Source organism: Thamnophis elegans, chromosome Z (assembly GCF_009769535.1).
Source record: "Thamnophis elegans isolate rThaEle1 chromosome Z, rThaEle1.pri, whole genome shotgun sequence".
NCBI classification, from domain to species: Eukaryota; Metazoa; Chordata; class Lepidosauria; order Squamata; family Colubridae; genus Thamnophis; species Thamnophis elegans.
The window spans coordinates 127793935-127859880 of record NC_045558.1 but is presented as its reverse complement, the minus strand read 5'-3'; the positions used below and the strand labels follow the sequence as shown (position 1 = coordinate 127859880).

At 38.0% G+C, this 65946-nt stretch overlaps 3 protein-coding genes and 2 pseudogenes across 3 annotated transcripts; 4 read left to right on the top strand and 1 right to left on the bottom strand.

Moving 5' to 3' along the window:
* Positions 1 to 360: 360 nt before the first annotated feature.
* On the bottom strand, positions 361 to 1289 carry LOC116521733 (annotated as a pseudogene).
* Positions 1290 to 9755: 8466 nt separating this feature from the next.
* On the top strand, positions 9756 to 17039 carry LOC116522722 (vomeronasal type-2 receptor 26-like). Its single transcript, XM_032237744.1, has 4 exons — positions 9756 to 10037; positions 11347 to 12210; positions 14136 to 14262; positions 16070 to 17039. Exons 1-4 carry the CDS (start codon positions 9867 to 9869, stop codon positions 16966 to 16968), a joined length of 2061 nt encoding a protein of 686 aa, XP_032093635.1. The 5' UTR covers positions 9756 to 9866; the 3' UTR covers positions 16969 to 17039.
* Positions 17040 to 23188: 6149 nt separating this feature from the next.
* Positions 23189 to 33499, top strand: LOC116521731 (vomeronasal type-2 receptor 26-like). The gene is made up of 5 exons (XM_032236392.1): positions 23189 to 23397; positions 26621 to 26912; positions 27826 to 28689; positions 31673 to 31799; positions 32589 to 33499. The coding sequence occupies exons 1-5, from the start codon at positions 23189 to 23191 to the stop codon at positions 33497 to 33499; spliced, it is 2403 nt and encodes an 800-aa protein (XP_032092283.1).
* A 5208-nt stretch (positions 33500 to 38707) lies between these two features.
* LOC116521730 (vomeronasal type-2 receptor 26-like) lies at positions 38708 to 49175 on the top strand. The gene is made up of 5 exons (XM_032236391.1): positions 38708 to 38925; positions 41482 to 41773; positions 44875 to 45735; positions 48081 to 48135; positions 48265 to 49175. The coding sequence occupies exons 1-5, from the start codon at positions 38708 to 38710 to the stop codon at positions 49173 to 49175; spliced, it is 2337 nt and encodes a 778-aa protein (XP_032092282.1).
* Positions 49176 to 56540: 7365 nt separating this feature from the next.
* Positions 56541 to 65064, top strand: LOC116521729 (annotated as a pseudogene).
* The last annotated feature ends 882 nt before the right edge of the window (positions 65065 to 65946 follow it).

The window sequence follows — 65946 nt, the reverse complement described above, 5'->3', positions numbered from 1 at the left end:
AGCCTCGTTTTCAACGCCCCGTGCGTGAGCAAAGTGCATGCATGGAAGGCTGCATGCATACGTACTCACAGTTGCAAACCAGTGGTAAACCTAACTGAATCCCACCACTGCGTAGAGGACTATAATATATTAAGGTAGAAGCCTTTCTTCAGAATGATCCAACCCGAAAAGACCACAGGTAGAGAATATGTATCCTTCTGTGAAGGACATGGAGTTATGCCCAGGTTGGGGAAATCTCACCCTTTTTGAGAGTTTCTGGAAGTTGAAATTTTGAACCATCTGAAAAATACCAGTTAAACAAAATAATTGAACTGGATCAGTTAAAGGCATTAGGGAATCTCTCCTTGTGTTATTTTGCCTTTAGGGCCTCCGTTTTAGAATTTTGGCCACTGCCTTGTGGATATCCTTGTTCCGCAGGGTGTAAATGATAGGGTTGATTAAGGGAGTCACCACAGTATAAAAGACAGCAATTTGTTTGTTAAGATTGGAAGCCGACTCAGACTTTTGTTTCAGGTACATAGAGATGAGGGTGCCATAGAACAAGGTGACCACTGCCAAATGGGAGGCACAGGTGGAGAAAGCCTTGTGCCAACTAGCTGTTGACCTCATCTGGAACACCATGATCAGGATACGTGCGTAGGAGGTCAAAACAACTATAAGTGGACCAAGGATTACCAGGACCGATGTCCAAAACAGAATAGTTTCTGTTATATTGGTGTCGCTGCATGCAAGCTTAACTACTAAGGGTAGCTCGCAGAAAAAGTGGTTGATATGATTGGAGCCACAGAAAGTGTGCTGAAAAGTCAGAGTGATGTTGATAGCTGCAATTAGGAAACAAATTGCCCAGGAAACCGTGGTTAGCATCCATTGATGCCTCTTGTCCATAGTTATAGCATAGGTCAAGGGATGACAGATGGCCAAATAGCGGTCATAGGCCATGACAGCCAGCAGAAAGCATTCTGGGCCACCGAAAGTTGTGCTTATATACACCTGAATTGCACAACGGATAAAGGAGATGGTTCCGTTACCTGACAGGAGGTGAGCCAACATTTGGGGCACGGTGCTAGTGGTGTAACAGATCTCCAGGAAGGAGAAATGGCTCAGAAAGAAGTACATAGGAGTGTGGAGGTTGGGGTTGAGCTGAACCAACATGATAACTGCCAGATTCCCCAGAAGGGTAAGAGAATAAATGAGGAGAATTGTGGAAAAGAGTATCATCGGATTTTGTGATGAGCAGAAAGTCCCAACAAGAGAAACTCCCTAATAGAGGTGAGATTCTCAACCTCCATTCTGTTTCCTACCTACACAAAAAAATACAAGAAGAAACAGTGACCATGAGACAAAACTTACCAAAATATCAACCATAGGTACAAGAAAAGCTATTTCGAGGGAGAGAGACAGAGACAGAGGGGAGAGGGAGAGGGAGAGAGAGAGAGAGAAGGGGGAGAGAGGGAGGAGAGAGAAGGGGGAGAGACACAGAAGGAACTGGAGGGAAAGATACACAGAGGGAGAAGGGGGGAGAGACAGAGGCAGAGGGGAGAGAGAGAGAGAAGGGAGAGAGAGAGGGAGAAGGGAGAGAGAGAGAAGGGGGAGAGAGGGAGGAGAGAGAAGAGGGAAAGACAGAGGGAACTGGAGGGAAAGATACACAGAGGGAGAAGGGGGGAGAGACAGAGGCAGAGGGGAGAGAGAGAAGGGGAGAGGGAGAGGGAAGGGGGAGAGAGAGGGAGGGAGAAGGGGAGAGAAACAAGCAGAGGGGAGAGAGAGAGAAGGGGGAGACACAGAGACAGGGGGAGAGGGAGAAGGGGGAAGAGAGAGAGAGGGAGACGGAGGGAGAGAGAGAAGGGGAGAAAGACGGAGAGGGAGGGAGAGACAGAGACAGAGAAAAAAGAAACCCTGAAGATTTCTAATAGATCAGAAAACTGGATGGTTTGTCCCCCTCCATTGGATGGTTAAATTAGTGGATTTTGATGGCACTTACGTGGACTGATGACTGACTTGGATCTTCTCGGTTATTTCCCCTTTTGTGGAGAAGCAAGTTTTTTTCTCGCGCGCGGAGAAGCCGTTGCCGATGGACTCGCCGTCTGCGTCCTCCCGCGCTTATCAAGCCCATAGATCCGGTGCCAACCTCGACTGGCGCCTGGAGGTCGGAGGAGTGAGCCTGGAGGTCGGAGGAGTGAGCCGGGGGGTGAGCTCAGGTACCCCTTTCTCTCGCAGGCTGGATGGGACGGGAAAAGCCGCAAGTCAGGCTGACTTTGCTGCCGTGAATTAGTGCGCTCATCGCGCCCGTACACCTCTCCGCAAACTGCTACAGGAGCGGACAGGAGGACGGATCGGAAGAGAAGGCGGCGGCTTAGGTTATAATCCTGGGCTACCCGTTTCTGTTTCCCGCTCCGATCACTTCTAGCGGCGTGACGCCAGTTTGTCACTCTTTTCTTACCTATGGGCTGGTAGATGGGCTCTACTTATACCTGGCCGCGCGAAGAGTCGAACTATTTTCCAAAGCAACCAGTTCTAGAGGAGAACCTCTCTGCCTTACAAACCTGATTATGTGGGTTTTCCCACTGAGTAATAATTCTCTCTTCTGGGGGAGAGTTGAACGGGGATTAGTTAAGCTGGGTGTTTGGAAGGGAACCCCCGAAGTGAGGCTGTCCCCCATCCTTTTTAACTTTCCTGAAATCCCCCCAGACTCAGTTATCTCCTCAGGCTTGGGGAACTGAGGAGATAACTAAGAAGTATTGACATGGCTCAAGGGTAATTAACAGCTATCTCGTCAGCCTAATATGTTTTTTCTATCGTTTTTAAACTGTTGTGCCTTTTGTAATGTAAAAGTTTTTAATCATAATCATTGTTTGTCTAATATTTTTAGCCTTAGTTCCACAGCACCCACAGTCCGAGATGAAGAAATATGACAAATGTTTGTATTTATGTTCAGGGATAGGGGGCGTGGTGGCTCAGTGGCTAAGATGCTGAGCTTATCAATCAGAAAGGTCGGCAGTTCAAAGAAGGCGGGGCGTAGCAGTGAGAAGATGGAGTTTCAGGCTATTCCTGAAATTCCCCTATTCCGAAGGATTTTTGGACGGGTCATGGACCCTAGCTGTCCCGGAGACGACAGTGAAAGGTAAGGGGAGACCCAGTGACCTCAGAGACGTTCGCAAAGTCTCGGGGGGGGGGGGGGCTTGGTATTAACCCCTCCTGCCAATTCCTTTTTGAATTAGCTTTATGCTAACTGAAACTGCAGGTTGCCCCTAAGAATGGTAGAAGTGATGTCATCTGGTAAGCTGATTTTATTATTCAAAGAGAGATGGTCCGCACTAAAAATTTAAGCTAATTGAAATCAAAGAATAGAAGAACTTAGCGGCGAATTGGTCTTTTTTTATGGATTTATGGCCGGTGGTTACTTTATTTCTTAAACACTTCAAGGAATTCTTTGACATCCCCCCCCCCCCCGTGACTTTCTCTAAGTGGGTTGTAAAGCTAACCTTCTACTAATTAGCCCTTCACGATCTGACACTTTTATTGCTTGGCTGTGTTTAAGATCAGATAAGAACGCACAGCTTCCAGCGTGTTTTTACTTGCAATTCTAACTACGACACAACATGGCGTCGGAATATATCCCTAAGGGCTCACTTCAGATTCTTCTTTCTGCATTTCAAAAGCTGTTTGATTCATTTCAAAAACTTGAAAAAAAATTGGATTACTTGACTCTAAAATATGAAGGAAAAGGTGAGAACGTTGAATGTTTGAATGTTCCTGAAATACAAGTGGAAAATGTGAGAAATGACGTCTGGTCTATCTCAGAGGAAGAAAGGAATGCCATGCTGGAAAGGGGGGGAGCTATAAAGAAGATTTATTTTAAGAGACAGAGCGCAGGAGAAATGAAAACTCCACCCTTGAGAATTAAAGTCAACTTGAAAAGTTTTATAAGCCTGGGACAACATTATTATCTCACCAGTGACATTCTGAGCAAAAAGGTGCGAAGATATCCCTGTTTGGACTTGCTTATAAAAACATTTGGTAAATTTATTCAACGAATGGCAATAGGATTGAGAAGATTTTGCTATTGGAGAGATGTGCTGTCCCAGTGTGCTGTCCCAACAGTATATAGCTAATTTAGGAATTAAGAGCTGTCTCCTTTAAGAAACTACCTCATGGGAAATGTTACTACCTCATGGGAAATGTAGTCCCATAACATGTGACCACATCTGTGCTCCCTGATTGGACAGTGGGGTACTCTGCCCGGGAAATTGATTTATTACTGGGCACTCACTGAATCGCCATCGGCACAACCAGAAGCAGCTTTGCACCAGCAGCATGGGTTAGAGGAATTAATGTCTTTTTACACTACGTGATGGGACAGATCATGGAAAGTCAGAAGAATCTTAACACTGAACTGTAAGTTTTGCTATTAAGGATGCCTGATAATAAACGTGATCTGAAAGATATTCCTAAGCGTGGAGTTAACTGGCTGCCCGAGCAGAACCTCATTGCCCGGAGCAGAACAAGAGACATAGGCTGACAGATGGAAGAATACAACTTAAAATTAGCTAAATCTGATTACTCTTATTTGTAATAGATATAGCTGAATAATAATTGATATTGATAGTAATGTATATAATGTGGAGTTGATATGATAAATAATAATTGGATATGAGAAAGGAAGGTTGGAAATACTTTTGGGCTACACATAAATAATAACCTTTATATTACAATATTGTGATAATAACAATAACTATCACTACTAAAAAATAAAATAAAATATATACAGTTAAATATTAATTAATATGGAGAAAATGTTATGATATATGATACAACTACAAAGAAGGGAGAATGATAATAAATTATATTGCATGGAGGATGGAATTCTTGGTATTAAATATGATGGATATTCAGTTAAAATAGGATATGAGGATTTGATGTCAATAGAGGATTTTACAAACAAGTAAATGAAATGTCAGCATGTAGTTATGAATTAACTTTTTGGCATAGTTAAGGTTGAAAGACGTTTAAATAATTGTAGTTAACTAGAAGTGGAGGTATAATGATGTCAATATGGTAAACATTTGAGTTAAGATATTTGAATTAATATGAATTAATGGAAGAGATGCACCAAAACGTATTGTAACCAGCTGTGATATATATATATATATATATATATATATATATATATATATATATATATATATATATATATATATATATATATATATAATAAACCTGTGTTTTTTTTTCTTTTTTGTTTTTTTCCTCCCTGCCTTGTCTTTTGTTCTTTTTGTCTCCTTTGTTTTTGTCTTTTTTGTTTTTGTTTTTGTTTTGATTTTTTTTCCCCACTGGTGTGGGCATGTATTGTTTAAGATTTTTATTATTATCAATATTTTCAAATAATAATTACAGTCAAATGAAAATGGATATATGACAATGGTGATATGTATGAATATCTGAGTTAAAATACTTGAGTTAATATGAGTTATGTTTGTTGACTGTGGAGGAGATGTACCAAAGTTTATTTGTGACTGACTGATACATTTTCTATAACATGTAAAGAAAGATATTGTACTTGTTTTAAATTGAAATAATAATAATAATAATAATAATAATAATAATAATAGAATTTCTAAAAAAAAAAAAAGAAAGGTCGTCAGTTCAAATCCCTAGCACCGCATAATGGAGCGAGCTCCCGTTACTTGTCCCAGCTTCTGCCAACCTAGCAGTTCGAAAGCACGTAAAAATACAAGTAGAAAAAAGGGACCACCTTTGATGGGAAGGTAACAGCGTTCCATGCACCTTTTACATTTAGTTATGTCAGCCACATGACCATGGAGATGTATTCAGACAGCACTGGCTCTTCGGTTTTGAAATGGAGATGAGCACCACCCCCTAGAGTTGGGAACGACTAGCACATATGTGCAAAAGGAACCTTTACCTTTATGTTCAGGGATATCTGCCACAATAAAAATTTCACGCCTTTTCTACCTGCATTGTGATGTTCCACAGACTTAAACAATTCCATCTTGTTTACATACATCTACTCTTTTGCACTTTTTTTCTACCTTTTTACAGTTTTCCTGGGAATTGGATGGATTTGGCTAAAAGTGCTGCCCAGAGTTGCTTGGTAGAGAGATGGACATCATACACATTTTATAAACATATAAATAAGTAAACAAGCTCTTGGTCAGGGGGTGTGTCATAAACAATGCCTGAACTTTTGGAAAAACAAAGTCTAAAAGTGAATCTAGCCAAATCCAGATATATGCTCATGTTTCTTTATCTTGTTTATTTATTAAATTTATATGCCACTCACCTCCCCAATAAAGTGATTCTGTTCAATGTTATTGTAGCATTAAGACATGTGAAGAAAACTTACTTCTCCAGCCCTCTCAATTCCTGGCAAATAGATGGGAAGGAAATGGAGATAATAACAGACTTTATTTTCCTGGGCTCCAAGATCACCACAGATGGGGACTGCAGCCAAGAAATTAAAAGACGCTTGCTCTTGGGGAGGAAAGGTATGGCAAATCTAGATAGCATACTAAAAAGCAGAGACATCACTCTGCCAACAAAAGTGTGTATAGTCAAGGCAATGGTTTTCCCAGTTGCAATGCTTGGCTATGAAAATTGGACCATAACAAAGTCTAAGCTCCAAAGAATTGACAGTGCTCAGCTCACCCTCAATTGAACTATGGTGTTGGACAAGTCTTCTGTAAGTCCATTGGACTGCAAGGTGATCGAACTGGTCAGTCCTAGGAGAGATCAACCATGACTGCTCTTAGAAGGCCAGATCCTGTAGAGGAAACTCATATATTTTGGGCACCTAAGGAGAAGGAAGGACTCTCATGCTGGGAAAGATGGAGGGTAAAAGAAGAAAGAGATGACAGAATGAGGTGGATGGATGGATGGAGTCACCGAAGCAGTAGGCATGAGCTTAAATGGACTCTAGAGGATGGTAGAGGACAGGAAGGTCTGGAGGAATGTTGTCCATGGGGTCTTGATGGGTCAGACACAACTTCTCAACTAATAACAACAAATATTAGTTAAGATTCTTCTCTTGCTCTCAGTCATCAGAAACATCTGTATGTTTTACTACTACACTATGAGATGCTAAAAGTAATCTTAGCTAAATTGGCAATGTTTTCTTGTTCAAAGTTTCCAGAGCTTTGCTTCTGAAATTGGGGACTTTTCTGTTGCAATTATCAATCCCTGTGTAATTACTTCAAATTCACCTCTAAATCCTGGGGGATGGCTGAGCCATTAGCTCAAGTAGAATTATATTTAATGAAAGAGAATGATGGAGCAGGGAAATTGGCTTACAGAGGAAATGCTATTGTCGAAGGTGATGATATTTGCAGCTTTGGTTAGTCTGATTTTACCTCCAATGATGTGCAAGATTCGTAGAGCTCAATGCAGCATAAGTGACCCTCTGCCTTTTCTTCACAAGCAGTATCAGTCAGGAAATGTCATCGTTGTGAATTTGCTCTCTCAGCTCTATGTCTTCCAGACAATGATAGACTTCAGCAAACAACCCTCTAAGGAGCTCTTTGAGGACACTGTGTAAGATTTTATACAGAGAACACAAATTAAATTGAACTCTGAAGATTTTTTTCATGTTTATGTTAGCTTTACTTGTAATCATTGACATATTTTCTTTGCTGGATCTTCGTCCTCCTACTCTTCCTCCTTTTCCATCAACATTTCAGTTTCATAAGCTTTATCCATGACTCATTATCCATTATGAGAGGATTAGAAAAATTAGAGTTTGTATTTGTACTTGTTACGCATGCATTGATTGAGGTTCGTTAGAGGAATCACGCTGTATAATATTTTACTAACAGAAAATAAATTAATTACAACTCAAACACCTTTTCATATTTATCGCTTCCAGTGATTGCCAACATATCTTCTTTGGTGGATGTCACTCTAGTCATTTACCCTCTACTCCTCGTCCTTCCTTCCAGAATCACCATATTTCTTTTCATTAACCTCATCCATAACCCATGAACAGAACAGAATAACAGTTGAAAGAGATCTTGGAGGTCTTCTAGTCCAACCCCCTGCTTCAAGCAGGAAAACTTATGCCATAAGAAAGTTGTGGGGATGCAGTCGTTAAAATGCAGTATTGCAGGCTAACTTTGCCTTCCCACTGTCAGGAGTTTGATCCTGACCTGCAAAAGGTTGACTCAGCCTTCCATCCTTCCGAGGTGGGTAAAATGAGGACCCAGATTGTTGGGAGGTAATAGGCTGACTCTGTAAACTTCTTAAACAGGTCTGTAAAGCACTGTGAAGCAGTATATAAGCGCTATTGCTATTGCTTTAATTCCTCACGTGGTTGGTCTTGGGCAATTGAATGGAGCTAGTGTTTACTGCCTGGGTGCCATTCATGTCGCCAATGTGGAGTTTTCTTCAGCAGATATATTCTCAATATGCCCAGAGAGAGAAATATCTGCCTCTACTTAGGATTGAACTCACATCCTCCATATTGTGATTGATTATATCCTGAGGAAAAAATATTTCTTTTTTTCCCCTTCATTTTTTTCCATGATTATCTGAAAATCATCAAGCATTTCACAAAAATAGAATTTTGTATTCAGGAAAAGGATATATAACACCAAATATGAGAAAAGGAGGAAGAACAGCTAAGCTCCAGCTCTATGACGGGAAAGCATTCCTAGAGTAGAAGGAACCTCAGATAAAATTCTTTTTGATGGAATGATTGGAATATTTATATACTGCTAAAGCTGAAAGATGTGATTTGCAGTAGTGAGTGGATCTCTGTGCTCAGTGAGTAAATCTCATCTCTTGCAGTGAGTATCCCAAAATTCTTTCCTGGGCAATGGATTGGCTATGTCTTATAGAATAGAACATAACAACAATGTACATCTCCGGATACGCTTCAAGGTGCTACTTGCCACCCATAAAGCCCTCCATGGTAGTGGATCTGGGTACTTAAGAGACCGCCTACTGCCAATTACCTCCACACGACCTATTAGATCTCATCGATTAGGCCTCCTCCGAGTTCCATCCGCTGGTCAATGCCGACTGGCAACCACGCGGAGGAGAGCCTTCTCGGTGGTAGCTCCGACCCTATGGAACGATCTCCCCGTGGAGATTCGTACCCTCACCACCCTCCAGACCTTCCGCACAGCCCTCAGAATCTGGCTATCCCGTCAGGCCTGGGGCTAAAGATTGTAACCCGCCCGAATGGTATGAATGTTGTGTTTTAATTATGTATTGTCTTATATGTAAAAAGTCTGTTTTCCCCCCTTCCCTTTGGATTGTGAGCCGCCCTGAGTCCCCCCAGGGAAAAGGGCGGCATATAAATAAACCTTCTAATCTAATCTAATCTAATCTAATCTAATTCTTTATTGGCCAAGTGTGATTGGATACACAAGGAATTTGTCTGTGGTGTATATGCTCTCAGTGTACATAAGGAGAATAATACATTCATCAAGAATAAAGATACAACATAGTGATAGTCAAGGTTGCCGATAAGCTATCAAATCACACTAGGAAACAATATAAATAGAAAGATACAAGCAATATGGTTATAGTCATAAGTGGGAAGAGATAGATAATAGTAAGGAAGAGAAGAATCATTTTCATAACTGGTATTTTTCAAAGGCAAAACAGTCAGTTATGACACTTCTCATTCATTTCAAAATAATTGCAATACTAATTTAGTAAGTTCAGCTGTATGTTATGTCCTTTCATTTTAATTGAATGCATAGTTAAAAAATATGTATTTCCTTTTCAGGATCATGACTTCAATCTACCAGCACATCTTGGCCCTAGAATTTGCCATCAAAGAAATCAACAGAAACCCTCATCTTTTACCCAATCACACTCTTGGTTTTCAGATCTATAACACCTACTTCATGACAAGTTGGACGTATCGTGCCTCACTGGAACTTTTCTCTACAAAGGGCCAGTTCATCTCTAACTACAACTGTGATACACAGCACCGACCAATAGCAGTCCTTGGAGGACCTACTGCTGATGTGTGTCTACACATGGCTACCATCCTGTCCCTTTACAAGATGCCACAGGTATCAGCTTTGATGGAGCCCAGATCAAATAGATAACCATCCATGTACTGTTCCCTTATTGTAATGGATATGTTTATGCTATATTTTTGATATAAAGAGAATCATTTTCACAAAAATTGATGACTTCTATATACTTCAAGAGAATTCTGCTGTGGCATACTAAAGACTTTAAGGTTATGACCTTAAGCCTTTAGATCTTGTATTGTTCGAAAGACCTAAAAATCAACAAGTATGCTGTGCCTTCCCAAGGATTAATTAACTATTAATGTTTGATTGAAGAAAAACAATTACGAAAAATATACAGATAAATACAGAATAAATACAAAATACCGAATAACAGAGTTGGAAAGACCTTGTAGGTCATCTACTCCAACCCACTGTTCAAGCAGAAGACCCTACACAATTTCTATCAAATCACAGCCCAGTCTCTTCTTGAAAGCTTTCAGTGATGAAGCTACCACAACTTTTGAAGGCAAGCTGTAACATTGCTTGATTGTTCTCACGGTCAGAAAAATTATCATTATTTCTAGGTTGACCAGCCACTTCTAGGCTTAACCAGTTTCAATCCATTATTCCTTGCCTGACCTTCAAGTGACTTAGAAAATAACTTGATCCCCTCCTCTCTGTGGCAGCCCCTCAAATATTGGAAAACTGCCATCATGTCTCCCCTGGTCCTTCTCTTCACTAGTCTAGCCATGTCCAGTTCCTGCAACCGTTCATCATATGTTTTAGCCATCAGTCCCCTAATCATCCTGGTTGCTCTTCTCTGCACTTTTTCTAGAGTCTCAACATCTTTTAATACTGTGGTGACTAAAACTGGATGCATTATTCTAGGTGTGGTCTTACTAAGGCTTTATAGAGTGGTATTAGTACTGTATGTGACCTTGATTGAATCCTTCTGTTAATGCAAGTTAGGATTGCATCTAGAACATTCTAAAAACAGTAAAAAGATAAAAAGTATTTTATGGGACTATCTATCAGTTCCTTTTAATATTATTGAAGGAAGAGAAAGAAATGTGGGGTGAATTTAGGAAATATGCTGTATGCTGTAGAAAATGACAGCAATTGAGACAACAGAATTGAAGAAACTGGATGGATTCTAATAGGAATTTTACATTCAGAGCATCTAATGTACTATAAGATAAATTTTTCTATTGTCTGTTGCACTATAAAATTTGAAAATCAAACAGGAATGTGTATTAATATCTATTGTCATTTAAATGGCTGAATAATATCTTTTTTTTAAAAAAAAAAAGAGAGAGAATAAGTGTCCTGTTGCCTATTTCCTGTTTTGTTTTGTTTTTTGAAGTTAATGTATGGTTCCTCCACTGAAAGTAGTACAGAAAAAGAAGCTATTCTGTATCAACAAATGTTCCCGATTATGGACCATCAATATAAAGGAATCTTTCAATTACTGTTGCATTTCCAATGGACGTGGATTGGCATATTGACTGGGGATAGTGATAATGGTGAGAAGTTCATACAAGATCTGGTTCCCATGTTATCCCAGAAGGGGATCTGTCTAGACTTCATTGAAAGATTTCCCATTGTTGATTATTCGAATAACATTGCTGAGGTGGTGGATGTGGGACTTGTAATGTACATGGTGGTTATGAAAAGCACTGTTAATGTACTACTGGTCCATGGTGAAATTTATGGAATTTTAATTCTGAGGCTTCTTTCCACTAATTTGAAAGAGGAAGATGCACCATTATGGAGACAGGGTAAAATCTGGGTTATGACAGCTGAGATGGACTTCACTTCGCTTCCCTTTCTGAGGAATAGTGACCTAGTCTTCCTCCATGGTGCTCTGTCTTTTGCAATTCATTCAGAGAAGGTGTCAGGATTCCAAGAATTTGTTCAGATGAAGAACCCCATCTTAGAAAAAGAAAATAGCTTTATCAAGCTCTTCTGGGAAAGTGCCTTTGAATGTTCCTTCTCCATCTCTGTTATGAATGAAGATAAAAATGAGGTTCCCTGCACTGGGAAGGAAAAACTGGAAACTCTTCCTACATCTGTGTTTGAAATGGACATGACTAGCCATAGCTACTGCATCTACAATGCCATCCATGTGGTGGCACATGCTTTGCATGACTTCCATTCATTGATGGTGGAATACAGAGCTAGAGGACATGAAGCCAAACTGGAACATCTGGATCAAAAGCTCTGGAAAGTAAATACTCAAGCCAGGTTAATTACTGGCTGTTCATCATATTTACCATCCTAATCATTATCTTCTTTTACCGGCCCCATAACCTATTGTGTCTGGTGAATTTAATGGAGCAAGTTGAGTGTTTTAATGGCCAGATGCCATTCATGTCGCCAATGTGGAGTTTTCTTCAGCAGATATATTCTCAGTATGCCCAGAGAGAGAAATATCTGCCTCTACCTAGGATTGAACTTACAGCCTCCTGATTGTGAGGCAAGAGCTCTACCTCTTGTTCACCGCACCACATATTTATTATCCTTGTTCCAAACCTAAATTAATCCATTCTTCCAATAGGTTGTATCAAAACATGTAGTTTTGCTAAACGTCACCTTCTGGCTAACTATAATCCAAATAATGTATAAAAAGATATCTGCATATACAATATTATAATACCTGCACATTCATTAAGACAAGGATTTAAAATGTCTTATGCCATTTACTTTATTTGGTTTTGCAATATATATTTTATATTGTAAAACATGAATACATGTGTTCCAAAGGTTACCAAAATCATTTATTATTATTGCGTTGCCTACTCATCTCTCTTAAACATTGAAAAAATATTGGTATCTTTGAAATGTGATTTGAATCTTATCACTTTGAATTACCATATGTCAACCCTGAAGCTGATCTGGCCGAAGCCATTTTGGAGTTTCAGTGTTGTCACACTGGAGCTGAGGGAGGGGAGGGATTAGAGATTAGCTAGGGTTGTATACTCAAAATAGGATACTTTCCCCAGGGAACCAAGGACATTCTCACACCTGGCTGAAGGAAGGAGTGAAGTTACCACTTGTGGATGCTGCCATGATTGGGTCATGTGAATTTTTGTGTGATTGAGAGAAAAAAACTTTTAATTGTGTGAAAAACAAGTGGCCCTTCAGAGTTGGTTTTCACCAGATATGTGCCAATACAATATTTCCAATAAAGCTATTCTTTGAGGAATTCATCTGCGCCCGATTTTTTGCTTGCAATGGATCTATTACTTGGAACCTTGACACCTCATCTCTGTCTGTCTGTCTGTCTGTCTGTCTCTATCTGTCTCTCTCTCTCTCTCTCTCTCTTTCCCTCTCTTCCCATTTAGCTTAACCAATTAATGAGACGAGTCTCATTTAATAACACTGTTGGACAAAAGATTGCTTTCAATCAAAATGGAAAATTGGATACTGGATTTGATATTATGAATTGGATCATATTCCCAAATCTCTCTTTTCAGAGAGTCAGAGTTGGAAGGATGGAACCCATGGATTCCCAATGGTTCACTATTAATGAGGATGATATTATATGGCCAAAGAGGTTTAATCAGGTATGTCCAGTTCAATTTTGACTTGTAGACAAATATCTTTTTTTTAATCCCTTAGGGTCTGCTAATACCAAATCCTACAAAGAAATTCAGGTGGAGAATATTTCAAATTCTCCAAGAGTCCTAAATGTTCTCCACACAAATCTGGAAGCTACCTGGTGAGCCCTTTCGTGTCTTCTAAATTGGATGTGTGAATGGAGTTATGGGGGCATTTAAGAACTGGTGTTTCTTGTCATATTGAAAGAGTCTGTTTTCCCATTCAGCAAGAGTCATACAGATGTTAAAAAATATGGATATTGCAAAAAATTTGGATGTTGTAGAAAAATCAAATGCAATAATGGTCTATCTAGCTTTCAAACATACCTAACTACCTTAACCTAATTAAGCTACTTAACTTATTTAATGCTCTGTAGTGCTGGATGGTTGTATGGCTGAACACTTTCTCCAACTGAATTAATTCTTTCCTAAAACAGAAGTTTAACCACAAATGGGAAAGAGAATGACTGTTCAAGGACCGTCCTTAGCACTGTATTACAATTTACTAGAAATTTGACAGAGAAAACCATTCTCTCCTTTCCTTTGTGAACAGGTCCAACCTCTGTCTTTATGCAATAAGAAGTGCCATTCAGGTTATACTAGGAGCAAGATAGAAGGGAAGCCATTTTGTTGCTATGATTGTCTGAAATGTCCACATGGGAAGATTTCAAATCACGTAGGTGAGTTCTTACCTTATGGTATCCTGGAAATATACCTAATTAAACTGTGAGTCAAAACAGCAAAAAAAGGTTTAATTCAGCATTGTAGATTAATGTTGACAAATGGATGATATAAAATGTAGGAAATATATATGCACATATAGCTATACCTACAGGATATATGTGTGTGTGTTTGTAGATGGATGGATGGATAGATAGGTAGGTAGATATAGAGATATAGAGATAGATAGATGATAGATAGATACTGGAGAGAGACAGAGAGAGAGATACTGTATAGAGATAGATAGATAGATAGATAGATAGATAGATAGATAGATAGATAGATAGATAGATAGATAGATAGATAGATAGATAGATAGATATAGTATATACAATTGGTATAGATAGATAGATAGATAGATAGATAGATAGATAGATAGATAGATAGATAGATAGATAGATAGATAGATAGATAGATAGACAGACAGACAGACAGACAGATACATACATACCATATTTTGGAGTATAAGATGCACTTCTCCCCCCCCCCCAAAGGTTAATAATTTGGGTGCAATTTATATGCCAAATATAGTTTTTTTGAAGCTTTTTTTCAGCCCTAATGAGGTGCTAGTGAGTGAAGTGATCTTTTGGGTTTCCCCTGCTTTTCTCATTGCTCAGATGATCAGCTGTACTTTAGAAGCTGTTTTTTATACCCAACCAGGGGATAAAAAGCGTGCATATGCACGCACACTCAAAATCAGCAAATTTATATGCTGAATCTGACCAGATTAAGGACGGTAGCAGTGATGGGTTATGACCGGTATGCCCCAGTACGGGAGTACCTGTGCCTTCTGGGAGCACTAGGTAAAGTTCCGGTATGGTGCTCCAGAGGGCCCACCCACCTGCCCACGCTCATTACCAGTATTGGATGTTTTCAGGGCTTCTGCACACATGCACGGAGCATACAGTGCCTTTGCAATGCTCTGCTGAGCAGCTGGAGCATCATGGGTGGTAAGTACGTATGTACATGCTGTGCATGTGTGTGTGTGTATACTGCGTGAATTCATGTGGTGGATGCCTGGCCCCGTTGCACTGTACCGGTTGCAACAGGATGCAGAACCCACCTCTGGACACTAGCCAGATGAATACTTGGTAGGCAGAATCCTCTCTTTCTTTCACTTCCCCTGGCGGCACCCTGGCAGTAGCAGCTGAGCAAGGGGAGGAGAGGGGCTGGAGTAAGAAAGGAGGTGTGCGATAAAGCAGACCCTGCCACCAATGGTGGAGGGGAGCGCCCCTCTGGGTGTCATCGTGTCTCTGCTTAAACCTCCGCTGTCATTTCTTCAGCTCTTGTGACCAGGCAACGCAGGAGAAGAGTGGGAGAAAAGAGCAGGAGGTGGGTGGGTGAAGAGAGAGAGAGGGAGGGAGGGAGGGAGAGGGAGAGAGAGAAGAAAAACTCTCCCGCCCACATATTGTCTTCACCTAGGTAGATGGCACGGGCATGGCTACGACATGTGTCTTGCTGTGCCTGCTCCAATGAGTGAAGGAGATACCGGCCACATACCGTCCATCTGCATCCAAACTGCCCAGCAAGGTCGATCTGGAGCTCTGTTATCACCTACAGAAGCCTCCAGGAAAGCCTTGCTAGCCTTGCTGTATGAAGAAGTTCCTGAAGGCCTCTGATAGTGAAAAAATGGCTGGTGGTTATATGCGGAAGTGAGATGAGCCAATGGACAACATCCCCGCCTTTTTCGGTGGCAGAAAATTATAAAACATACACTGTTTAGTTTAGATTTCAATGCAATTTGTAAGTTGCTGATTTATTTTCTAGATATGGACGATTGCTTTCAGTGTCCAGAAGATCAATATGCAAATGCTAACCAGGATTTGTGTCTTCCAAAGATTGCAACGTTTTTGATGTATGAAGAACCTCTGGGGATCATTTTGGTCAGTTTTGCTCTTTTCTTTTCTTTGGTCACAGTTGGAGTCCTTTGGATCTTTATTAAACATCAGGACACTCCCATAGTCAAAGCCAACAACCGGAATCTCACCTATGTTCTCCTTATTGCTCTCTTCTTGTCTTTTCTTTGTTCATTATTATTCCCTGGAAAACCAGGCACGGTGACGTGCCTCCTTCGCCAAACTGCCTTCGGGATCATCTTCTCTGTGGCTATTTCTTGTGTCTTGGCCAAAACCATCATTGTTGTTCTGGCTTTCATGGCCACCAAGCCTGGGTCTAAGATGACCAAATGGGTGGGGAGAAGATTGGCCATGTCCATTGTGTTGGGCTGCAGTTTAATTCAAGGAATTATTTGCATTATATGGGTGATGACTTCTCCCCCATTCCCAGATGCTGACACAAATTCAGGGGCAAAAGAAATCTTTCTGCAGTGTAATGAAGGTTCAGTCTTCATGTTCTACTGTGTTTTGGGTTATATGGGCTTCCTTGCCTTTATCAGTTTCACAGTGGCTTTTCTAGCTAGAAAATTGCCTGATGCTTTCAATGAAGCCAAGTTTATCACCTTCAGCATGTTGGTCTTCTGCAGTGTCTGGCTGTCCTTTGTTCCATCATATCTGAGCACCAAAGGAAAATACATGGTTGCAGTAGAGGTCTTCTCCATTATAGCGTCTAGTGTTGGGTTATTGATTTGCATTTTTTTCTCTAAATGCTACATCATTCTCTTGAAGCCTGCACTAAACAATAGAGAACAGTTAAGAAGGAAAACATAAAATTATTTGTACTATTATTTCTTTTCTTTTTTTATTAGGAAACGTGTAAAATACACAAAACTTAGAAGTACACCACATTTACACAATACAATACAAAGAGGAACTTCCTGTTCTTTCTAATAGCAATTATCAATCGATACCACTCACCTTATATTATTTCCCCTTCTATTGTATTTCATTTGGATTTCACCATTCTTAACCCTCTTATTTTACTCATAACTATTATTTTTTGAGTTTTGTTATATTCCTTCATTGATTCTTGTTTCTTTCCTCCATCCACCTATACCATTTATTCCATATCTGGTAGAATTCTGATTCTTCTTTTCCCTGGATTTCTTTAGTTAGTTTGTCCATTTCAGCACAATCCATAATCTTTCTTATTATTTTATCTTCGCTTGGAGTTAGTTTGTTTTTCCATTTCTGGGCAAAGGCAATCCTTGCCATTGTAATTATATGTAGTATTAAATACTGGATTTCTTTTTTGTATTTCGCAGACATTATTCCTAATTAAAAAAACTTCAGGTTTCCATTCTATTTTAACCCCTGTTATTGCCTCCAGACAATTTTTAACCCTGTACTATTATTTCTAATTATCTGTAGTAAAATTGAATCATTTAATATTCCAATCCAATATTACTATCCTAGAATTATACCCTTTCAAATTATCAGGTTTAGTTCAGAATTTATAAGAAAAATAAACTATTATCATATACAATGTCTATTTGTCTATTTCATTTCTCTTGTTCAATCTTTTTTTTTTAAAAAAATATTGCAATCTATGGTACGATTCCTTTATTTATTGCTTGCTAACATAGTTATGTTTCAAGAAAAGAGGCATGTATTCTAAGTGTGACATTTTCAGAGACCATACTTGGATGTCCAAAACAGGCAACTTGGGTATTGATCTATGTTAGATATGGCAGGACATGTACTACTAGTCTGAATTAATCTCATTTTCCAAGACTCCAAAGAATCTCAAGTCATGGTGCAAGACATCACCTGAATCATCTCACTTGCCATTTTGCCCAGTGGTGAAATTCATTTTTTTTACTACTAGTTCTGTGGGCTAATTCCATTCCCATTCCACTAGTTCCATTCCCATCCCACTCCAGGGGAAAGGATACTGCAAAATATCCATTCCCACCACACTCTGGAGCCAGCCAGAGGTTGTATTTGTGACTTCTCTGAAATACTAAAAATTTACCCTACCAGAACCTGCTGAATTTCACCCTTGATTTTGCTCCATTGACATCTGGAATGGAAAGACAAGATTGGAAAGGAATTTATTCGAAGTGTGAACTGTGACTTTTTTCTCTGAAAGTCTGGGTGATACTCAAGGAGACCACTGATACCAGAATGGTGGCCCATTCTGGAAGCGAGGAAATAATAGAGTAAAATAAGAACCTGGTTGCAAGAAATAACAGGCCTTCAAATTCAATTTAAACCGGACATGTTTTTGTTCTGGATGATTAGAGGAACGTTTGCAAAGGTAATCAATTTTATTATAATACATATATGGACAGCAGCAAGAATAATATAGGTCTTGGAGATTGAATGAAAACTTATTTAGATATGAAAAGTATATTAATGATTGTAAAAAATTGTTATCTGAATACTTTGTTTTTAATATGAATAAGGGTACACCTATGGAATTCGTATGGGATGCAAGCAAAGCGTATATGAGAGGAGTGCTGAAGAATATAAATAAAACACATAGATATAAACAAGGGTTAAAACAAACAGAATTGGAAGAGGAAATTAAGAGGAAAGAGCTGGAGTTAACAATGAATCCAGGCGATACAAAGGTTAAGGAAGCAATCACCATATTAAAATCTCAATTTGACATGTTGATCTCTGACCAGGTAGCCACTAGTTTGTTATATGCGAAACACAATACTTTTTGTAATGCAAACAAACCTGGCAGATGGTTAGCTTATCAGATTAGGAAAAAAAGGAAAACTCGAAATATACCTAACTGACTTACAGAGGGAAGGAGGTGTTTCAACAGGATGAGATTCAAAAGGTATTTCGGGAATTTTTTACAGAGTTGTATAAAGAGGATAAAATTAACGGTTTAGATATAGACAGATATTTAGATAAAGAGAAAATACCCTCAGTTAAAGAAGAGCACAGGCAAAAATTGAACCAACCAATAACCTCGGGGGAAATTTTGCAGGTAATTAAGCAACTAAAGTTAGGGAAAGCACCAGGTACAGATGGTTTGACAGCGGTTTACTATAAAAATTTACAGTTAGAAATGGTAGAACCTCTTAGAGAATTATTTAATAAGATTCAAACGGAAGGCAAGGTGCCTCCATCTTGGAAGACAGCGTTTATATCTTTGATACCCAAAGAAGATCAAGATACTACCCAACCAAAAAATTATAGACCTATCTCATTACTTAATGTAGATTATAAAATTTTTACTAAAATACTAGCAAATAGGTTAATGCTGGTTATTCAACAATTGATACACACCGACCAAACAGGTTTTATACAGGGGAGACAGATGAAAAGTAATGTTAGATTAATTATCAATGCATTAGAATATTTGGGAAAGAACAACCAAATTCCTGCTGCGTTCATATTTTTTGATGCTGAGAAGGCCTTTGATCGAGTTAACTGGCAATTTCTGTTGAAGATATTGCAAAAAATGCAGATAGGAGATAGCTTTTTACAGTCAATTAAAGCAATATACCAACAGCAAACGGCACAAATCATAGTCAATGGAAGTTTAACAGACTCTTTTCAAATTGGAAAAGGTACAAGACAGGGCTGTCCTTTGTCCCCACTATTGTTTATTATAACTCTGGAAGTATTGTTGAATAAAATACGGGGCTTGGATGGTCTAAAAGGGATCAAGATTAGGCAGCAAGAATACAGAGTGCGCGTTTTTGCGGATGATTTGGTCATAATATTGGAACAACCGCAGGAATCCAGTATGGTTTTAATGAATACGATTAATCAATATGGTCAAGTGTCTGGTTTTAAAATAAATTTAGGGAAAACAAAAATATTAGCTATAAATATGAATACTAAACAAAAGGAAGAACTAGGAGGGATGCTAGGATGTGAGGTAGTCAAAAAAGTCAAATATCTTGGAGTAAATATTTTAACCTCAAACGGGAAATTATATAAGCATAATTATGAACCACTTTGGCATAGTATACAGATAGAGATGAAAAAATGGGAGAAATTGCACTTATCTTTGCTGGGTAGGATAGCGGCAGTGAAAATGAACATCTTACCAAAATTTTTATTTCTCTTCCAAATGTTACCTATACTTAAAAAAGATGCGAATCTTTTAGAATGGCAGAAGGGTATCAACAAATTTGTATGGGCAGGAAAGAAGCCAAGGGTAAAGATGAAAATAATGCAAGATCTTGCATTATGAGAGGAGGCTTGAAATTACCTAACCTAAAACTATATTATGATGCAGTGGCGCTATCTTTAATTAGTGATTGGACTCATTTAACTAATGATAGAATACTGAATATCAAGGGACACGATCTGGTATATGGTTGGCATGCTTACCTGTTATTTAACAAAAAATTGGATAAGAATTTTAAAAGTCATATCTTAAGAAATGCTTTACTGCGGGTCTGGAAAAAATTCCAATATAAATTAAATGACAAGATACCCATGTGGGCAATTCCTAGACATGCAATTGAAAATATGAATATAGCACAAAAACAGGATAGAACTACCTACAGACAGCTTCTCATTTTGGAAAGTGGGGTACTACAACTAAAATCTTTAGAGGTATTAAAAGAGGAGAAGATAGTTCAAACATGGTTCCAGTATGGGCAATTACAGGCCAGGTGGAAAATAGATCAAAAAATTGGTTTTATCCAAGTTGAGGATAATTTGTTTAAACTAATAAGAGATCAAAGTTTAATGCATATAAAGAGGATATATAATGTATTAATACAGATAGATTCAGAAACAGAATTAGTTAAAGATTGTATTATAAAGTGGGCTCAAAATATTGAAGAACCAATAATGTTGGATACATGGGAAAGAATATGGGTAAGAAATGTGAAATTTACACAAGCTCAAAACCTGAGAGAAAAATTTTATAAGATGTTCTATAGATGGCATTTAGATCCTAAAAAGTTGGCTTCTATGTATCCAAATGTACAGCCTAAATGTTGGAGGTGTGGTTCTCTCGATGCTACATATTTTCATATATGGTGGACCTGCCAAAAGGTTAAGGCATTTTGGATAAAAATATGGTGGATTATGCAAAATATCTTTAAAAGAAGGATAAAGTTTACTCCTCAGTTATTTTTACTAGGTATATGTACTGACTTTACAGTGGTAGAGACTAACTTGATTCTGCACCTAATAATGGCGGCAAGACTGTTGGTGGCGCAATACTGGAAGAAGGAAGACTTGCCTACAACTCAAGAATGGACATTGAAAGTTACAAATTTAGCCGAGATGGCTAAAATATCGGCATATCTTAAAGATCATTCAAATGAGAGATATAAACGAGACTGGAAAAAATGGATTGACTATATACAAAACAAATACGGGACTAAGAAATTCCAGATAGTCTATGCTTAAGATTAGGAATGATTTAAACTGTTCAAAGTTAGTGTAGCAGGAAGAAGCTAAGATCAATGTGGAGATGTTATTAACCTCTTTTTTAATTTCTTTTTTCTCAATATATTTTAGACTGTGTTTGTTAAAAATCTATACCGTGTACGGGCTCTGGGAAGTCGGGGGGTGGAGGGAGGTGGGGCGTTGGGGGGAGGGGGGGAGGGGGATATATACTATGTGTTAGATTTCAATGTAATGCGACTTCACATGTATACTGTTTCTCATTAATTTCTCTGTAAAAATAGGACAAGTTGAGTACATTGACATATAGTAGAAATACACCAAGGGGAGGAGGAGTGGGATAGAAGAAAGATGGGTAGAGAGGGCGGGAGAGAGGATGGGAGGGAGGGTGAGAAGGAAGGGAGGGAGTGGATCGGGAGAGAGGACTGGTAGAGGGGGAGGGGAAGTAGGGTAGAGGGGAATGATGGAGGGAAGATAGAAAGTTGGAGGGGGCGGAAGAAAGAGGTGTATGGAGAGTGGAAGAGGTATATTGGGTTTCTATTTTTGGGGGTATTGTTGACAAGAGGAATTGCTGTGATTATTGTTTAATGTTGTATGGCCCCGGCTATGCACAGTATATATGTGAGTGTATGAAAATGAAAAATGGAAAATAAAAACATTTTAATAAGAAAAAAGAATAATATATTCTCAAAATTGGAAATTAGACAGCATACCTACAGCATACCTTCCAAAAATATGATAATTAAAAAAATAATGGACTGAGCGGAAATGATCAAATTAACTTTTAAACTGGAAGAAAAAGAAGATAAAGAATACCATTCAGTATAGGATAAATGGTATGATTGGTTAGAGAACAGGAATAACAAATGAAAGTAGTCTGTGTGTGTGTGTGTGTGTGTGTGTGTGTGTCTATATGTATGTATCTGTGTGTATATGTATATAATATTAGGTTATAGAAATTATAAATATAAAGAGGAAATAGCAAATGGACAATGAATGGAAAGTATGTATGATGATAAACAAACTGGGATATACTGATGTCTTGGAATTGGAAGAATGGATGTAGAAAGTGGTTTTTATGTTTTGCTTTGTAAAAAGCCTAATAAAAATTATAAAATAAATAAAATAAACATTTAGGAGAGGTCTGTCAAACTCTTGGCCCACAGGTTGGATGTGTTATGTTCTCGCCACACCGACACCCGGTCTAGCGAAGGGGAAAAAAGTCATGTGTTGCTGCCATGATGACATGAATTTGACATTTTTGATTTAGGATGCCTAAACACTCTTCTTATGCTTCTACAAATGAAGGGAAAGTTTAGGAAGTTATCATTAGAATCAGGATCTCTAATGCTCTCATTCATTACAAACATCTGTATTGCTTGCCACCACACTGCAGAATTCTAAAAGAGATCTCTACTGCCATAGTAAAAACATGTTTTCTTGTTCAAGGTTCCCCAGGATTTTGTTTCCAAAATTGGGAATTATTCTCCTGCAATTAACAGTCCCTATGTAATTATTTCAACTTCAGCTCTAAATCCATGGGGGGCTGGGGGGTGGGAGGAAGGTGAGTTATTAACTCAAGCAGAATTATACTTCATGAAAGAGAATGTTGATTCACAAAAATTGACCTAAAGAAAACATGCTGTTGTCAAAGATGGTGATATTTGCAGTATTGGTTATTGTGCCTTTACCGCAAGTAGTGTGCAGGGCTAAATGCAGTGTCAGTGACCCTCTGCCATTTCTTCACAAGCAATACCAGTCAGGAGACCTCATTGTTGTGAACATGCTCTCTCAGATCTATGTCTTTCACAAAATGATGGACTTCAGCAAACGTCCCTCTGAGGAGCTATTTGAGGACACTGTGTAAGATTTTACTTACATAGAATGTTAGGAACATAGTCTAACAGTTGGGTTAGCAATATATAAGCCATGATAGTAGTACTGTATCTTTAAGTACTGCTATAAATGTGATTGGTTGCTGTTACCTCAAGTGGCCATAAGATGGAGCCAGAATGACTGTTAGCTCTCTGATTGTTAGATGCTGATCGTTGAATACTGTTTGTAGATGCGTCGTGTATTGCTCACCATGAATTACTGTGAGTTTTGCTACTGTTAGCGACTTTGTGTGCTGAACTGATTATATGATACTAGACTGTGTTTGATGGACCACCCCTTAACTGAGAATGTTGATGATTGACTGTCTTAACCGTGTATGAATTGGACTCTGCATACCTCTATTTTCCACAGAAGTAAAACACTATCTGTTTTTACAATTCAGTGTCTCCGTATGCTGGTTTATGCGTTCTTCTGGACCACTCTCACTACGGTTCTCTGCACGCACTCGTTCTCCTAACGGGGGAGCTGACCTAACAGAGAACATTAATTTGAACTAGGAAGTCTGTTCATATTAGCCTCCCTTCCAATGATTGACTTGACCTTTTCTTTGTTGGTTAGCCCTATCTCCATCCTCCTACTCTTCCTCCTTTTTCCATTATCCTCTTACTCTCCATTTCCTTTTCATAAGCCTCATCCATGCTATGTGATGATTGCATCCTACAATCCTAAAAAATTTCTCCTTTATTTCTCAGATTTTCCCACCATTATGTGAAAACAATGAAACGTATTATATTATTATTTTTTAATTATCTTGTGGGTCTTCATTACTAGCTATCCAGGCTCACATGTTGCCTGTAGGCTGCAGGTTGGAAATCTGTGCTTTCGAGCTTCTCTAACAGTTTCTAGGCTTACTTTTTAGGCATGAGTCAGTGAGGTTCTTTAGAGAAATTTCCTGGTAATAATAGTAATAATGTAACAGAATTGGCTAAATTTGGCTAAATTTATCTTTATATTAGCTTATTTATAATTCTGTTTATTATATTGGCAGATTTATAATTATAAACCATCTTTATATTTAATTCATACATAGCAATAATCTTTCTTCATCTGATTTCTACCTCTTATCTCTAACCACCCATAAAATCTATTCCATATCAAGTAATATTCTGTGTCTTCTTTGTCTTTTATTTTTAAAGTCAATCTGTCCATCTCTGCACAGTCTTAACATTTTCCAAATTTACTTTGTCATCTGATGGAGTGTTCTCATTTTTCCAATATTGTGCAAATACAATCCCTGCTTCTGTCAGTACATATAAAACTAAATATATAGTCCCTTTATCATAGTCCTCTGGCATTATACCCAACAAAAATATTTCTGGTTTCAGATCTATATGTTGCTTAATCATCTTTTTCCAATCAAGTATGTATTTTCTTTCAATATTTTCTTCCTTTCATACAAGTCCATCACATATAATAATAAGTATCTGGGGTAAATGTGTTCATATTTCTTTTTGTTCTTTCTTTGTTTTTCTTTTGTAAATGATGTACCCTGACAATACACTGTATGCAAAATGTTTATGAAATAAGAAAAAGAACTAGAAAAAATAATGAAACATCATGACCTGGTCATTGAAACTACACGGCTATGGATGAAGCATTTAACAGTGATACCCATTGTCATCAGGGCACTTGGCACCATGTCCAAGAATTTTACAAGATACATCAACAAATTGCAGCTTCCTGCAATAACACCAGTGGAACTGCAACAAATTGTGCTATTCGGAACATCTTATATTTTAAGAAGGTACTTGGTTGATACCTAGGACGCTGGCAGCAAACTGTATTAACCATTAGCACCAGTCACTGGTATTTGTAATGCATTTTTGAATGTTCAGTTGGCTGGATTTCATGTTTAATGAATAAAGTATATATAATAATAATAATAATCAGCAAGAAAAAAATCACAAAGTACCGGGACTTGCAAATTCAACTTGAGCAACTGTGGAAAAAGAAATTGGGTGTTGTCAAGATTGTAATTGAAGCCCTTGGAGCAATACCTAAAGGACTACCTCACTATTTGGAAATTCTAAATTTATCGGACTTGAAAATTCTGACTCTACGAAAAACCACTCTACTTAGAACAGCTTATATCCTCTAATGTTACCTTAACAGTTCCTAGGTCCTTGGTTAGGACTTGAGCTCCAAAGGCTGTGAATCTCACCAAAGATTAATCACATAACAACAATAACAACAACAACAACAATAATAATAAACAACCAATTGTCATTGGGGCACTTGGTACCATTTTACAAAACACATCAAGAAATTGCAGCTTCCTGCAATAACACCAGCGGAACTGCAAAAAAAAAAAAAACCCTGCACTACTCAAAACATTGTATATTTTAAAAAGATCCTTGGATGCTGGCAGCAATTCATATAAACCATTAGCACCAGTCAATAGTATTTGTGATGCATTTTTGAATGTTCAGTTGACTGAGTTTCATGTTTAATGAATAAAAGAGATAATAATAAATAGAGAAATGTTCCTGAGAGTTCTCATCTTAACCCTGTCTGCATTTTGGGGTTATCAGTTGATAAGTATTCATCCATTTAAAACAAAAAAAACAAAACAAAAAACACCCAAGTTATTTCAAGAGGAATCTCGATGATCCAAAACTATGAGCCGATGTGGCGCAGTGGTTAAATGCAGCACTGCAGGCTACTTCAGCTGACTGCAGTTCTGCAGTTCGGCTGTTCAAATCTCACCGGCTCAGGGTTGACTCAGCCTTCCATCCTTCCGAGGTGGGTAAAATGAGGATCTGGATTGTTGTTGGGGGCAATATGCTGACTCTGTAAACCGCTTAGAGAGGGCTGAAAGCCCTATGAAGCGGTATATAAGTCTAACTGCTATTGCTATTGCTATTGCTATAAATTATTAGTATAGTCAGCTAAACCATATTCTGTTTCTCTCTTTGTAATAGAGCCATCAATAGTACCTCAGAAATTACTGTCAATGATGGAATGGAGGTTTTGGAAATTTTAAAGAAAATGGAGTGATTCTACTCCTCCAAAAAGCATCAAGACTCTTTTGAAAAATCAACCAGTGACAGCATTTTCTGAAAGTATTACTCAAAAGAATGATTATTGGAAGATTGTCACCAAAATCAAAACAATTGCAATGCTGTTTTATCACAATCAAAGTATGTTATATGCTTTCATTTCAATTGAAAATATGTCTTTCCCTTTCTAGAGTCATGACTCCAATCTACCAGCATATCTTGGCCTTAGAATTTGCCATCAAAGAAATTAACAGAAATCCTCATATTTTACCCAATCATACTCTTGGATTTCAGATCTATAATACCTACTTCATGACAAGTTGGACATACCGTGCCTCATTGGAACTTTTTTCTAAAAAGGGCCAGTTCATCCCTAACTATAACTGTGATACACAGCAAAGACCAATAGCAGTTCTTGGAGGACCTACCACTGAGGTGTGTCTGCACATGGCTACCATCCTGTCCCTCTACAAGATGCCACAGGTATGAGCTTTGATGGACTCCAGACCAAATAGATAGCCATCAATGCCCTTCTAGCCTTCTTTTTATGTAAATTGTTTATGGCAGTAGTTCCCAACCTTTTCTTTACCATTTAAATACATTTTGTGGCCATGGAACATGGATTCTTCCCAAAATAACAAGATTATTCTTAAAACTGATGGCTTCTGATGACTACAAGGGAATTGTGCTGTAGATTATTAATGTCCACAGTTGTGGCCATAACTCTTCTGACATTTTGTGGTTTAAAGATTTAATTATCAATGTTTGTGCTATGCTTTCACAAAGATTAATTTTCCACTAAAGCAATTTTTAAGAGAAACAGTGACTAAAACTACAAATTTTCAGAAGCGTTCTCAGAAATACCTTATATAAAGATATATATTGAAGAGAAAATATAACTAAGCATATAGAGTATTCAAATGTAACAAACATAATGTTAAAGAGTTATGATATGTAGTTACTTACCAAGTAACTTACCAAGCACATCTAAATTATATTAAAGTAACCACAATATCTTTACAATCCCCAAGATATATCACAACTTTTGAGCACCCCTAATATTTGGAAATTGAAACTTGAAAAGTTTGACACACCTTAAACTATTCTCAGCGAGGGATTTTAAGGGATAATCTACCATCTTACAAATACAAACAATTAGGAAATTTTGGTGCAACAGGTTTGATCAATTTCTCTGATAGAGATCAGCCTTTCAACTGATGACATAAAAATCTCCATGTAGGATTCTCTAAATATGTATGTGAAATATCACTTTAGTCAAAATATGAATATATTTTGACCATTGATGTCTATATTGTAGCTTAAGAGGGTAAATAAATGTTTTAAAGAAAAACAAATGTCCTGTTGTCTATTTCCCAGTATTTTTGTTTTTCTGAAGATAATGTATGGTTCCACTATTGAAAGTAACTTGAAAAACGAGATGGTTTTATATCAACAAATGTTTCCAAGAATGGACCATCAGTATAAGGGAATTTTTCTATTATTGCTGCATTTCAGTTGGACATGGATTGGGATCTTGTCTGTGAAAAATGACAATGGTGAGAAGTTTATACAAGATCTGGTTCCCATGTTAGCCCAGAAGGGGATCTGTTCAGACTTCATTGAAACATTTCCAATCATTGATGACTCAAGCAGCATTGTTGAGTTGGTGGAAATGGGACTTGAAATGTACATGGTGGTTATGAAAAGCACAGCTAATGTAGTATTAGTTCATGGTGAAATTTACGGAATCATAGTTCTGAGACTTCTTTCCACCAATTTGAAAATTGAAGATGCACCATTATGGAGACAAGGTAAAATCTGGGTTATGACAGCTGAGATGGATTTCACTTCCCTTCCCTTTCTGAGGAATAGTGACCTAGTCTTCCTCCATGGTGCTCTGTCTTTTGCAATTCACACAGAGAAAGTGTTAGGATTCCAGCACTTTGTTCATACGAGGAAACCAAACTTAGAGGAAAAAGTTAGCTTTGTCAAGCTCTTCTGGGAAAGTGCCTTTCAATGTTCCTTCTCCATCTCTGTTATGAATGAAGATGAAAGTGAGGTTCCTTGCACTGGAAAAGAGAAACTGGAAGCTCTTCCTACATCTGTGTTTGAAATGGACATGACTGCCCATAGCTACAGCATCTACAATGCCATCTATGTTATGGCATATGCTTTCCATGACTTCCATTCATCAGTGCTGGAATACAGAGCGAGAGGGCACGAAGTCCAACTGGAACATCTGGATCAAAAACTGTGGAAGGTAAAACCGTAAGCAAACCAAGGTACTCACTGTATCTGCCACCCTGATCCTAAACAGGGGTACTATTCACTTACTTTCCTTACAGGTTCACAAATGTGAGCACCCGTCCACACATGCGCTCAACCCTCCATGCTTTGATCACACACGCGGCTTGCACACATGCACAGCTTGAAAACGTGTCTAAAGAGGACGGCATAGAGCCAGGGTGGATAAGAAAGCCACCCATGATTTTCACTTCCAGTTCCAGCAAACCGGTCCAAACCGGTCTGAGTGCCACCTCTGATTCCTAAACCTAAATGAAATCCATTCTTCCAAGGAGAATGTACTGTATCTCAGGATGTAGTTTTATTCAATGTCATCATCTCTCTAGCTCTATTCCAAATAATGTCATTATAAATTATTATATCTGCACGTGTATAAGGAATGGGAGCATGCAATTTTTCATTTTATGTTAACAGTGCTTCTTTATTTGGCCTTACAATATCTAGATTTTTCATGCCTTCCTGAATTTCCACATTTCAAGGACTTTCTTGGGTTACAGTATTTATTTCCAAAACAATTTGTTTCAAAGGAAGTCCATGAAGACTGTTTCTGTAACTGGTGTCTTTAGACGTCTTTAGACTTATAATATTTTCCACAGCACAGATTTGCTCTTTCCTTTTTAATAGTTTTATTAATTTTTGTATCAAACACATAAAACAAATAGTATATAAAAAGTAACAATAAGAAATTGAATCTTAATTAACAATTGAATATTGCGATAATTAAAATAATTAAATATTTCCAGATATGGTAATCCTTCATTTATGAAACAAAAGCACTAATATAGATATTATAAACTAAACCCCCCAATATTAAAATTCCAAAGCAAAACCCATCAAAATAATCATTAAAGATTACCACAGACAGGAAGCTACTATAATAATAATAATTTATTTACCAAAAATAATAATATAAATATTACAGACTAAACCATTACCTCCAACCAGAGATGGTTTTCACATAATTTTACCACCGGTTTGCCGCACACCGGCAACTAACTCACAAAATGTAAGTGTGCACTATCCTATCTTATCTTACCTTACCTTACCTTACCTTACCTTACCTTACCTTACCCTACCCTACCCTACCCTACCCTACCCTACCCTACCCTACCCTACCCTACCCTACCCTACCCTACCCTACCCTACCTACCTACCTACCTACCTACCTACCTACCTACCTACCTACCTACCTACCTATCTATCTATCTATCTATCTATCTATCTATCTATCTATCTATCTATCTATCTATCTAATCTATCATCTACCTATCTACCTATCTCATCTATCTATCTATCTATCTATCTATCTATCTATCTATCTATCTATCTATCTATCTAATCTATCATCTATCTATCATCTACCTATCTAATCTATCATCTATCTATCTGTCTGTCTGTCTGTCTATCATCTATCTATCTATCTATCTATCTATCTATCTATCTATCTATCTATCTATCTATCTATCTATCTATCTAATCTATCATCTATCACCTACCTATATCATCTATCTCAGCTATCATCTATCTATCATCTACCTATCTCATCTATAATCTATCTATCTATCTATCTATCTATCTATCTATCTATCTATCATCTGTCTGTCATTCTTTCTTTCTTTCTATCATCTATTTATCCATCCATCCTCTATCATCTACCTATCTCATCTATCATCTATCTATCTATCTATCTATCTATCTATCTATCTATCTATCATCTGTCTGTCTGTCATTCTTTCTTTCTATCTATTTATCTAATCTATCATCTATCATCTATCTATCCAATCTATGCATTTATCTATCCAATCTATGCATCCATCCATCCATCCATCCATCTATCTATCCCTCCATCCCTCCTCCCTCCCTCCTTCCCTCCCTCCCTCCATCTAACCTTGTCTTGTCTTTTTTTTCCCAATGTAGCTCAACCAATTTATGAGATGGGTCTCATTCAATAATAGTGCTGAACAAAAGGTTTCTTTCAACCAAAATGGAGAATTGGAAACTGGATTTGATATTATGAATTGGATCACATTTCCCAATCTATCTTTTATGAGAATCATGGTTGGAAGGATGGACCCCAAGGACCCCCCAAAGGGCATTGTTCACCATTGCTGAGGATGATATTGTATGGCCAGAGAGGTTTAACCAGGTATGGTGAGTTTCATCTTACCTTTAAGACCAATGTCTTTCTGTCGCTCCTTAAATTGTCATAGATTCAAAATCCTAGATGGAAAGTAAATTAAGCTACAGAATATTTCAAGTAGTCCAAGATTCCTAAATGTTCCCCCCCCCCCCGACAAATCTCTGAACTAGCTAGTGAGCCCTTGGTTGCAGTGGTGGGTTTCCATTTTTTTTATTATCAATTTGCTCATGCAAGCAGAAGTATCTGGGCAGGTGGTGGAGCCTCCTGCCACCGCCACTACCAGTTCACCTGATCCGGGCCCCCTGCCTCCGCCACTACCTCTTTGCCCGATCCAGGCAAAACCAGCAGAAACCCACCTCTGCTTGGTTGTCTTCTAAATTACAGTATGTGGCTACAGAAACTAGGATATTAAAGAGCTGATGTTTCTTATCATATTGACATAAAAGTATATGTTTTCCCATTGATACCAAGAGCTGCAAAAGAAAGAATGTGCTAAAAATGTAGCACACATTTTGGATTTTGTAGAACACAGAAGTAAATGTAGTTTATCAAACATGCATACCTACATACCTAGATTCCTACATACTCGTCTGAAAACCTTCATGAGTGCTGAAGTGCTGAATGGTTATAGGACCGAACATTTTCTCCTACAGAAACAAGCCTCTCGTGCAAATAAAGTAAAAGAGAAGCTAACTATCTATTAAGGCACAAAAGAAAAGCATTATGACACTCCAGTACTGGATTACAATTTTAAAAAAATGGTCAAAGCAAATCATTTTCTTCTTTCCTTCTTAAACAGGTCCAACCTCTATCTTGGTGTAATAGTAAGTGCCATTCAGGTTCTAGTAGAAACAAGATAGAAGGAAAGCCATTTTGTTGCTATGATTGTCTACGGTGTCCCCATGGAAAGATTTCCACCCAAGTAGGTGAGTTGTTGCATTTGGTATCCTAGAAAATATAAAGTACCTAAATAAAATGGTGGGTCAAAAGAACAATGAAAAGTTTAGACGAATGTTATTGTTCTCCCTGACAAATGGATGGAGTAAAACATGGAAACTAACCAGCATTCCGTTTATGGAATGGATTTCTACAGTGATACCCAGTAATGTTTTGGACCAAAGATGTTTTCAAATGTAACTTTACTAGCTGGATACCCATGTTTCGCTACTAAACTGTAAGGAGCCCCAGACTGCTTCCGAGTAAAGGTGTGGAATGTCTGCCAGTTTGAACTGAGGTAACAGAATGTGAGGCAACTGGCAATTGGAACAGAGATTTTTTCAGATGGGGAGGGGAAGTAGAATGTCTAAACTCCCAACCTGCAGGCCAAATGAGTCACACACTGGTCACGCTCATGCCCGGTTTAGCAAAGGAGGAGCATCAGAGAATGTTACCATAAGGGATTTGCAGTTTTACAAAATGCTGATGATATGATAGTCATTTCGAAAAATCCTTTCTTAGTGAGCACCTAGAAGCCAAGAGGAACATACGTGTTGAATTTCAGGTTTTCAGGCTTTGCGATTCTTGAGATTTCATGATAAGTGAGTGGTATTTGGCTTGTGTATATCTATATATATATATAGATAGATAGATAAAATGTCTACCAGTATAATTGCTTTTCAAACATTAACAAAAACTTATCTTTTTTGTTAACAAGTATCCTTTTTTGATTTTTGATTCTTCCCATGCAATTCCTAAGTTGTTAATTTATTTTCTAGACATGGATGATTGCTTTCAGTGTCCAGAAGATCAGTACGCAAACGTGAACCAAGATTTGTGTCTTCCAAAGATTGCAACATTTTTGATGTATGAAGAAACGTTGGGGATCACTTTGGCCAGTTCTGCTCTTTTCTTTTGTGTGATGACAATTGGAATCCTTTGGATTTTTATTAAGCATCAGGACACTCCCATAGTCAAAGCCAACAACCGGAATCTCACCTATGCTCTCCTTATTGCTCTCTTCTTGTCTTTTCTTTGTTGTTTCTTATTCCTTGGGAAACCTGATAAGGTGACGTGTCTCCTTCGTCAAACTACTTTTGGGGTCATCTTCTCTGTGGCCATTTCTTGTGTCTTGGCCAAAACCATCATTGTGATTTTGGCATTCATGGCCACCAAGCCTGGGTCTAAGATGACTAGATGGGTGGGAAATAGATTGGCAGTGTCCATCCTATTGTGCTGCACCTTGCTTCAAGGATTTATTTGCATTATATGGCTGGCAATCTCTCCCCCATTCCCAGATGCTGACATGAGTTCAGGGGCAGAAGAAATCTTTCTGGAGTGTAATGAAGGATCAGTCTTCATGTTCTACTGTGTCTTGAGCTACATGGGTTTTCTTGCCATTATTAGCTTTACAGTGGCATTCCTAGCAAGAAAACTGCCTGATGTTTTCAATGAAGCCAAGTTTATTACCTTCAGCATGTTGGTCTTCTGCAGTGTCTGGTTGTCCTTTGTTCCAACATACTTGAGCACCAAGGGGAAATACATGGTTGCAGTGGAGATCTTCTCCATTATAGCTTCTAGTGTTGGGTTACTAGTTTGCATTTTTTTCCCTAAGTGTTACATCATTGTCCTAAGGCCTTCCCTCAACAACAAAGAACAGCTAAGAAGACAAACCCACAGAAAAATGTAAATTATATGTCTCGTTGTTTTAGATTGTTTGTAAGAAAACTGAATCATTGGATGTTCTGATCCAATTCCACTTAATTTGAGTAAAGGTTTCAAATCTTCAGGTTTAATTCTCACTTGATAGAAAAAATAAAATATTACCATTTACATACTATCTATTTCATCTGTTATTGTCACTGTTTTTTTAAAAAAATTATGCTACTGTGGTATTACATTATTTATTTCTTGCTAACATAGGGAGGTGGTGGCTCAGTGGCTAAGATGCTGAGCTTGTTGATCAGAAAGATCGGCAGTTCAGCAGTTCAAATTCCTGGCACATGTAATGTCTGAGCTCACATTACTTGTCCCAGCTTCTACCAATCTAGTAGTTCAAAAGCATATAAAAATGCAAGTAGAAAAATAGGGACCACATTTGGTGGGAAGGTAACAGAGTTCTGCGTGCCTTCAGCATTTATTCATGCCAGCCATATGACCATGGAGACCTCTTCGGACAATGCTAGTTCTTCAGCTTTGAAACGGAGATGGACACTGCCTCCTAAAGTCGTGAACAACTAGCACATATGTCCCAGGGGAACCTTTACCTTTTATTGGGTATGAGTATCCAACCTTTTGGATGTCTGGGGCACATTAAGTGAAGAGCAATTGTCTTGGGCTGCATATAGAATATATATTATGGTTAATGTTTATAAATAACGAGCTTCCTTTATTTCTTATATTTTTATTATATCTGTGGGGCTGCATGCAGCCATGGGCAGTGAGTTAAATATGCCTGCTATAGAGGATATACTCTATAGGATAGACACAGGAAAGAAATATCCCGGAGAGGAGGGGCCGAAGTTGTGACGAAATGACATGCGATCTCAATGCTCTGAGATCGCAGTCAACACTTTTATCACTGGGGATCCCAACGGACCTAAACCATCCCGAAGAGATGGTGAATAGGAAGATTATGTCTTGCTGATCTCAGGGATATCGCAAAATCCCTGAAAAAAAGCAAGAGAAGATGTTCAAGCCGGTGATAAAAAATCCAGCCATAGGCTAACAAAGTCGGGGTGGCCCCAAAACGGAACGATGTGGAAAAAGAAAGTGTTTCCAGCTGGTGAGGAATTTTTATTGTTCATAAAAAAGGGACTGTCTATAAAACTTAAAAACCAATTTAAATCAAAGAATAGAAGAACTTAGTGGTGAATTTGAATTTTGGAATGGTTTTGGACAGTGGTTATCTTACTTTCTAAATGTTATTTACATGGATTGAATCTAAGCAAACCTTTTTCTTTCTTTTTTTCTGGTTCAAAGTTTTATTTCTTTTAAAACAAACATTTCATCATTCCTCAATCAGTAAAACATTGAAGTACAATTTTTTTTGTATGCCCCTCCCTCCCTCCACCCCCAACCCTCCTCCTCCCCCCCCCAACTTCCCAGAACCCGTACACGGTATGGATTTTTAACCAACACAGTCTAAAATCTATTGAGAAAAAAGAAACAAACAGATTAATGACATTCTACATCGACCTTAGCTTCTTCTTGCTGAACTAACTTTAAACAATTTAAATCATTTCTGATCTTAAGTATAGGCTAACTGGAATTTCTTGGTCCCGTATTTATTTTGTATATAGTCAACCCATTTTTTCCAGTCTCGTTTATATCTCTCATTTGAATGATCTTTAAGATATGCTGATATTGTAGCCATCTCGGCTAAATTTGTGACTTTCAATGTCCATTCTTGAGTTGTAGGCAAGTCTTCCTTCTTCCAGTATTGCGCCACCAACAGTCTTGCTGCCGTTATTAGGTGCAGAATCAAGTTAGTCTCTACCACTGTAAAGTCAGTACATATACCTAGTAAAAATAACTGAGGAGTAAACTTTATCCTTCTTTTAAAGATATTTTGCATAATCCACCATATTTTTATCCAGAATGCCCTAACCTTTTGGCAGGTCCACCATATATGATAATATGTAGCATCGAGAGAACCACCTTTTTCAAAAAAGCAAACCTTTTTCAAATGCATGGATTAAGTTTTCTTCTTCTAACTTTTCTTTGTGACTCTCTGTAAGCTACAGATTAATTTTTTCCTCTTTTATTGTTGTGGGTATTTTTTAAAAAACATATAGATTGGATTTCTTTGTCTAATTTGATATACAAAAGATATATAGAGGACTGGAAAAAAGCTGATGCAGTGCCCATCTTCAACAAAGAAAAAAATAGATCCAGGAACCTACAGACCTATCAGCCTGGCCTCAATATCTGGGAAGATTTTGGAAAAGATAAGCAATGAGTCAGTGAACACTGAGATGCAAACAGAGTCATAACCAAAGGCCAATATGGGTTTGTTAAAAACAGATCATGTCAGAGAAACCTTACTGCATTCTTTGATAAAGTGACAAAATTAGTGGGTCAGTAGAATGCTGTAGATATAATTTACTTGGGCTTCAGTAAGGCATTTGATAAAGTAGACCACAACCTATTGCTTGATAAGATAAAAACATGTGGATTAGACAGCATCACCACCAGATGGATTGTTTTGTAACTGGCTGACCAACCTCACTTAATGTGTAGTCCTCAATGACATGACATCTACATGGAGGGAAGTATATATTCGGGTACCCAGAGGATCTGGTTTAGGCCTAGTATGCTTCAACATCTTCATCAATTATTTGTATGAGGGGATGGATGGGGAACTCATCAAATTTGCAGATAACACCAAGCTGGCAGGAATAGCCAACACTCCAGAAGACTGGCTTAATATATGGAAGGATCTTGACAGACTAGAACATTGAGCACTATCAAACAAAATGAAATTCAATGGTGAAAAAAGTAAGGTTCTACACTTAAGGAAGAAAAATCAAACACACAAGTATAGTAGAGGTGGTACCTGGCTCAATAGTAGTAACAGTGAAGGGGAACTTGGACTCCTAGTGGACAATCTCTTTAAAAAGCCAGCACATTTCTTGGCTGAAATAACAGAATCAAGATCATGTGAAGTGATAATACCACTTTATAATGCCTTGGTAAGACCACACTTGGAATGTTGCATCCAGTTTTGGTCACCACAATGTAAAAAAGATGTGGAGACTCAAGAAAGAGGACAGAGAAAGTCAACAAAGATGATTAAGAGCCTGAAGGCTAAACCATGTAAAGAATGGTTGAGGAACTGGGTATATATCTAGTTTAATAGAAAGAAGGACTAGGGGAGACATGATAGCAGTGTTCTAATATCTCACGGGTTGCCACAAAGAAGAGGGAGTCAAGCTATTCTCCAAAGCATCTGAATGCAGAACATGAAGCAAGGGATTGAAATGACTGATAATCTCCTTATATGGAGTGGATGGAAACTAATGAAGGATAGAAGCAACCTAGAACTGTGACCCGACAAAAGCGCGAACATCATAAGCGCGCCGACAACACCGCGGCGCTAAAACCGCGATGTCAAAACTGCACTGACAACAGCGCGCCGACAACAGCGCGCCGACAGAAGCGCGATTTAATTTAAGGTAAGGTTTAGGGTTAGGTTTAGGTTTAGGTTTAGGGTTAGGTTTAGGGTTAGGGTTAGGGTTAGGTTTAGGGTTAGGTTTAGGGTTAGGTTTAGGGTTAGGTTTAGGGTTAGGTTTAGGGTTAGGTTTAGGTTTAGGGTTAGGTTTAGGGTTAGGTTTAGGATTAGGTTTAGGGTTAGGTTTAGGGTTAGGTTTAGGGTTAGGTTTAGGGTTAGGTTTAGCGTTAGGTTAAGGGTTAGGTTTAGGGTTAGGTTTAGGGTTACGTTACAATGCGCTTTTGTCGGCACGCTTTAGGGCTAATTAGTCGCTCATTCGTCGCACGGTTTTGTCACCGCACTTTAGTCACCACGGTTTAGTCAGGCACGCTTTTGTTGTGCGCGCATTTGTGGTGGAACCACCTAGAACTAAGGAGACATTTCTTGACATTTGAATCAATTAATCCATGGAACATCTTGCCTCCAGAATTTCTGAATGCTCCAACACTGGAGGTTTTTAAGAAGAGATTGGACAATCACTTATCTGAAATGATATAGAGTTTCCTGCCTGAGCAAGGGGTTGGATTAGGAGACCTGCAAGGTCCCTTCCAACTTTGTTGTTCTGTTCTGTTATTCATCCAAGAAGTTTCTTCAGCTCTGAAAAAAAAAGCTTCCTGGAATAAGAAATGAAACATCTTCAAAGAAAAACAAGAAAGCCTATATGCCTCTTGAAAAAAGCACCATTGGGACAACCATGACGTGAATGACTGAGAATCTCCATAGACATCTCTCCATATTGTTCTCATATGTATTTGAAATGCCTTTACACATTGTGGGTTATTTTGGAGACATCATATAATCAAAGTTATTTTTCAGACATCATATGATTGAAGTTATTTTTCAGACATCATATGCCAATGATGCAAGTGTGTTTAGGTGGAGGGCAAACCTGCTTTTAAGTCTGTTTAACAATTCTTTAGGTCTTTTGTCAAATATGTGATTGCAGGCATTCAAAGAGCATTATTTCAAAAGGGGCCAAAGGGCTTCCAAAATGGGTTTTGAGAGACAAGAAGCCATTTAGCATTTGGCCCATGATATAACTCTTCTGTGAATTAATATTAAGCTCCTTTTCTGTTAATATTAAACTCTCTTCCTGTCCTTCTACAAATGCAAGAAAAGTTACCTTTTGAGTTAGGATTATTTTCTTGCTCTCGGTAACTGAAAACATCTATATCTCTTGCCACCACACTGCAGAATTCCAAAACAAATCTCTGCTAAGATGACAAAAACATGATTTCCTTTTCAAAGTTTCCCAGAGTTTTGCTTCTGACACTTTTGGTTTTTTTACTGCAATTATCAAATAGCACTTAGACTTATGTATCACTTTACATTGCTTTATATCCCTTTCTAAGCGGTTTTACAGAGTCAGCCTATTGCTCCCAACAATTTGGCTCCTCATTTTACCAAACTCAGAAGGATGGAAGGCTGAGTCAAGCTTGAGCTGGTGGGATTCGAACTGCCAAATTTCAGGCAGCCAGCAGTCAGTAGAAGTAGCCTAAAGTACTGCACTCTAACCACTGTGCCACCGAGGCTCAATTCCTATATAATTATTTCAAATTCAGCTCTAAGTCCTGAAGGACAGGGGCGGGGTAACTGAGCCATTAGCTGAAGTAAAATTATACTTAATGAAGGAGAGTGTTGGTTCATAGACATTAGCTTACCGAAGAAGAAATGCTACTGTCAAAGATGGTGTTATTTGCAATGTTGGTTATTCTGCCTTTACCTCAAGTGGTATGCAAGAATCGCAGAGCTGAATGTAAGACCAGTGATCCTCTGCCTTTTCTTCACAAGCAATATCAATCAGGAGACCTCATAGTTGTGAACATGTTCTCTCAACTCTATGTCTTCCAGACAGTGATGGACTTCAGCAAACGTCCCTCCAAGGAGCTCTTTGAGGACACTGTGTAAGATTGTAATCACAGAAAAGATTAATTTGAACTAGGAGGTCTGTTCACATTAATATTAGTCTCAGTTCACAATGATTAGCATGATATTTCCTTTGCTGGATGTCCCTATCTCCATTCTTGGACTCTTCCTCCTTTTCCATCATCATCCTATCATCCTGCTTCTTTTCATAAACATCTTCATAATCCATAATCAGGATGTGATTATGATATCCTGCAGGGGGAAAAGATTTAACCTTCCCATTGTTTCCCCCCTCCCAATAAGGTAAAAAGAATAAATCATTCCACAGAAATAAAAATTAAAGGAAAGAAATATATAATACCAAATATGGAAAATGGAAGAGAAGAAGCTAAGATAAGCTGTATGATAGCTAGATATTCCTAGGGTAATAGGAACCTGAAGTAGGATTCCTTCCCAAGGAAAAGTTGGAATATACCCAAATTTCTGAAGTTGGAAGAGGTGTTCTTCCTCCTGAGTGGAGCTTAGTGGGGGATCTAAAGTCTTGCAATGGGTAGCTAAATATTCTTTCCTTGGAAATTTAATTTAATTTAATTTAATCTTTATTTTTATTTATTTCATCAAGCATGTATTAGATAACATATATAAGTATAAACATGATTATGAATACATGAAATAGATATGAATAAATGGGGTTGTTAGGACAGGGACGGTAGGCACATTGGTGCACTTAGGCACATCCCTTACAAACCTCTTAGGAATGGGGTGAGGTCAACAGTAGACAGTCTAAGGTTAAAGTTTTGGGGGTTTGGGAAAGAAACCACAGAACCAGGTAGCACATTCAAGGCATTGACCACTCTGTTGCAGAAGTCATATTTTCTGCAGCCGAGTTTGGAGTTGTTTACCTTGAGTTTGAATCTATTGTTTGCCTGTGTATTATTGTGGTTGAAGCTGAAGTAGTCATTGACAGGTAGGACATTGTAGCAGATAATTTTATGTACTACGCTTATGTCAGACTGAAGGTGGCCTCTGTCTAAGCCCCAAATTCCAAGCCTGGTGGTATAAGGTATTCTGTTGCGAGCAGAGGAGTGGAGGACTCTTCTTGTGAAATATCTCTGGACTTGCTTAATTTTATTAATGTCAGATATGAAGTGTAGGTTCCAGACAGATGAGCTGTATTCGAGAATTGGTCTAGCAAATGTTTTGTATGCTCTGGTTAGCAGTACAATATTATCAGAGAAGAAGCTACAGAAGATTAAGTTGGATGGATAGATCACAATCTATATGTTCTTGCTAAGGCATGAATCATTTTCTTTAAGGGGATATTTTACCAAACTACACATTCAGTTATCTTATGTTGTCCAGTAAGACCTAAAGCATTTCCAATAGTTTATGTTTTAAATTTATGCATGCATTGATTCAGGTTCTTTATAGGAATCTTCATAAGAGTTCTCATCTTAAAACATGTCCGTCTGTGGATTTTTTTCATTTTATTGAACAGACAAATTTCCAGATAATAAATCTTTTTACCGTAAAAAAAATTGGGCATTTCTTTTTCAAACATTGCCATGAAAATTATTTATTGCATCTACATTGCAGCATTAAAAATTACTAGTTGGAACATGTATGACATTCTGTGTAATAACCAATGTACTAAGTAGAGTCTTAATAAAGATTAAGAATGATTAAATTATAAATTCTCTCTAACATCATGGAAGAAGTTAAGCTCTCTTTTTGGGGTTAAACTCTTCTCTATTTCTACTCCCTCCATTTCCATGTTATGTATAAAAAATACTGGGATTGAATGGTAAATTTGATGCTTAACACATAATAAATGCATGGTTTGGGAGAATGCCTATATGAAAAATGCAAGCTATCTAGTTAATTATTTATTTGATGCCATCAATGCTATCTTACACCCCCAAATTGCTATCAACAGATAATAATTTAAAGAAAATTGAATGGCTCTACTCTTCCAGAATGCATGAGTATCATTTTACAATAAGTTTTGAAATTACGATATGTAAGAATGAATACTGGAAGATTTCATTTTCATTGGCAATAATTTTTCAAGAGCTATGGCAACATCACTTGTGACATTGCTCATTAAAATCAAAATTATTGCAATGTTATTTTATCATGCTCATTTGTAAAGGTTCCCCTCGCACATATGTGCCAGTTCCCAGCTCTAGAGGGTGGTGCTCATCTCTGTTTCAAAGCCGAAGAGCCAGCACTGTCCGAAGACATCTCCATGGTCATGTGGCCAGCATGCTGGCTCCGTGGTCATGTAGCCAGCATGACTAAATGCTGAAGGCACACAGAACGCTGTTATCTTCCCACCAAAGGTGGTTCCTATTTTTCTACTTGCATTTTTACATGCCTTTAAACTGCTAGGTTGGCAGAAGCTGGGACAAGTAATGGGAGCTTACTTTGTTACACAGCACTAGGGATTCGAACTGGCAAACTGCCAACCTTTCTAATTGACAAGCTCAGTGTCTTAGCCACAGAGCCACTGCATCCCTTGCTAATTTTTAGAGTATAATAAAATAAGAAATATTATCAATGCATGGTGACGAGTTATGTGTTTCCATTACCAGGATCATGACTCCAATCTATCAGCACATCTTGGCCTTAGAATTTGCCATCACAGAGATCAACAGAAATCCCCTTATTTTACGCAATCACACCCTTGGTTTTCAGATCTTTAACACCTACTTCATGACAAGTTGGACATATCGGGCCTCTCTGGAACTTTTCTCTACAAAAGGCCAGTTTCTTCCTAACTACAATTGTGATACACAACACAGACCAATAGCAGTCCTTGGAGGACCTACATCTGATGTGTGTGTACACATGGCTATCATCCTGTCCCTCTACAAGATGCCACAGGTATGAGGTTTGGTAGAACTCAGACCAAGCATCGTAGATAATCATCGATACCCTGTTCTTTGTTTTAAATGGGAGAATTTAGGATATAGGAAGGAAAGGGTTGTTCTTGAAATAAAGAGATTATTCTTAACAAAGCTTCCTTGGTAGTACAAAGGAATTCAGGTATGATGGACTAATTCCCCAGACTTGTGGCTATAAATCTTCTAATATTTTCTTTTGAGAGATCTAAGAATATTAAGGCGTGTGCTCTGCCTCTCTAAGGTTTGATTCTCTATTAAAGTCATATTTAAGAAAAAAATAGCATCTACTATCAGAACTAGGAACAGAGAAACAGTGTTTTGCCTGATAATTTATCAGTCTATCAATTCCAGTTCCCTTTAATGGTATTGACTGAAAATAAAAGAATGTAAAAGCAAGAAGTTGAGACTGGAGTGTGTTTATCTTGTATACTGTGTTAGGAAGAGTTGGAAGTCACTGCTCCCTTTTATTTCTTTTTCTCTTCACCTTTGTATTTCACACACACCCTCCCTTTTCCCTTCCCCATTTCCCACCCTTAATTTCCCATTTTCTTTATTTTTTGCATTTTATATTTTATATAATAAAATAAAAAATGATATTTAATGAAAACAGAAGAATGCAGGATTAATTGGGGAAAAGTTAGTTACAGGATATGACACAGTGGTGGGATTCAAATAATTTAACAACCAGTTCTTTGCCCTAATGACCAGTTGAGTATGTGGGGCACAGTGGTCATCTGACTGGGTGGCGTGGTCAACTCAATGTCACTCATGTTGATGGGCACTTCGCCTAACTTGTTACAAAGGGTTAAACGGAGAGGCAGTTTCTGTAAGCAGGGCAAACACGATTAAGCTAGAAACAACACCAGAATGTTTCCTTCCTGCCTTCCTTACAGGATTAGCCCTGTAAAGTGGGGAAAAAACCAAAATGAGATTTCTTCCAACAACCAGTTCTCCGAACTGGTTAGAAAGTTAACAACCGATTCTCTTGAATAGGTGCGAACTGGCTGAATCCCACCACTGATATGACAGGAATTGGAGCAATATGATGGAAAAATTAGATTAGTTGCAATGGAATATTACATCAGTAGTGTCTGATGTACTGTGGAGAAAATCTTGTATTCTTTGTTGCAATATAAAAGTGGAAAGCCAAACAGGAGGATGTTAAAAGCATTGTTTTAGTAATACAGTATAAAACTCAATGCTTCATTTCCAATAAAATGCAAACTATTAGGACATTTTTAAACATATATTAAGTCACATTTGCTGATACAAGTCTTTGGAATGATGACTTAAAAATTCCACATGGGATGTTCTGAATTTATATGTGAAGTAAAGGTAGAATCAAAATATGAAATATGTGTTGAACCTTAATAGCTATGTTGCAGGTTAAATAGGTAAGCTGCCCCACTCTACATCAGGGGGACTGTGTGGAGAGGGTCTCGTCTTTCAAATTCCTGGAAGTCCATCTTAGTGAAGATCTCACCTGGAAAAATAATATGATCTAGGTCAATGGTAGTCAACCTGGTCCCTACCACCCACTAATGGGCATTCCAGCTTTCATGGTGGGTGGTAGGGGTTTGCTATAACTCTGCTTTATAAATTTTATAAAGTAAAGTTACTTCCTTACTTTATAAATCACCATTAATTTGGAACCGGTGGGCGGTTAGAAAATTTTACTACTAATAGAGATACAAAAGTGGGGTGGTAGGTCTAAAAAGGTTGTCTACCCCTGATTTAGGTGGTCAGGACCGCCCAACAAAGACTCCTTTCCTCAGGGTCTTGTGGACAAACCAGGTGGAACAATGACTGATGACCTGCTTCTACCAGTCGATGAGCGTCTTCACATATTGCATTACGATATGGTATGCTGGCTTGACAGCTATGGATAGAAAGACACTACAAAGCATAAGGCAAAATATAGTGGGCTGTCCCCTGACTTCACTAGGTGAAATTGCTAGGACTTGCTTCCTTAGAAGAATGAGGAAAATCCTCAGAGATTATTCACACCCTGGTCAGCACTTATTTTCTCTCCCACCATCGGCCAGAAGATACAGAAGCCTAGCCATTCAACCAAACAGGCTGACAAATAGCTTCTATCGGTGGGCTATCAGACTTCTGAATGCAACATAACACCATAACTATTTAGTACGATAGACTTGCAGGGCTGGCATAACGTGCTACATGTTCACATTGGTGCAACAAAATATAATGTCACATTATGCACATATATGTACTTATATAGGATCGTCTGTTAGGATGATTTACTGGTCAGGGATTTTCTTTCTTCACTGTTTTTATTTAATTTGTCAAACACATGCAAGATAACAGGTATAAGTATAAACATGGGCATGAACAAAGGAAATGAGTACAAATAAATGGGGACAGTAGGACAGGGAAGGTAGATACATTGGTGCGCTTATGCATGCCCCCTTTATGGATCTCTTAGGAATGGTGTGAGGTCCAAAGTAGAGAATTTAAGGTTGATGGTTAGAGGTTGTAACAATGGAGCCAGGTAGAGCATCCCAGGTGTTGACCACTCTGTTGCTGAAGTCGTATTTTCTGCAATTGAGTTTGGAGTGTTTAACCTTGATTTTTTATCTATTGTTTGCCCATGTATTATTGAGGTTGAAGCTAAAGTAGTCATTTACAGGTGGGACATTGTAGCAGACAATTTTGTCTACTATGCTTAGATCAGACCATAGGCAATGTAGTTCCAGGTTGTCCAAACCCAAAATTTCAAGCCTGGTGGCGTAAGGGATACTATTGTGAGCAGAGGAGTGGAACACTCTTCTCATGAAATACCTCTGGACCCGCTCAATTGTATTTAATGTCTGATATACAGTGTGGATTCCAGGCAGACAAGCTGTACTCAAGAATTGGTCTGGCAAAGGTTATTGTGATGTATTTTATGTTGGGGGGGGGGTGCACTAAGGGAGTTTCATCCAATCTCATTGTACACAGGTTGTGCATTGACAATAAAGGTTAGAATTGAATTGAGGTAAATACTACTACTGCACATGCTACCTTAAAAGAAGATAATACGTATCCTGTTGCCTATCCGCCTGTATTTTTCTTTTTAAGTTAATCTATGGTTCCTCTATTGAAAATAATAACAGAAGAGAGGCTGTTTCATATCTACAAATTTCTCCAAATATAGACCATCAATATAAGGGTATTTTCCTATTATTGCTGTACTTTGGATGGACGTGGATTGGCATATTGACTACAAAATATGACAGCGGAGAGAGATTTGTACAAAACGTGGTTCCCATGCTAGCCCAGAAGGGGATCTGCTCAGCCTTCATTGAAATATTTCCAATCATTGATTATTCAAACAGGATTGCTGAGTTGGTAGAATTGGGACTTGGAATGTACATGGTGGTTATGAAAAGCACAGTGAATGTAGTACTCGTTCATGGGCAAATTCATGCAATTATAATTCTGAGGTTTCTTTCCACCAACTTGAAATCAGAAGATGTACCATTATGGAAGAAAGATAAAGTCTGGATTATGACAGCCCAGGTGGGCTTCACCTCATTTCCCTTTCTAAGAAATGGTGACCTAGTCTTCCTCCACGGTGCTCTGTCTTTTGCAATTCACTCAGAGAAGGTGTCAGGATTCCAAGAATTTGTCCAGATGAAGGACCCGGTCTTAGAAAAAGAAAATACTTTTCTCAAGCTATTCTGGGAAAGTGCTTTTCAATGTTCCTTCTCCATCTCTGCAATGGAGGAGGAAAATGTGGTTCCCTGCACTGGGAAGGAGAATCTAGAAGCTCTTCCCACATCTGTGTTTGAAATGGACATGACTAGCCACAGCTACAGCATCTACATTGCCATCTGTGTGGTGGCCCATGCTTTGCATGACTTCCATTCATCAATAGCAGCATACAGAGCTAGGAAGCATGAAGCCAAACTGGAACCTCTGGATGAAAAACTGTGGAAGGTAAACTTTGAATAAATCAGTTTCTGGCTTCTCACAATATCTGCAACCCCAATCCTAAACCTAAATTTAACGAATTCTTCCAAGGGGAATGTATCTAGGCATGTTCGTTTTCTTACATGTCATCTTCTCTCCAGTTGTAGTCCAAATAATATCATTATTTGTTGCTTTGCAGTGATATGGGCAGCAAACAAAAGTAGTACATACATAAAATGCTGTATTTTTCAGAGTATAAGACACACGTTTTCCCTTCTAAAAGAGGCTGAAAATTTTGGTGCGTCTTATACGCCGAATGTAGCTTTTTTGAAGCTTTTTTCAACCCTAATGAGGCGCTAATGAGTGAAGCGATCTTCCGTGATTTGCCTGCTTTTCTCTTTGATGCTCCCTCCAATGATCAGCTGTGCTTTAAAGCTATTTTTCAGCCCTAATGAAATGCTAATGAGTGAAGTGATCTTCCATGCTTTGCCTGCATTTCTCATTGCTGCTCCCCCCAATGATTAGCTGTTTTTTATCCCCAACCAAGGAATAAAAAGTGTGTGTGCACTCAAATCCAGCAAACCTATGTGCTGACCAGACTAAGGACGCTAGCCAGGTGAATACCTGGTAGGCAGAAAGGATTTATGAATCTTATCATTTTGTGGCAATCTGATCACACTCTCTCTCTTTCCCTCTCTCTTTTTCTCCCTCATTCTTTTCCAATGTAGCTTAGCCAATTCATGAGAAGGATCTCATTTAACAATAGTGCTGGACAAAAAATTTATTTCAACCATAATGGAGAATTGGAGACTGGTTTTGATATTATGAATTGGATCACATTCCCCAATCTATCTTTTCTGAGAGTCAGAGTTGGAAGGATGGATCCCATGGATTCCCAGAAAGCATTGTTCACCATTGATGAGGCTGATATTGTATGGCCCATGAGATTTAACCAGGCATGGCCAGTTTTATTTTGGGTTTTTAGAGAAATAGCTTTTCTGTCATCCCTCAAGTTGACTTAGATTCAAAATCCTACAGTCAACCCTGAAGTGAGCCTGGCTGAAGCCATCTTGGAGACTCCAGGGTTGCCAGACAATGGTGGGAGGGGGGAAATAGTTAAATGGAGTTTTGTAGCCAAAAAAATAAAGTTTTCCCATGAGAACCAAGGTCATTTGTACAGAGGCTGGCCAGAGGAGGAGCCAGTAACCAAGCAACTGGCCAGTACTTGGATTAGACAACATGGCCAGTGACTTGGGGAGAAAGGAGAAACTTTTACTTTTAATCAGGTGAAAGTCGTGGAAAATTTCAGAATCAGATTTCACCAGTTGTGCCAATATGATGTATCCAATAAATATTTCTTTGAGGAGTTTGCCTGCCTCAGAGTCTTACTTCCTATGGGTGCATTACTTGGAATGCTCACACCCATAGAGAAATTAGATTCAGGTGCAAAATATTACAAATACTTCAAGATTCCTAACAATTCTCCAGACAAATCTGGGGACTAGTTCAATGTTTCTCTATCTGAAGTCTTGGATGCTTTCCATGTTAGGTTTATGAATTGAGAAATGGGAGTATTTAAGAAGTAGAATTGATATTTCTTCTCATATTGAAATGCAAGTGTGTTTTCCTATTCAGCAATATTGAAAGTGTGTTTTCCTATTCAGCAAGACCCATCCAGATGTGGAAAAGAAAGGTTGTGCCAAGGACATTGAAAATATTTTGGATTTTGATGAAAAATCAAAGGAAATAATTGCAACATGCCACCCTACTTTTTAATCATAATTTAAGGCTATGTGTGCTGAATGTTGTGTGGCTGAGCACTGTCTCCAACTGAAGTAATTCTTCACTCTTGTAAATAAGCTAAAACTGAAGATTAATATAATAAAGGAAAAGGCTAATGACACTCGTTAGTACTGTATTACAATTAAAAAAAATTGTCAAAGATAAAGCCTTTTCTTTTTCCTTCTTGAACAGGTCCAACCTCTGTCTTTGTGTAATAGCAAGTGCCGTTCAGGTCATGCCAGGTGCAAGATAGAGGGAAAGCCGTTTTGTTGTTATGATTGCCTACGATGTCCACATGGGAAGATTTCCAACCAAATTGGTGAGTTCTTGCATTTGTATCCTAGAAAATATACCTAAATAAACTTATGAGTCAGGACAAAAATGAAAAGTTTAGACTGATGCTGTAGATCAGGAATGTCCAACTTGTGCCAATATGAGACATATCATGAATGTTATCCCATTCGCTAAAACAGGGGGACATGGCCAGTGTGTGATGTATCCGCCCTATGGGCCGCGAGTTTGACACCCCTGCTCTAGATTAAATGTTCCCTTTGACAAATGGATGGACTAAAATGTAATATATTGATCAGCATACAGTTTATGGAATGGATGTCAGCAGTGATGTTGAGGATGTCTTTGTTCCAGGTAATGAGTCTTGGAACAAAAGGATTTACCAGTGTGTTTGATTTCCATATGTTGTAAAATCAGTTCTTTTATAGTGCTCAGGTTTGATACTTTCAATGCAATTTGTAAGTTGCTAATTTGTTTTTCTAGATATGGATGATTGTTTTCAGTGTCCAAGTGATCAATACGCAAATGCGAACCAGGATTTGTGTCTTCCAAAGATTGCAACATTTTTGATGTATGAAGAAACTTTGGGGATCGTTTTGGTCAGTTCTGCTCTTTTCTTTTCTTTGATCACAACTGGAATCCTTTGGATCTTTATTAAGCATCAGGACACTCCCATAGTCAAAGCCAATAACCGGAATCTCACCTATGCTCTCCTTATTGCTCTCTTCTTGTCTTTTCTTTGTTCATTTTTATTCCTTGGAAAACCAGGTAAGGTGACGTGCCTCCTTCGCCAAACTACCTTCGGGATCATCTTCTCTGTGGCTATTTCTTGTGTCTTGGCCAAAACCATCATTGTAGTTCTGGCTTTCATGGCCACCAAGCCTGGGTCTAAGATGACCAAATGGGTGGGGAGAAGATTGGCCATGTCCATTGTGTTAAGCTGCAGTTTAATTCAAGGAATTATTTGTACTATATGGGTGACAACTTCTCCCCCATTTCCAGATGCTGACACCAATTCAGGGTCCGAAGAAATCTTTCTGCAGTGTAATGAAGGTTCAGTCTTCATGTTCTCCTGTGTCTTGAGCTACATGGGTTTCCTTGCCATTATCAGCTTCATGATGGCTTTTCTAGCAAGGAAATTGCCTGATGCTTTCAATGAAGCCAAGTTTATTACCTTTAGTATGTTGGTCTTCTGCAGTGTCTGGTTGTCCTTTATTCCAACATATCTGAGCATCAAAGGAAAATACATGGTTGCTGTGGAGATCTTCTCTATTATTGCTTCTAGTGTTGGGTTACTGGTTTGTATTTTTTCCCCTAAATGCTACATCATTGTCTTGAGACCTGATCTGAACAACAGAGAACAGCTAAGAAGACAAACCTACAGAAAAACATAAAATTCTGCCTCTCATTTTTTCATATCCAGATTGATCTATTTTTCAGAATAGATCAGATTTTCAGATCTGGAAACAAATCATTGAAAATTGTAATCCAATATCAACTTAGTTTGATTTACACTTTTTCAAATCTTTGAGTTCAATTTTCAGTTTATAAGCAAAATATACTATTGCATAGTATATTTATGTACTATCTATTTCATTTGTGTTGACCAGTAATTATTTAAAAATCTTTGATTTAAATCTCTTCTACAACAAGTACTCTTCAATTTATGACTGATCACTTAGTAGCCATTTGAAATTATAATTTCCCCCCTGGAAATCTGAATTTACTTCTATTTTCTGGGGAGGGGGATGGTGATTCATGCAATGGGTCGCTTAATGACTGTTGCATCTACTATTGCCATGTTTGCTTAAAGACGAGTAATTGCAAAACAAAAATTGCACAGGTTTTTTTTAAAAATTAACCATAGTCATTTAATGACTAGAATAGTATATACCATGGTGGCTCAGTGGTTAAGACACTGAGCTTGTTGATCAGAAAGGTCGGCAGTTCAGCGGTTCGAATCCCCAGTGGCGCGTAACAGAGTGAGCTCCCATTACTTGTCCCAGCTTCTGCCAACCTAGCAGTTCAAAAGCATGTAAAAATGCAAGTAGAAAAATAGGGACCATATGCCTTCAGTGTTTACTTATGCCGGCCACATGACCACGAAGGCATCCCCGGACAATGGCTTTGACAGTGTCCTTGGACAGTGGCTCCTCAGTCTTTGGCTTTGAAACAGAAATGAGACCACGCCCTAGAATCAGGAATGACTAGCACAAATGTGCAAGAGGAACTTTTACCTTTACCTATAGTATATGACCATATGTCCAAGCCAAATTAGTGTAATAATCCAAGGAGCATCTATGTTTTATTATTTATCGCTGGCTAACATAATGTGATTTCAAGAGAAGGCATGTATTCCAGCTGTAATATTGTCAGGAGCCACAATTAATACCCCAAATAGGTAACTGTGAATATGGACCTATACTAGAGATGGAAGAACTGATACTACTGAGCATGTTGAATGTATCCTAAGTTCAGAATCTGCAAAGAACCCAAATTCATGGTGCAAGACATCTTCTGATTCACCTTATGTTCCTCCTTGTCTGATTGGCCTCTAGAACGAAAGAATGAACTTTCCCCCAAAGTCTAATGAAACTTTTGAAAACCATTGAGCAGAAACCAGAGACACAGTGTGACAAATACACAGATCACAACTCATAAGTTGATACACCTGAAGCTATGCTGGTACATGTCTTCAAAATCGCAATGCATCTTTCTACTGCCTTCATGCCTTTTAATCTTTAAAATCCTCTCTATCAATGTATGTATTTGAATCCATTTTTAAAGCTTTTTTACATTTACATTTACAATTTCAATTGCTTCATGTATCTCATATGCATTTGAAGTGCCTTTATACATTCTAGATAATATTTTGGTACTTATATATCAACAGTATATTGTTTTATAAAAATATCTTTATGATCATAATGCAATGTAAATTTCAACCCTTTTAACTACCCATTTTCCTAACAATCCATCTGTATATTATAATTCTTAGCAAACCTTATCATTCATTCTTTAACACATTCTTCCTTTGTTTCAAATTTCAATAAGACTTTGTGTATTTTAGCTATTAAATGCATGTCATCAGTACACAACACTATTTCAAATTTTGTCTTATTTGTTCCATGCTAAAAGTCTTTTTGTCCATTTTGAATCTTTCTGACAACTGTAAGTGTGAATACTATTGATAATTATAGCTGTCTTCTCTCATTTTGATTTGAAGTTCCATTGTAAGTTGTTTGCCAATAATACCCAATAATATACTAAGTATTTTCTGTGTCTGCTGTTTCTCTTCTATGACATTCTCCTTGAGCTGAAATGCATAGATATGTTTTTGGGCACAATCTGGATTTCTATCTATTCTGCATATTCAATATGGCATGTTTAATTTAATGATTTTTTTTGAAATCCATGTTTGTTTCTTAGCAGTTCCTATTCTTTTTTCAGAGGAAAAAAAAGCAGAAAAATACCTAATATAAATTCTCCCATCTCCATATCTATCTATCTATCTATCTATCTATCTATCTATCTATCTATCTATCTATCTATCTATCTATCTATCTATCGAGCCAAGGTGGTGCAGTGGGTAGAGTGCAGTACTTCAGGCCACTTCAGCTGACTGCTATCTGCAGTTCAGCGGTTCTAATCTCACCAGCTCAAGGTTGACTCAGCCTTCCATCCTTCCGAGGTGGGTAAAATGAGGACCCAGATTGTGGGGGCAATATGCTGACTCTGTAAACCGCTTAGAGAGAGCTGAAAGCCCTATGAAGCGGTATATAAGTCTAACTGCTATTGCTATTGCTATTGCTATTGCTATTGCTATTGCTATTGCTATTGCTATTGCTATTGCTATCTATCTATCTATCTATCTATCTATCTATCTATCTATCTATCTAACTATCTAACTATCTAACTATCTAACTATCTATCTATCATCTGTCTATCTATCTATCTATGGTAAAGGTTCCACTTGCACATATGGGTTAGTCATTCCTGATTCTAGGGGGCGGTTCTTATCTCCGATTCAAAGCCGAAGAGCCAGCTCTGTCTGAAGATGTCTCCGTGGTCATGATTAAATGCTGAAGGCGCATGGAATGCTGTTACCTTCCCACCAAATGTGGTTCCTATTTTTCTACTTGCATTTTTATGTGCTTTCGAACTGCTAGGTTGGCAGAAGCTGGGACAAGTAACCGGATCTCACTCCGTTATGCGGCACTAGAGATTTGAACTGCACACACACACACACACAATTTCCCCTTGTCATATACATTTAGATATGTTTTTTGTAATTTTGTCAATGGTAAATCAGTTGTCAAAACAGGAACAGGACTGGGACAAAAATATCATTTGTGACAAACCATTTATTTTTTATCATAGAGATTCTCCCCCACCATGATAATTTTTTCATCCTTAATATTTAATTTCATTCTTGTTCTTAATCTAATTATTTTGAAATAGCCTACAATTTGTAAAAATACATTATTTCACTTTTTTCTCAACCTTAAAATCATTTTAGCATCAGTTCTATTTGACTTCTTTCATACTTTTTGTTAATATCTTCATCTTCTGGTTATTAAACTTAAAAGCTCATAACATGCCAAAGTTCTTTATTTTTTCCCAGAGAATCTTCTAAATTTGATGTTATTATTATGGTGTGTTGATTAATCAGCCAGATGTTTAGGCAGGAATTGGCATTTTTGTCCACCTATTGGACAAGAGCCATGATGGCACAGTGGTTAGAGTGCAGTGCTGCAGGCTACTTCAGCTGACTGCTAGCTACAGTTCAGCAGTTCAAATCTCACTGGCTCAAGGTTGACTTAACCTTCCATCCTTCTGAGGTGGGTAAACTGAGAACCCAGATTGTTGGGGGCAATATGGTGGCTCTGTAAACCGCTTAGAGAGGGCTGTAAAGCACTATGAAGTGGTATATAAGTCTAAGTGCTTCTACTATTGCTATTGAGTTTTTCCCAATGACCTGAAATACAGAAGCAGATGGTATTGTTTGGGGATTAGGGTTAGGGTTAGGGTTAGGTTTAATGTTGGCATTAAAGGTATCATCACAGAATGTTTTCAGTAAAACTGCCTTTTGAAATTGAGCGGTGGAGTTTTCCCAAGCCAGACATCTTTGCATTTTTCTATTGGGATTTGCCATCAGTACTGTAGAAGTGTTGTCTTTGGCGAATAAAACTAAAACTATTACAGGATAGCAGAAGCAAGGGAGGCCATGGACTCCCAGAATGGGAGGTATATTACCAAGCAGCAGCCGTGACATGGATAAAAGACTGGATAAACTTAAAAAACAAAAGGGTATTGACAATAGAAAGCCATGATTTGCAATCAGGCTGGCATGCCTTCATCTGGGAAGGGAAAAATAAATCACACACATATTTTCAGAGACACCACATGCAAGATGCTCTTCTACATGTTTGGGGGGAAATTTAGAGAAACCATTACATCAAAATGCTTACTTGGCTATCAACCATGGAGGCAATTATATACCCAAATGTACTACATTTAAATAAGATAGTAAGATATAAAGACCTATTAGATGATCAAGGAAAATTAAAATCAAATCAAGAGCTAAAACGTCAAAGAATAGTGATAGATTGGTGGCCGAACTTATAAATTCAGACAACATATAAAAAAGATCTAGAAAAATATGGCTCCGATAAAGAACAAGAAGAGCTTAATAAAATAATACAGGGGAGGGAGGAAAAAAATGATAACAGAGGTATACAATTATTTCCTGAGATTTAAAATTAATTTGGGTAAAAAAAAACTGGCTATAATATTGAATTAGAACATTGGGAAAAATGTGGGGGAAGAAATTACAAATGAACAAGAAGTGTTGTCTTTGGGTGCAGAGGCACTACCTGTGGAAAGAAAGTTGACAATTTAGGGATTATCCTGAATTCATGGCATCTGTTTCTGAACAGCAGGTAGAAACCATGACTAAAAAGGTTCGGCTTCAGTAGGTACTGACTTGCAGTTTTTCCTAATGCAAGGGGATCCAACCACAGAAACTTAAAAGTAAATCCTCATTATTACCTAGAAAAGCTCCTGCTATGTTTTTTATATAGGGCTGTATTTAAAGGCAACACAAAATTAGAGCTTATCCAGAATTCAGCAGTCTTTATTTTAATGGATATTATAGAATGGCTATATATACCTGGCTTGAATTATGCTAATTTGCTTTTGAGAGCATGAGCCAAACTGTATTTTTTTTCATCATTCAAAAGATAAATATTGAAGACAGATTCCCCCTCTTCCCCCAGCCATTTAGTTACCACTTTTGCAGGGGTGAAATTCAGCAGTTTCTGACATGAATTTTGAGTAGTTTGGAGAACCGGCAAATATCACCTCTGGTTGGCCCCAAAGTGGGGAGGGAATGAAGATTTTGCAGTATCTTTCCCTTGCCACACCCACTAAGCCATGCCCACAAACCGGTAGTAAAACAATTTGAATTTCATCACTGCTCCTTTGATTCTTTTCTGTAGGGAAGTTGGAAAGTCAAACAAGCTTCAAGATGATATTAAGACAAAGAAAAGAAATCAAAAGGAGGAGGAGGAGGAAGAGGAGACCTATTTGCATAGGAACAATGCCCCAAGAAAAAGAGAAGAGCAACAAAGATGATTAGGGGAATGAAAGCCAAAACATATGAAGAATGGTTGCAGGAATTAATGCAGCTAGTGTAGTTTAATGAAAAGAAGGATTAGGGGTAACATCATAGCAGTATTCTAATATCTAAGGGACTGTCACAAAGAAGAGGGAGTCCAGCTATTCTCCAAAGTACCTGAATGCAAGACAAGAAGAGACGGATAGAAACTAATCAAAGACAAAACCAATCTAGAGATAGGGAGAAATTTATTTAGAACAATTAATCAATGGAGTAATGTGCCTCCAGAACCTGGAGATTTTAAAGAAGAGATTGGATAACCATTTGTCTGAAATGTTATTGGGTCTCCTGCTTGAGCAGAGGTTTGGACTAGAAGACATCCAAGTCCCTTCCAACCAAAGAGTATATTTAAGGGGAGAGGTAGAACTTAAAATAACTTTATTGTCCCTTTGAATGTACACTAATCAGCATACATTAAAATGAAATTTCATTACATACAGTTCTCAAAGAGTCACCACCTCCAATATACACTACATAAACATGGTGAAATAAATAAATACAAAATTATGCATATACTCACATATATTATATGGCATAGAGAAACAACACGGTCTAGTTTGGATGTGTACATATACATGGCGATAAAAATGAATATTTTTTTATTTTACTAGATGGATGGCATAGGGAACAAAACAAAGATAGGTTCCTACTGGTTTGGACTAGTTCGGCCAAGTAGGTAATAACTCAGCTGCCACGCCCCTGAACTGGTTCTTCATCTCACTTTTTGCTTCTGCCCATGTGCAGAAGCAATTTTTTTAGTACTGCACATGCGCACATCAAGTGCGTATGCGCATGAGGCATGCATGCACAGCGTGTCCCTGAGTGAACCAGCAGTAGCAGCAGCCAAACCCCACCCCTGGAACGAAGCAGTTACAAAATCTGGTAGTCCTGCTAGAAATTCTTTGATACCTCCTCCCAGAGGGGAGCAACAGAAACATACCATAACATGGGTGTGGGGGGTCTCTAACAATGCTTTGAGCGCTAAGCACATAGAGCTTATAAGCAGTATTCTCAATAACACGAAGTGAAATTCCTATAATCTTCTCAGCTGCCCTTACCACTCTCTGTATGGACTTTCTATTTGAGGCACTGCTGCCACCAAACCAAACAGTGCTGCAGTTTGTTAAAATGCTCTCAATTGTGCCTCTGTAAAAAGTTTTATCAACATTTAGAACCAGTTTATTGCACCAGTCCACCAGAACCTTCACCTCTTCCATATAAGCATCTTCATTGTTGTTCTGGATAAAACCGACCGCTGCCGTGTCATCCGCATACTTCACAATAGGATTTCTGGCAGATTTGGCACAGCAGTTGTGTTTTATCGAAGTTAACAGTAGCACACTCAAGACACAGCCCTATGGAGAAGCCATACTAAAGGAGAAGCAGTTGGAAACTTTTCTTCCAATTCGCACAAACTGGGGCCTATCAATAAGGAAATAAAATATCCAATGAAATGAAGGAGAATTAACACCTAGTAGGCCCATTTGTTTACGAAATGCTGAGGAATTTTTTGTATTTCTGTAATAGACTCTGTTCAACAATTATCTGGGTTTTATTTCATACTTTTCATAAGATTCCACATATTAATAGATTTTATTTCTCACTAGAGGCCAAAGTGCTCCCAAAATGGATTTTGGAGTACAAGACGCCTTTAACTTCATTTTTATTTTTGTTATAAGTCTTCTGAGAATTAGTATTAAACTATTTTTGTTTTAACATTTGGGAGTCATGAACACTTCCTATTCTTGTACAAATTGAGGAAGAGGTTATGAAGCACTCTTTACAATTCAAATTCTTCTTTTACTCTCAGTCACCACAAACATATGTTTCTCTTGACACCATGATACTACACAACACTAAAGACAATGTTTAATAAGCTGGCAAAAACATGTTTTCTTGTTCACGTATTCCTAGGTCTTTGTTGATGTTTCTACTGCAATTATCCATCCCTATATAATTATTTCAACTTCATTTCTGCATCCTGGGACATAATTTAGCCATTAGCTCAAGTAGAATACTTCATGAAAAAGAATTTTGAGACAGTCGAATTTGGGTTACAGAAGAAATGCTATTGCCGAAGATGGTGATATTTGCAGTATTGGTTATTCTGCCTTTCTCACAAATGATGTGCAGGATTCACAAGGTTAAATGCATCACCAGTAACCCTCTGCCATTTCTTCACAAGCAATATCAGTCAGGAGACCTCATTGTTGGGAATTTGCTCTCTCAGATCTACATCTTCCAGACAATGATGGACTTCAGCAAACGTCCTTCTGAGGAGATCTTTGAGGACACTGTGTAAGAATTTATAAACAGAAAGCAAGTTATTTTGAACCAGGAGGTCTTTTCATATTAATATTAGTCTTGGTTATAATGATTAATATCACTTTAACATTTGCTGGATGGCACTATCTTCATCCACCTATTGTTCCTCCTTTTCCTTCAGCATCTTCTCTCCCTGTTCCTCTTCATACGCCTCATCTATAATCATGATGTGATGGTTATATGTTGCGAGAAAGAAATGTTTTGTTTCAGGTTTTTTTTCAATTAAGGATACACACACATACAGCTACTTTTTTGGTATGCTTGTCTTGGGTATACATACACACACACACACACACACACACACACACACACACACTAAATAGATGGATGGATAGACGGGTAGATGGATGGACGGATGAACAGACATACAGACAGATAGATACTTATAGAGAGAGATAGATTGATATAGCATATATATATATATATATATATATATATATATATATATATATATATATATATATATATATATATATATATATATATATATAGAGAGAGAGAGAGAGAGAGAGAGAGAGAGAGAGAGAGAGAGAGAGAGACAGACAGACAGACAGACAGACAGACACTGTATAGAAATATAGATGGATGGATGGATGGATGGATGGATGGATGGATGGATGGATGGATGGATGGATAGATAGATAGATAGATAGATAGATAGATAGATAGATAGATAGATAGATAGATAGATAGATAGATTTTGTCCCCCTTTTCTCATATTTGATAATATCTGTCTGTCTGTCTGTCTATCTGTCTAAGGTGTATGTTGGAAAGATTTTCCCAGGGTAAACGAAATCTCAGGTAGAATTCCTTCCCATGGAAAAGTTGGAATAGTCCTATACACCTTTCCCAATGTGGCAAAGATCTAATCTTTCCCATTGAGTGGAGCTCCATCTTTAGAGGGTGAATCTGAAGTCTTTCAGCAGGTCACCCAAAATGCTTTCCTGGGAAAGAGATGACTGATGATCTATTAGCTCTTGCTCAGGTGTGAATTGGATTTTGTTAACTGCACTTTGGGTCATCCTGTGTTGTTCAAGGAGATGTAAAGCATCTTCAGCAGTTTGCGTTTCCACTTTTATATGTGCACTGACTGAGGTTCTTGATAGGAATCTTTCTGTGAGTCCTTATCTTATAATAATTCACACAGAGAAGAGGACAGTTCATGTTCTTCTCTGGATTCTTTATAGAACAACCAAGTTCCTGTATAATAAATTGCTAAAGTCTAAAATATTTATCTTTCTTTAAAAAAATAGATTTCTTTTTCAAAGGTTGAAAAAATGTTTTATTTCACTTTCATTCAAGCATTTAAAAGCTAGTATTGGAAAAAGGTCCATTCTTATTATGGTATATGGCATCAGGGTAATAACCAATTTTTAAGCAGAATCTTAAATATTGCCTTCTTTAATTATCAGATTAAATGAAATGTCCTCTTTAACATCATGGAAGAAATTATGCTTCTTTTCTCGGACATCAGCTAATAGGTACTAATATGTTAGATAATCCAATTGCCACTCCATATTTTAAAACACACAGGTTATTTCATGGTGAACACATATTGCTAAAACTGTGCATTTACCACATTCTATGAGATTATTCATATCTTATTCATATCCATATTCTATTTACCTATTTGCTACAGAGCCATCACAACTAATCATCAAACATCCAAATATCAACATTTTGGACTTTGGACTCCAAAATTACAATCAAGAGTGAATGATGTTTGAAGCCTTTAAAGAATTTTTTATTTTATTTATTTAGCTTGTCAAACATGTATAAGATAACAGGTATAAATATAAACATGGACATGAACACAGGAAATGGGTGTGAATAAATGGGGACAGTAGGACAGGGGTGATAGGCATGCTGGTGCGCTTATGCACGCCCCCTTTATGGACCTCTTAGGAAAGGGGGGGGGGGTTTCCAAGCTAGACAATTTAAAGTTATGGGGTTTGAGGATGTAACAACAGAGTCAGGTAGAGCATCCAGGCATTGACTACTCTGTGGCTGAAGTCATATTTTCTGCAATCGAGTTTTCTTGAGTTTGTATCTATTGTTTCCCCGTATATTATTGAGATTGAAGCTGAAGTAGTCATTGACAGGTAGGGTGTTGTAGCAGATAATACATTTAGATCACACCTTAGTCAGTTTAATTCTAGGTTGTCCAAAGCTAAAATTTCGAGCCTGGTGGCATAAGGTATTCTATTGTGAGCAGAGGAGTGGAATACCTCTGGACTCACTCGATTGTATTAATGTCCGATATACAGTGTGGATTCTAGGCAGGTGAACTATATTTGAGAATTAGTCTGGCAAAGTTTTTGCTTGCTATAGTTTGCAGTACAATATTAACAGAGAAGAAACTTTGCAAGATTAGATTAACAACTCTTAATACCTTTTTGGCAATGCTGTTACAGTGAGCTTTAGCACTTAGATCGTTTGAGATGAGTACTCTAAGGTCCTTGGCAGAGTGAAGGTCATCTACAAGGTCATATCCACCCAGCTTGTATTTAGTGTTCTGATTTTTGTTGCCAATGTGTAAGGCAGAGCATTTGTTGGTTGAGATTTGGAGTTGCCAATTGTTTGATCATTCAGACACATAGTCTAGGTCAGTGTTTCTCAACCTTGACGACTTTAAGTCCTGTGGACTTCAACTCCCAGAATCCCCTAGCCAGCATAGCTGGCTGGGGGATTCTGGGAGTTGAAGTCCACAGGACTTAAAGTCGCCAAGGTTGAGAAACACTGGTCTAGGTCATTTTGAAGGGCAATGGCATTGTCGGTGGTATTGAATAGAAGACACAGCTGCTTTTGAAATGATTGCAAAGGTCATTTATGTAAAATATAAAGGGCATAGGTCCTAAGATGCTGCCTTGATGGACACCGCTGTTAACTGGTGCAAGATTTGATAGGGCTCTCTTTATTTTGACTATTTGTTGCCTGTTTGATATTGTTCAAAGGCTATGAAAACTTCACTTAGGACAGTGCTCATTAAAAACAAAAAGCTTATGGTGCTATTTTATCACTCTCACCTGCAAAAGTGTGTTATGACTGTATCTTGAAAAATATATATTTTCCTTTCCAGGATCATGACTCCAATCTATCAGCAAACTTTGGCCTTAGAATTTGCCATCACAGAGATCAACAGAAACCCCCATATTTTACCCAATCACACTCTTGGTTTTCAGATCTATAACACCTACTTCATGACAAGTTGGACATATCGGGCTTCACTGGAACTTTTCTCTAGAAAGGGGCAGTTTTTTCCTAACTACAACTGTGATACACAGCACAGACCAATAGCAGTCCTTGGAGGACCTACTTCTGATGTGTGTGTACATATGGCTACCATCCTGTCCCTGTACAAGATGCCACAGGTATGAGGTTTGGTAGAACTCAGACCAACTAGATAATCATCAATGTCCTGTTCCTTGCTTTAAATGGGAACATTTAGGATATAGGAAGAAAAGGGTTCTTTTTGAAATAAGAGATTATTCTTAACAAAACTAAGAATTTCTGGGTGCTACAAAGGAATTCAGCTATGATGACCTAATGTCCCCATAACTCTTCTGATGTTTTATTGCTTGAAAAATCTAAAGGATTAAGCAGGGTTGTATGCCTTCCCTAGAATTAACTCTCCATTAAAACCATATTTAAGAGAAACAATATCTAAAATATACAGTATTCTCAGAACTATAAAACTGAAAAGTATTTTATGGGGTACCTATCAATTTACAATTTCTGTTTCCTTTAATGGTATTGAAGGAAAAGAAGAACGGGATTAATTGGGGAAAATGAGTTATAGAATATGGCAGAAATTGGGGCAATAGAGTTGGAAAAAATAGATTAATTGTAATGGAATGTTACATCAATCTAATGCAATCAATCCATCAATAAAAGCAATCAATCCATCAATCTAATGTAATTTAGGAGGAGAAATTCTTGTAAATTTTGTTATTGCTGCAATGAAAAAGTGGAAAGCCAAACAGGTAAATGTTACAAACATTGTTTTAGTAATATAATACTCTTATATTATTTCATTCCCATGAAATATAACCTTTATGAGAAAGGCAATGTGTTTTTCATCAAATTTACTAATCGGAACATGAGAATAATGACTTTTTAATCTCCTCCTAGGACAGGGGTCTGGAGCCATATGTGGCTCTTTCATTGCCTTGCTGTGGCTTCCTGTTGCCAATTGGTGCCACAATTTTGAGAGGAGTTTCCAGTTGGGAGGGGGGAAAGCACAGTGTGCTAGGAGGAGACTCTATGGCAAGGAGCAGGTTTTATGGTCAGCTCCACAATTGATAGGACTTTCGGTTAGGACAGGTAGAGGAAAAAGGATGCTGAGCTAGGAGGAGACTCTATGGTGGGGGAACTGGACTTCTGAATGGGGGGCTTTCAGTTAGGACCTTTGTGGCTATTTGAGTATTTAAGGTTGCAACCCCTGTCCCAGGAGACTCTGAATGTGCATGTAAAATATACCTTTAGTCAAAATATGAAACATCTGTTGAACATTAATATGTATGTTATAGTAGTTTAAATGGGTGAATACTACCATTTCAATCTACACTTCAAAAAAGGAAGAAGAGGATAAGTGTCCTGTTGAATCTTGGCATGTTGCCTTTTTCTTTTTTAAGTTAATCTATGGTTCTACTACTGAAGGTAATACAAAAAAGGAGACTGCCATACGGCAACAAATGTTCCCAAACATAGATAGTCAATATAAGGGAATTCTTTTATTACTTCTGCATTTTGGATGGACATGGATTGGGATCTTGTCTGCAAAAGATGACAGCGGTGAGAACTTTGTACAAAATGTGGTTCCCATGATAGCCCAGAAGGGGATCTGCTCAGCCTTCCTTGAAATATTTCCCGTCATTGATTATTCAAACAGCATTCCTGAGCTGGTGGAAGTGGGACTTCAAATGTACCTGGTGGTTATGAAAAGCACAGCTAATGTAGTATTAGTTCATGGTGAAATTTATGGAATCATAGTTCTGAGGCTTCTTTCCACTAATTTGAAAATTGAAGATGCACCATTATGGAGACAGGGTAAAATCTGGGTTATGACGGCTGAGATGGATTTCACCTCCCTTCCCTTTCTGAGGAATAGTGACCTAGTCTTCCTCCATGGTGCTCTGTCTTTTGCAATTCACACAGAGAAGATGTTAGGGTTCCAGCAATTTCTTGAGATGAGGAACCCTACCTTGGAAAAAGAAGATACTTTTATCAAGCTCTTCTGGGAAAGTGCTTTTGAATGTTCTTTCCCCACCTCTGTAATGGAGGAGGAAAATGTGATTCCCTGCACTGGGAAGGAGAAACTGGCAGCTCTTCCCACATCTGTGTTTGAAATGGACATGACTGGGCATAGCTACAGCATCTACAATGCCATCCATGTAGTGGCACATGCTTTGCATGACTTCCATTCATCCATGATGGAATACAGAGCTAGGGGGCATGAAGTCAAACAGAAACATCTGGATCAAAAGTCATGGAAGGTAATCCTTAAGAGAATCAATTACTGGTGGCTCACAAAATCTACAACCTGAATCCTAAATCTCAATTAAATTCATTCTTCCAAGGGAAATGTAAGAGCTACCTTTCTTTTATTTTCTATTTTATTCTTTTGAGTGTTTGCATCCATGTTTGCATCCCAGCAACGTTTTAGTTGCTTTATTTTGCGTTTGTTTGGTTTGGTTTATTAGATTTATATGCCGCCCTTCTCCCAAGGACTCAGGGCGGCATACAACATTAAAAGAAACACATAATACAAGAGTTAAAAAAATGTGTTTGTGTTCTAAGGGATGCATTATTTTAATGCTGATTTACCAGAGTGTATACTGTTAACAGTGTTCCATGTGCCTTTGTCATTTAGTCATGCTGGCCACATGACCATGAAGATGTCTTCGGATAGTGCTGGCTCTTCGGCTTTGAAATGGAGATGAGCACTGCCTCCTAGTGTTGGGAACAACTAGCATATATGTGCAAAGGGAACCTTTACCTTTTTATACCATTATTGTATTACATTGCCTACTATTTTCCCTTAAACTTTGAAGAATATATTATTGAATGAGGGAATGAATGTTTTCACCTGGGAACCTGATTTCTTTCTTTCTTCTTTTCCATTGTAGCTAAACCAATTTATGAGAGAGGTCTCATTCAACAATAGTGCTGGACAAAAAATTTCTTTCAACCAAAATGGAGAATTGGAGACTGGATTTGATATTATGAATTGGGTCACGTTCCCCAATCTATCTTTTCTGAGAGTTAGAGTTGGAAGGATGGATCACATGGACTCCCACGAAGCATTGTTCACCATTGATGAGGCTGATATTGTATGGCCCATGAGATTTAACCAGGTGTGGTTAGTTCCATTTTAGCTGGTAGACAAGTAGCTTTCTGTCATTCCTCAAGTTATCTGAGCTTCAAGGTCCAACACAGAAATTAGATTCAGACGCAAAATATTTCAAACACTCCAAGATTACTAAATATTCTCCAGACCTATCTGGGGAGTGTTATACTCTGTCTCCACTCTTGGATGGATTTTTATTCTGGGGACACATTGCTTGGAAACATGACAATAAAGATAACAGTGGTCTATCTAGCTTTTGAAAATAACCTACCTGTCTTTTAGTTGCTATTTAATGCTGTTTAGTACTGAAGGTTGTATGGTTGAGCACTTTCTTCAAATGAATTTGAATGTGCCAATTTTTAAAAACAAAAACATATTCTCCTTTTCTTCTTGACCAGGTCCGACCTCTATCTTTGTGTAATAGTAAGTGCCATTCAGGTTATACTAGAAGCAAGATAGAAGACAAACCATTTTGCTGCTATAATTGTCAACAATGTCCACATGGGAAGATTTCCAACCGAGATGGTGAGTTCTTACATATGATATATATGTAATACATACACACACACATACACCTCAATAAAACTGTGTCATAACAGCAATTAAAAGTCTAGATTAAAAGTTCCTGTTAACAGATGGAAAGAGTAGAAGGTAGCAAATTGTTCAGCATTCATGTCATTGAATGGATTTCAACCAGAGGTGATATTCAGCTGGTTCAGATCGGTTTGCCTGAACCAATAGCATATATTGCTCACCCACCCAGTCTCTATGCTGTCCTATTTAGTCATGTTTTTGAGACCTGGCACATGCATGTGTAGGCATGGGGTAAACCAGTGGTAACAAAATGTGAAACCCACCACTGATTTTCACAGTGATACCAAATAATGTATCTTGGAGAAAAGGGTTTCAAAATAGGAAGTCTACTGCTTTTCATGTGTGATAAAACAGGTTTTTGTTCTTAACACATGGTGCTCAGTTTTTGTTCTTTCAGTGCAATTTGTACATTATTGATTTTCTAGATATGGACGATTGCTTTCAGTGTCCAGAAGATCAATATGCAAATGTGAACCATGATTTGTGTCTTCCAAAGATTGCAACATTTTTGATGTATGAAGAAACGTTGGGGATCACTTTGGCCAGTTCTGCTCTTTTCTTTTGTCTGATGACAATTTGAATCCTTTGGATTTTTATTAAGCATCAGGACACTCCCATAGTCAAAGCCAACAACCGGAATCTCACCTATGTTCTCCTTATTGCTCTCTTCTTGTCTTTTCTCTGTTGTTTCTTATTCCTTGGGAAACCTGATAAGGTGACATGTCTTCTTCGTCAAACTACTTTTGGGGTAATCTTCTCTGTGGCCATTTCTTGTGTCTTGGCCAAAACCATCATTGTGATTTTGGCATTCATGGCCACCAAGCCTGGGTCTAAGATGACTAGATGGGTGGGAAATAGATTAGCAGTGTCCATCCTATTGTGCTGCACCTCGCTTCAAGGATTTATTTGCATTATATGGCTGGCAACCTCTCCCCCATTCCCAGATGCTGACATGAGTTCAGGGGCAGAAGAAATCTTTCTCGAGTGTAATGAAGGATCAGTCTTCATGTTCTACTGTGTCTTGAGCTACATGGGTTTCCTTGCCATTATTAGCTTTACAGTGGCATTCCTAGCAAGAAAACTGCCTGATGTTTTCAATGAAGCCAAGTTTATTACCTTCAGCATGTTGGTCTTCTGCAGTGTCTGGTTGTCCTTTGTTCCAACATACCTGAGCACCAAGGGGAAATACATGGTTGCAGTGGAGATCTTCTCCATTATAGCTTCTAGTGTTGGGTTACTAGTTTGCATTTTTTTCCCTAAGTGTTACATCATTGTCCTAAGGCCTTCCCTCAACAACAAAGAACAGCTAAGAAGACAAACCCACAGAAAAATGTAAATTATATGTCTCGTTGTTTTAGATTGTTTGTAAGAAAACTGAATCATTGGATGTTCTGATCCAATTCCACTTTGAGTAAAGGTTTTAAATCTTCAGGTTTAATTGTCACTTGATAGAAAAAAATAAAATATTACCATTTACATACTATCTATTTCATTTGTTATTGTCACTAGTTTTTTTTTTTGAAAAAAATTATGCTACTATGGTATTCCATTATTTATTACTTGCTAACATAGGGAGGTGGTGGCTCAGTGGCTAAGATGCTGAGCTTGTTGATCAGAAAGGTCGGCAGTTCGGCGGTTCAAATTCCTGGCACCATGTAATGACTGAGCTCCCATTACTTGTACCAGCTTCTGACAACCTAGCAGTTCAAAAGCATGTAAAAATGCAAGTAGAAAAATAGGGACCACCTTTGGTAGGAAGGTAACAGAGTTCTGGGTGCTTTTGGCATTTAGTCATGGCAGCCACATGACTATGGATACATCTTCGGACAGCGTTGGCTCTTTGGCTTTGAAACAGAGATGAGCACCACCCCCTAGAGTCAGGAATGACAAGCACATATGTGCCAGGGGATACCTTTACCTTTACCTTTTATTGAGTATGACTATCCAACATTTTGGATGCCTAGGGCATATTAAGTGAAGAGCAATTGTCTTGGGCTGCATATAGTATATATATTATGGTTACTGTTTATAAATAATGAGCTTCCTTTATTTTTTATATTTTTATTATATCTGTGGGGCTGCATGCAGCCATGGGCAATGGGTTAAATATGCCTGCTATAGAGGATATACTCTACAGGATAGACACAGGAAAGAAATATCCCAATACATTATAAGAGAACAGGCAGAAATGCATTCAGAGATTCTCAAATCAGTCTGA

Coding starts and splice junctions, on each gene's coding strand:
- LOC116522722 (XM_032237744.1), top strand. CDS start 9,867: ATGACAAGTTGGACGTATCGTGCCTCACTGGAACTTTTCTCTACAAAG. Junction 10,038..11,346: donor CCCTTTACAAGATGCCACAG/GTATCAGCTTTG, acceptor TGTTTTTTGAAG/TTAATGTATGGTTCCTCCAC. Junction 12,211..14,135: donor TGGATCAAAAGCTCTGGAAA/GTAAATACTCAA, acceptor CTTTGTGAACAG/GTCCAACCTCTGTCTTTATG.
- LOC116521731 (XM_032236392.1), top strand. CDS start 23,189: ATGGTGATATTTGCAGTATTGGTTATTGTGCCTTTACCGCAAGTAGTG. Junction 23,398..26,620: donor GAGCTATTTGAGGACACTGT/GTAAGATTTTAC, acceptor TTCCCTTTCTAG/AGTCATGACTCCAATCTACC. Junction 26,913..27,825: donor CCCTCTACAAGATGCCACAG/GTATGAGCTTTG, acceptor GTTTTTCTGAAG/ATAATGTATGGTTCCACTAT.
- LOC116521730 (XM_032236391.1), top strand. CDS start 38,708: ATGGTGTTATTTGCAATGTTGGTTATTCTGCCTTTACCTCAAGTGGTA. Junction 45,736..48,080: donor TGGATGAAAAACTGTGGAAG/GTAAACTTTGAA, acceptor TATATTGATCAG/CATACAGTTTATGGAATGGA. Junction 48,136..48,264: donor TGAGGATGTCTTTGTTCCAG/GTAATGAGTCTT, acceptor TTGTTTTTCTAG/ATATGGATGATTGTTTTCAG.